Raw genomic sequence first — 58,665 nt, 5'->3', positions numbered from 1 at the left:
TATACCTGTGTGGTTGGGAGACTTTGAGTGCATCCAGTCTGGGAATCTGCTGATGTCTGAAAAATGAGCCTGGCTTGATCTGTCAATAGTGTGTGTGTACGTGTGGGTGTGTGGGTGTACACACATGTGTCTTTGTGCATTTCTCTGGATCCTTCCATGCTTTTTGATTTATGTTAGAAGTTATGTGCATGTCTCCATGTCTTTGATCTTGGCTGCCCCTCCCCCACATTCACTATCTCTAGATTGCTGTGCAGTAAAGCCACTCATCTGCAGCCCCCAAGTTCCAGTCCTTGCCCCCCTGTTTTCAGAGTGTTCCTCCTTCCATCCTTCCCCAACTCTTCACCCCTTGCTTCCTCCTCTCAGCCCAGAAGCTCAGGGGAGCTTCTCAGATGCTGACATCCCAAGAATCTCAGTCAGCATGGAGTGGGGGACGGGGGCAGCAAGATGGATCCCGAGGCACTCAGGGCAATAGCCTTGGTGATTCCACAATCTGGGTCATGTCCGCATGGACTCTGAATCTCTGAGTCTGTTTCTGCCTCACTTTATCTCAGTTCCCTACCTGGGTCTGCTCATTCACACACACCCCACCTCCCAGAGATGTGCTGTGCCCTTCATACCCTGCTGCCTCTAGGGGTTTCTGGAACTGGGGACAGTTGCCTGGAATTGGTAGGGGAGGAAGATGGCAGGAAAGATAAAGAATGGAGAGCCAGTGCTAGAAAAGGCAATGCTGAGATGGAGACCTGGAGGGGATGCCTGATGTTTGCTTTGAGTTATTTGTATAAATCTTTCTCTCTGTCTTTGTTTCTGAATCTCTCATACTCTCCAAGAGGGCAGCAGGAAAAGATGGGGTCCAGTGGAGTAGTGATCCAAACTGAAGATTTGGAAAGCCAGGGGAGGGGGGGAGAAAGAGCATTGTCTTTTCCCTGAGAAGCTTTGGAAGAGAAAAAGAGGGCAGGGACTTGGGGACCCCGCAGCTCACCGTCCCCCCATCTTTCCCTTCCCCCCACCGGTGACTCACCTCTGCAGCCTTTCATTGCGTCAGCCATTGGGGGACAGGCAGGGAGGGGGGCACTTTATGAGAGGGGCAGGGGTCTCCACTTTGACCTGAAAGAAGGTACTGAAGGTCCCCCTGAAAATGGCCCAATTAAAAAGCGTCATTGCCCTATTGCCTGCCCAGCCCAATTCAATAGAGTGGGGAGGGGACTGAGAGGGGCTGGGGGCCACTGATGGGTCTGGGAATGATAAGTAATAATAAGAGGGCACTCACCCTGATTTTCAGTTCCGGGGTCCCATTCTCTCTTGCCCCCACCCACTCCTGAGTGGGGGATGGGAGACCCAGCAAGCCGGGGGAGGGCAAAGCCGCAGAGATGAGTCACCAAGAGAATGAGAGAGAGAGAAAGAGACAGAGATGAGATGAGGGGAGACACAGAGATAGCTTCTGGAGAGATTGAGAAGGAAAACACACACGCCATGAAGGTGATAGCCACAAACTAACCAGAGAAAGCAAATTATGTACTTTCATAATCCTGAACCAGCCTCCTCCAGACCCACCTGTCACGCACAAACATACTATTATTCAGAGTTACACTGATATTCTGAGACACACCCACTTACACAAACACAATATCACACCTAGCCTGGCAGTGTCATTCGGACACATGCTGAAGATGTGACCAGGGTAATGGAGATTTGCGTTGAGAGCCCTCGTTCCTTTCACATGGGATGGTGGGAGGGGGTAAAAACCCTGAGGGAATGTGACTTCAAAAATCCAAGATGCGGTTTCAGGGACTCAAAGGCTACGCCTTGCACACACGACGATACACAGTTGTCCTACCTCCCCATCCACACATACAGAGTAACATATCAAGCAACGTCCTCATCAAAAAGCCCCTTGGAGTACCTGATTCTGGGGTACACCAGGCACGTTGTCCCGAATACATCCCACCCGGACACCCTGGGACTCGTACACACATGTACAGAAACGCAGACACACAAAGACGCCCATGGACACACTCACACGGACGGTAACCACCTTGCGCTGCCTCGCCTGCGTCCGTGAGTCCTGGCGCCCCCGCGTGTTACTTTTCGGAATCGCAGTCTCCGGCGCTCCGGAGCTTGGCTCCGGGGGCGGGGGGGGGGGGGGGGGGCGGTGCCCATGCTCCCTCCACCTCCTCCCCCTTCTGCGCGGTGCCCACCCAGGAATCCGGAAAGCGGGCGCGCTGGCTGAGAAAGCCCGAGAGCTGGGAGTTAGACGCCTGGATTGTGGGGTTGGGGGAGGCCGGTCCTGGATGCCAAGGGGAACTTGGGAGAGAAGCCCATAGAATTTGGGTAGCCCCAGGCTCCCAGGTGCAGTGGAAAGCAAGACCCAGGCTTGTCAGGGCGCCGCGCAGCTGCCCGCCTCGCTTCAGAGCAACTGCTTCTTTCTGCCGCTTGGCTGGGGTGGGGGTGGGGGCGCGCAGCGGCCAGCAGCCCTCTCCAGCTCCAGGAAGTCATTAGCCCCATTGCCACAGGGCTTAGAGATCCTCTCTAATACAGGCTGCTGGGGGAGGGGGGGAGGATAATGCGTCTCATCCCTCCCCCACTGAGAAGTGAAACAGACACAGAGGGTGGGCTAAGGGTCCGTTTTATTGCAATACAGCCTCGGTTGAAGTGACAGGGAGGGTGGCAGCATGGCCAGGCGCCGAAGGCAGCCAAGCAAGGCAGTGCAGCACAGCAGCAAAACCGGAACTGGGGGAAGTGATGAAGCAGCCGCGGGCCTCTTTGCCCACCTTCTTTCACCTCCAGATGCCCTGCTCTGCCCGTGTCTTCAATTCCATCCCCAGCGCCCCCTGTGCTTGCTGTCAACAAATCCCCACCAATTGTGCATCACCCAACAAGAAGTCCAAGCACTCATGGTCACAGAGTGGGGATCTGAGGCATGCCCGGGGCTTGGGACACCTGAATTCTAGTCCCTGCCAGGCTCCCAGCTACTTTGAATGACTTGGGAGTCACTTTGATCTTTGTGAGCCTCTGTGTCCTCCCTCGGTGGTAAATGTGAGGATCCAGTGTAGGAGACAGCGCTGTGCAATTGCAGCTGTTACTACTTGCATTCAAATAGAAAACTGCCAAAGTCCAAGAAGCATAAAGGAACCAGAGAAAGGGAGGCACGTCCAAAAATATCTGGAGGTGGGGGTTCCAGTGGCGCTAGAAGGCAGCCTGGTTAGAACTGGAAGACAGCCCCATACTGGGCTGTGGGACCTGCCCACCCCACACCAAACTCTTCAGCCCGACCTCCCTGGTCCATGGCCTGGTTCAGGCCACTGGTTGGGGGCATGGGAAGGGGGCTTTAAAATAGCAACAGGAGGGATCCCTGGGTGGCGCAGCGGTTTGGCGCCTGCCTTTGGCCCAGGGCGCGATCCTGGAGATCCGGGATCAAATCCCACGTCGGGCTCCCGGTGCATGGAGCCTGCTTCTCCCTCTGCCTGTGTCTCTGCCTCTCTCTCTCACTGTGTTCCTATCATAAATAAATAAAAATTAAAAAAAAATAAAATAAAATAGCAACAGGGAACAAAGTTGGAGGAAACCCGTCTGAGGGAGCAGGCTTGGAAAAATGCGTTAGGGGAAGGTCAACAGGACATTATAATTCTAGTTCATTTACAGGTGCTCTCTCTCCCTATTGCACACAGGGCGGATGATGAAGGGGTCATGGGGAAGAGGAATGGAGAAGCAGACAAATGGGCCATGAGGAGCTAAGTGTCTGGGAGGTCCAGGGAGGAGGATAGGAGCACAGAAAGAAGGAGGGAGAGGATGCAGAGGCACGGGAGTCTGAGAGGGAGGCAAGGAGCCGAATGCAGAGCAAGCTCTGAGAGCTTGAGAAGGGAGGGAGGAAGAAAAGTAATACGTGTTGGGCAGCTGGGTGTAGCACATCCCTCTGCCCCCTTTCGCCCCTGAGGGGGCAGAAGGGAGAAGTCAGGAAGGCAGAGTTCACTGTTAGGCAAGGGCGGACCGACCAGGAAAGGCTCATGAGCCTGGGAAGGAACCCATTCTTTGCCCGGTTAGGGGGGGAAAGGTGGACAATAGCAACGCAAGGGCCTCCCCCAAACCCAGCGGTTCAGATCAAGGCGTGGGCAGAAACACAGACGCAGGGTTTGGACGCGCTAGAGTCCAGATGGCAGACAGAAAGGTAGAGTAAACGTTTAGGGAGGGCGCTCCTCCGGGTCAGGGTAGTCTTCAGAGCCAGCAGCCGAGCGCAGGGTGGAGGGGGCGGAGCTTGCAAACGGTGGAGGGCAGGGCTTGCTGGAGATCAGTCCAAGAGGGCAGATCTAAAGTGCTTCTTCTCTCCCCTCGGATAGGAGTGGCCCTAGTTGTCGGCCTGCAGAAGTCAGTCAGCTGCGACCATAACTGGGGCGCTAGGAAAACCTGGCACATGACGTTGAGGCCGGCGAGACGCGGGGCCTAGCGGTGCAGGTGTCAGAAAGCTGGCTCTGCACCTGCGCGCCATCGCTGCCAAAGGCGTCGATGTGGAGGTAGCGCCACGTGCCGTCACCGCCCTGAGGATGGAGAAGGGGGCGTGCACGGGGCGTGCACAGCGTGAGCACTTGCGGGTATGCGCGGCTGTCCACGTGCCACTCCAGGCCCTCAGCCGCCAGCAGGCGCAGGTTGCTCGGCCAGTCCTGGGTGATAGCCCCGACCGGAAGCACGTCGCGCTGCGGGAAAGGAAGGCGAGAGCAGGAGGTGTGCCACGTCGCCACCAGCCTCTAACATGGCCTCGGTGGGCAGCCTCGAGAAGGTGCCCGAGGCCCACACTCACACGCCCAGCCCAGCCAGTGGGGTTGAGATCTAAGGATGTCCTGCGGGGGTCAAGGGTGAGCACGGGGTGGACAGCGGGAGGCCTGGAGAGCCCAGTGCCTCTTGGCATCTTCACTCCCACATTAACATCCACGGGATCCCGGTAGGGCCCCCTCAGGAGGACTGACAGTGCCAGGCCAGGTGGCATGGGGTATGTGAAAGCCTGTGCCCACCCTCACCCCACCACCCCCCGAGGGTAGCATGGAGGAACCAGGTGCAAGGCCTCAGAATATGTACCTGTTCCCCAAGGATGGGGTCAGAGCCAGGGAGCCAGAGACGGGGGCGGGGGGGGGGGGGTGCTGGGTCTCCGAGGGGAGTGGAAGGGAAGGGAAGAGATTAGTCCGTAGGATAGGGGAGACGCAGAGGAAGGAGAAAGACTCAGGTTAGGATCTTTGGGTCCCTGGGGGAAGGCAGGATCGATAGAGGGGAGGCAGATAACGGTCCAGCCATCTGGAGTAAGGACTGACGGTTTGACACCTCGGAGTCTGGGGGCTTTTTGACACCCCCTGGACAGAAGGGCCTGGATAAGGACTGGGAGTGCGGGGGCAGGGCTCACGGGCGCCCCCACTCGGCAGAGCCAGCAGAGATAGCAAGCCGGCGACTGGGTGAGGAGGGGAGGACGCCTGGCTCTCTGAGCTCCCCAGTCCTTCTCACCTGTTTGGGGATAAGGCGGTATTTCTCCAGCTCCCGGAGGCCCAGCTGGTCATCCCGGATGAGCTGTGCCACCTTGATCCCCGGGTGCTGTGGCTGGACTAGCTGGGAGCGGAAGCGCTGCAGCAGCCGCGCCACACCCTTGCCATCGCGATCTGTGGACCCTGGCGGTTAGGGGGCCCTCCGCCCCTGCCAGGGCTCTGGGCTCACAGGGCTTTCTTCTTCCCCCACGTTGAGCGCTCCGTCGTCACAACCCCGGGCGCCAGGCCAGACCGGGGCCTGCCCAGGGAGATATCCTCAGCACTCAGGTCTCCAGAGCCTGCAGAAAGACCATTCGTCATCTCGAGATGATCGAGATGGTCGGGTTCGGCTGGCACCCGGTCCCTGAGCATCGCCACGCCCCCTTTCCTTGGCTCCACCCCAGGAGCTTGCTACTAGTCCCTAGTCCCTGCTACTAGTCTCCTTAACTCCGTCTAGACCCCGTCACCTGCTCACCGCGTCCGGATGTTCTCCATGCTCAGTCTACTCAGAGGTCCTGACCCCACTCTTGCTCTCACCTCCGGTCTACCCTCTCTTGACTGCTCTCTTCTTTTTGCGCTCCTGCCCCCAGAAACTCCTCAAAGGAATCCTCAAATACAGAAGCTCTCACCAGTCCCTCCCTCCGCTCCTCGGAGTTCCGTGTGTCCTCCATCCTACTCAGTTGCCCAGGCCCCTGGATCCGGACGCCAGACTCTGGTTCTAAAGTGGACTGGCTCCTCTTTAGAGCCCTCTAGACGAGGGCTAGGGGAGAGATTTGCCTCTTCTCCTTCCTAAGATCTATACTCACCCAAACGTGGTTCCCCCTCTTTTCCCCTGGGCCCTGCCGGTTCACCACTCCTCCGTTGCATGTGGCCAGCATCATGCTGGGATTGGGATCCGGAGCCAGCTGTGGTAGCGACTGGGAAGGTAGTTGAGGCCACCGTAGATGTTCCCTGAGATGGCCAGCACCTCCTCAAACTTCTGTTTCTACCATGAAGTCCAACGGCTCAGCCTTAGCCTCAGGCCATGATCTGGACCTGGGGTTTGGCCTTGGCCTCAGACCCTGACTTAACCCCCAAGGTCTCAGTCTCAACCTCAGGCCCAGATTCATCTGGACTTGGCGGGATGTCTGAGTGTGACTCCACATCTGGATCAGCCTCTTTCTGGCTTAGGGACCTCTGAGCTGGCTGTGCCATAACTGGTTTCCAGCTTCATTATTCTGCAGAAAAGAGACAACCCGGTATTGTGGTTAGAGTCCCTGTTTCTACATGTGGACCCTAAACACTCAGTCCCCCACAGCCCTTTCCTACACAAATACTCCTTCTCTTCTGCTCTCCACAGGGACCCTGGGAATACAGGGCCTCCAGCTCTGATCAGCTCCCAGAGCTCCCAATCCTACCCTGCTCTACCCAGAATACTCCTCAACAGTCACAACTCATGAACCCCATGAGCTCCTCAGAGACTTGCCTGAGATCTTTACCTCCACTTGCCCCCACGGACTCAGACAAGGGGCAGAAGGCCCTTGGAAGGGTAAAAAATTGAAAGACATCCCTACAAGGGATGTCTTAGGTGTCACCTTTCTAAGACCTCTGCAGGAACATGAGAAACCATCATCTCCACTCTCCTACAAAAGAGTTCCCTGGGAAAAACAGAGGGTTCAGTCCTTCCCCTTCTTACCACTACCAGTCACAATCCCAGGGCAAAGGGAGGGGGAGTAGACTCCAGATTTCCCCTCATTGCTCCCCCCCCAGTACCCTCTGACGCATACATTCATACATAAGCCGGAAGAGTAAACAGATGGACAGCTCCATTAGAAAATTTAAAGTCCTTCCTCCCAGGCTAATCAAACCTGCCTTTCTCTTACTCCTGCTGGATTTTGTTCCCTCCTTCTCCATAGGGAGACCCGGCTCCACCTGAGGGCTAGATGATCATTTGGGAAAGGGCTCTGTGGGAGCTCTTGCAAACAAAATGTCCACAAAGATCACCCACGCCCCTCTCTCCTATTTACCTTCCCTCCAGAGAGTCTCTCTGTTCTCTCTCTCCATCTATTCTTCTTTCTAATTTCTTCCTATAATTCTTGCCCTATCTTCTACTCAAGACTTTCTGTGTCCTTCCTATTCACATTTTTTGGGTCAACTCCTATGGATCTGGCAGCCTTTGGCCTCCAGCCCTTCTGTTTTCCCTGCCAGAGGCAGGGCCAAGAGAAAACCCCCTACCCATGTCCTAATGACTCCTCATTTCCAGACGGCTCTCCTCCAGACCAACCAAATCCACCAATTAAACCACTCTCTTCTTATTCAACCAGTTATAATTTTCCCTTCACATAACCTACCTTAAGCCTCATTAACCAACATCCCAGGAAATAAATATACCAGCTACTATCTGGGGGATGATATTGGTTTGGTTGGATTTTTGTTTTTGTTTTGTTAACAAGAACATGAGCTAGGTTTGGGAGAGGAGACAATCAATGACACCAATGAATTTAGGGATGGTCTTAGCTTCCATGCCACAAACACAGCCCGCATAAACACGGTGTGCTTGCTATACAGACATGGCTTCAAAACAGGAGTCCCATCTCCCTCTTTCTTTTCCACCTGATGCTGATGTCTAAGGCTTTCCCAGGTAATCCTTACCTGGACGAGGTAAGACAGCACCAGACCATCAGAGAGCAGGGAAGGACAGGCCCAGAGCATCTTAGAGATCACTAGAGACCATCAGATTCAAACCACTTCTTTCATGATGAGGAAACAGGCACCGAAGGAGGCTAAGATCTTGCCTAAGGTGACTCAGCTTGGGCAGAGCCAGGCTAAAAGTTAAGTTATCCTGGCTCCAGATTCCTTGTGGCAGGGTCTGGGAATGATGGGTCTCAGAGATGAGCAAGTTGGCTTGTGGCTCCTATCTACATTTCTAGGCAACCTCACCAGCTGATCACAGGACCCCCAAAAATACTAGCTGGTAGTTCTGTATAGACCCCAGCAATTCCCTGATGCCCCAAAAGGGGACAGAACATAAGCAACTTGTAGACAAGGACACATCCAACTAATTTAAGACATTAGGCTTCAGTTACTGTCCTTTGCTTTCCAGATTGAGGAGACTGTTTCCAAAGGGTGTGTCTACATCTTAGATAAGATTGTTTGTAAGGGGGTCATAGGAAAGAAAGAAGAGCTTGCAAATTCATCTCTCCCATTTTCTTCCTGGGCACTCCTCCACACCTCTTCCATTTGTGGGTGGTGGTGGTGGGGGGTGCATCGAGACAAAAGTTCTAAGTTCCTCAAATCCTGGGGATGGTGGGTGCTGGGAACAAAGCAGACTAGGGGTTCTAGGCCAAGCCAAAGCTGCTGGCTGGCCCTACAACCCTGGTTCCTCACTCCAATCTCTTCCTAACCTTCAGAACAGCGTCCTCATTGAACTATCATTCCCATAAGGTGTCTAGGCAGAGGCAGCCCTGTGCCTCCAGGGCACTGTGGGAGATGTAGTTCAGGCATCTCCGGGACCCAACTCCAAGAAGAGGGGCAGCGTTTCCCTTACCCTCCACATTCTCGCATCCTTGGTTCCATTCTTTCAATCTTATAAATATGAATGACCACTCTTGGGAGGGGATGATTATTGTCCTCGCTGGGCATGCTGGGAGCCCCCCACTCCACCTCCACCTCCACCGCACCCCACACACCTGAAATATTGATGCCCTTGAGGTCGACAGCTTCTCGGAGCTGGAAGAGGGAGAAGAGGGAGCAGAGGGAGCATTGAGCGGAGAGGCGGAGACAAAGAGACAGCAGCTACACAAAGCGCCCAAAGAAGAGAGCCGAAAAGACAGGAAGGAGACAAAGGCGGACAGGGTGATGCTGGGCAGGAGAGGATGGGAGAGGAGAGTGGGAGGAGGCACAGACAGAAACACAGACATGACACCTCGTGACTCAGGACACAGCGGATGCCAAAAAAGTCCTAGCGCTGCACCCCCTCCCCAGGGAGACCAGAAATAGAAAGCAGCGACACATCACCTTTTCCCCACGGTGTGCGATGGGGGGAAGGGGTCAAGGGGAGGAGAGAGCCAGAAAAAGAGTCTGGAAGAGAACAGAGACCTTGGAAACAGAGACAGGGGAAACAAGATGAAATGGGGCAGAGCCAGGGGATGCGAAAGATAGACGAAGGAGAGGTGGGGGAGTGCCCCAGAGCCACAGCCATGGATTAGGGGGCTGTACTGGAGAGTCTTTCCCAGTCTTCCCTCTTCACCTTTCCAGGAGTGGGGAGTGGGGGCGGCAAGCGGGAGGGAGATTCTGAAGGAAGCTGTCTACTTGGCAGGGGACCCCCTGGGCGCCAGGCTCTGGGGACAGGTGGGAGCTCAATGGCGACGGGGTGGGGGAAGGATGACAGACGGGAAAGTGCCTCCGAACATCTAGGCAAAGTCCCTGTCCCCGTTATCTAGGTCACCGGACCGGAGGGGTTGGGCTCTAGGGGGCGCAGCGGCTGTCTTCCCCTGGGGGGCCGGTGGCCTTCTGCTGCCCCCATTCCGCAGAGGAGGGGCACGCCAGCCCCCAGCCCCCAGGCCCGCGGCCCCCTACCTCGCCGGAGCCGGAGCCTGGGCAGGGATGCCGCGACTGCGGACAGCGAACTGGGCCGGGAGAGGGGTCACTTCGGAGCCCCGAGGGTCGAGTTCGGGTGACGCGCGGGGACCGGAGCAGCCCCCGACTCGGAGTCCGAGTGCGGCTGTGGGGTCTGCCGCGGCTCAGTCCCGCAAGCGAGCGCCCGCGGGGAGCTTCGGGGTCCGGCGCTGCGGGCGCCTCCCGCTGCGTTGCTCTGCTGGGCCGGGGCGGCGGCTCCGAGGGGCGGAGACCCCAGCGACACGGGGGAAACCCGGCCCGGATCTGGAGTGGACTCGGGGCGGCCTGGGGGCGGGCGGGTGGAGAGCGGGGGCGGGGGGCGCGTCGGGGCCCGGGGGCCTGCGCAGCTGAGTGGCCTCAAGTGGGGCGGACGAGACTCCGCCCCTTGTCCCGTCCGGGGAGCAGGACCGAGGGTGGGAGGTGCCTTGGGTTTTGGCGGAGGGGGTACTGCTGGCTAAGTTATCGCCCCACGGCCCCCGCATCTCTAGCTCTGTCCCGGAACCTCCTCTCCTCCCCTTGCCGCACAGCTCCCCCTCCTCCAGAGGTCACCCTCTTGACCTAATCGCGTTCCCCCGACCTCCCGCTGCTAGATAAATCCGAGCGACTGGAAAGGGCACGCAAAGCCCCAGGGACCTGGTCGGAGAAACTGATAGAGGAAATTGGAAACCCTTGCAGATGAGGGTGCGAGGAGACCCCGGGAGACAGAAGCAGAGAGGCTAAAGGGAGCAGAGCAAGGCCCAGACCGCTCAGAAGGGCCACCACTCCCCGGGGGCGCAGAGTAGCCTCTTTCCGCGGGTGCACGGGCCGGGGAGGTGCACGGGCTCAGCTCACACTCAGCCTCTGGCCGCCAGGCAACAAGGCACCCCGCAGGGCAGCACGCAGAAAGACTCCAGGTACACCCACGAACCCATCTCCCGCCCCCAGCGCACGAACACAGACCTCTGCACGCACTCACGTCCTGGGGATCTGCGCACACGGCTCAGCATCCAGTGTTACGCCAGGTGGGTGGAGGAAGGGTGGGAGGAACAAGTGTGGACTTGGAGCACTACCCCCACCCCAATGAGCTGGTGGCCCAGGCTCTTAACTCCTGAGCACTAACACCCCCCCCCCCACCCCAAGTGAGATAAAAACCACTTGCAGTTCTACCCTGTAAGGAACCAGGTTAGTGATGGATGTGAAAGTCCTATAGTAACCGTAAAGTGCTACAGGGAGTATTAAGGTCTGTTGGGGATGAGAGCCCGTCCCCCTGCCCCTCCCTCCAGGGTCTGACGGGCTCCCTTTCCCACCAAAATTGATTTCCTACCTATCTTATTCCACTTTTTTTTTTTTAAACCCTTTCCAAGGTGATAGCTCCATTACCTGGTAAACTGATCCAGCGTGCTGTGCTAATGTGATCAGGTGAAGGTTCATGTCAAGTTCCTGGGCTCCCACCCACACGGCCACACCAAGGGTGAACTGATGAGAGTCCTCCCTAGAATTCTAGGCCCAGGTAGACCAATAAGTAACTGACAAGTCACTTAACCTTCTCTTCCTCTTTCTATTTTTTTTAAGTTTTTATTTATGTAATCTCCACACCCAACATGGGGCTTGAACTCAGGACCCCGAGATCAAAGCCCGCTAGGTGCCCCTCTTCCCTTTTTTTTTTTTTCTTAAAAGGACTTCCTCCCATTTCTGATTTTTGAAACTAATACACTGCACCTCTCACAAAGCCTCAGTTAATGTGGAATATGCTCAATTGTGGGATAGCACCTCAAGAAGCTACATGTGTTGGAGGAAAAAGTCACTAGTTTCAGGAGAGATGCAATGCCCTAATCCCTCCCTTTGCTCCAGAAGCCCCGCCCTCCGCCACCAGAAACTCTTGGGTTGGTCCAATGTTCACCACTTCCAGTTCCCTCAGCCAATGAGAATATAAAGTTTCCCGAAGTTGAAGCTGCTAACGCTTTGTGTCTGAGCCACTCAAAAGGAAGAAGTCACTGCTCATTGGTCCAGTCAAAAACCATGTGGTTCCAAAATTACCAGGCTCAGACTTCTGTCCTGACTCTCCTGGGAGGTTATGGAGGCGGTGGTGGTAAGAGGTGGGAGGATGACTCATCTCCTGGCTGCCCCTCCCAGCAAGAGAGAACAAGAAGCTTTCAGCATCCTTAAGTGCTTTGAGGATGCGGGGAGGTGGGCCATCACTTTGTGCTAGTGTGCTTTAAAATAGGCCAAGGTTAAGATGGTTGAGGATGGAAGAGTGACCTGCTTGCTGGTAGAGAGGTGAGAGTCCTGGCTTCACAGGTGTGGGTTCCAGGGCCACCCTGTACCCCTCCTGGTGGTGAGCCACAGAACCACCCAGAATGTTTGCACAGCCCTTTGGTTTAATTCCTACAACGCTGTAGGATGGGTGAGGCTTGTTTAGTCACCTTACAAATGAAGAAAACGAATTCTGAGAAGCCCCATGATGTGAGCTAGGTCCCATAGCTGGCAAGGGATGCTATGAGGGGCTTTCGCTTCAAACTCCGACCCCACCACCCACTCACCCCTCAGAGGTCAGATGCATTTTGTGAAAGTGCTTTGCAAACTGTAAAGTGTGAAGCAAGTGTCAGTTCTGTTAAGGATGGAGATTTCCCTAAATTGCTCTGAATTTTGTAAATACTGTCTCATACCTTAGGATCCATATGGGTTTTGACCCTCAGGCTGGGCTTGTTTATTGATGAAGTCTATTTGTCTTCTCTCTGGGAGGGTGTGCCTTACTGTCAGGAGGGTAGTACTGTTGCTTCTTGTCATTTCTCCAGGGCCTGATCTCTGCTGCAGGGCTCTCCCTATCACCACCATCCTCTCTCACCCCTCCCTTTCAACAGACCACCTTGGGTCTTCTTCCCTGGCTTCTGAACACCTCCCATCCTGGGATTCTGAGGACCAGGACTTCTTCCTCCAGAATTTTGGTTTTTGAGTGTTCTCCTCACTGACTCCTTTTTTCACTCTGACTCTCTAGCTGAGACCCTCTGACTCACCAAGGCTAAGACCCCTGCCCTCTCCCTGATCCAGTGACCCCTCTATCTGGGCAATTCCCCAATCTATGAGTCAGGTCTATCTGCGGGACATCTGCATTTTGCTGATGGCAGAGAAATAAAAGATGCTTTACAGGTATGGAGCCAGGCACCTCATGTCCTTTTTGTTGTATAGGCAGATGACCAGGTTATTTGTAGATAAGGAAGGAGACCAAAGATCAAAGGGTTAAGTAATTCATCTTAAGTCACAGAGCCGGGGAATGCATGACAGTCTTACTCAGGATTATGGCACTGAAGAGAATCTTCTAGATCACCTCAGAAGGCAAGGTATCACAGATGCCACATACTCACTGGTGACTCACGGTTTCCTCATCTGTAAGGAGGGCAGAGCACCTAACTTCCAGTAAGGATCAAATAAGATAACTTAAGAAAAGTGCCTGGCATAGCACAGAGATGTGATTAAAGGTAGGTATTACGATCTAGCCAACTGGAACAGCAATTCTCCCATGCAATGCATTGCAGCTTGTGCACTGAAATTCAGACATAAGCAGAAGGCTGCCATGTTCATTTTTCCTTTGGGATGCTCAGATTCTAGGAACTTCGTGAATCATGAGATAGAAAGCTGGGAAGCCATTGAGCTTGACTCTGAACTCTTAGAACAGGATTGATGTTACAGCTATCTTTTTTTTTTTTTTTTTTAAGATTTTATTTATTTGAGAGGGAGAAAGAGAACATGAGTGGTGGTGGGCAGAGAGAGAAGCAGACTCTCCACTGAGCAGAGAGCCTGATTCAGGGCTTGATCCCTAGACCCCAGATGATGAACTGAGCCGAAGGCAGATACTTAACCAACTCAGCCACCCAGGCACCCTGATGTTAAAGATATCTTTATAGTTCTGGTGCTTCATTCAGGTGTTGGTGCATAGTAAGTGCTTAATAAGTATATTGTGAAAAAAATGGATGGCTTCAACCTAGTTTTAGGTTGGGGTATCAAAGGAGACCACCTTTGATCATTTTTCAAAAGTCACCCACTGGGTTGAGATAAAACCAGACTCCTGGTGTTCTAACCCCGAGCCAATGCACAACCAGATCTCACAGGATTTTCTAAAGGTTTAGTATGAAGGTTTGTGCCCTGAATTTCCATCATCTTCTCTCCCCACCAAGCACCAGGTTCCCCTCTCTGGTCCACATGAATCAACATTCGCTGTAATGTCTTGTGAGGAGGCAGAGAGAAGGTGGCTGTCTACAGGCCGGAAGAGAGCTCTCACCAGAAAGTGAATCTGCCAGCACCTTGATCATGGACTTACAAGCTTCCAGACCTATGAGAAATAAATTTTTGGGGGCACCTGGGTGGATCAGTGGGTTAAGTGTCTGCTTTCAGCTCGGGTCATGATCCCGGGGTCCTGGTACTGAGAGCAAGGTGGCGGGTTTCCTGCTCAGAGGGGAGCCTGCTTTTCCCTCTCCCCACCCCGACTCATGTTCTCTCTCTCTATGTCTCTCTCTCAGATAAATAAATGAAATCTTAAAAAACAAAAAAGAAATAAATGTCTGGAAAAAAAAAAATCTGCTGCTTATGCCTAGTCTGTGGTGTTTTGTTATGGTGGCCCAAGGTGACTAAACACACACCTAAAATATTTCCTCTCTCCTCCTCTCTCCTTCTCTCTCTCCTCTCTCTCTCTCTCTCTTTCTCTCTCCCTTTCTGCACTCACTCTAGGGGAAGCCAGCTGTCTTGTCTTGAGAAACTCAGATAGGCCTATGAGGAGCTCAGTAGCCTCAATCCCACCACCAGGAACTGAGACCTGTCAACAACCATGTGAGTGAACTTGGAAGTAGATCCCTCACCCCTAGGGGAGCCTTGAGATGTTGCAGTGTTGCAGTCCTGGTGGACAGCTTGACTGCAGCCTGAGGATTCTAGGCCAGAATATTCCAGCCAAGCCCCGCCCTCTGAAACAATGTGATAATAAATGCTTGTTCTTTTAAGCTGGTTAAGTTTGGGGGTAATTTGCCCTACAGGAACAGAGAACTGATAAAGTTGATATATCTTCTAAATGTGTTTTAATCTATAGATTTCCCCTCCATCTCTCTCTTTTTGCAACTATTTGTTGAAGAAACAAGGTTGGCTGCCTCCTGTAAATGTCCTCACCATCTGGATGCTGCTGATTACACCTCCATGGTGGTGTTTACCATATTCCTCTCTCCTGTTTGTCCTGTAGACTGAGAATTAAATCTCCGTGCCCTGGGCAATAAGGTAGCCATTAACCATGTGTTGCTATTAGGTAACTGAAATGTGGTTGGCACCACTGAGGGACTGAACTTTTTTTTTTTTTTTGTATTTATTTTTTTTTATTTATTTATTTTTAATTAATTTTTATTGGTGTTCAATTTACCAACATACAGAAAAACACCCAGTGCTCATCCCGTCAAGTGTCCACCTCAGTGCCCGTCACCCATTCCCCTCCAACACCCGCCCTCCTCCCCTTCCACCACCCCTAGTTCGTTTCCCCGAGTTAGGAGTCTTTATGTTCTGTCTCCCTTCCTGATATTGCCCAACATTTCTTTTCCCTTCCTTTATATTCCCTTTCACTATTATTCATATTCCCCAAATGAATGAGAACATACACTGTTTGTCCTTCTCCGATTGACTCATTTCACTCAGCATAATACCCTCCAGTTCCATCCACGTTGAAGCAAATGGTGGGTATTTGTCGTTTCTAATTGCTGAGTAATATTCCATTGTATACATAAACCACATCTTCTTTATCCATTCATCTTTCGATGGACACCGAGGCTCCTTCCACAGTTTGGCTATTGTGGCCATTGCTGATAGAAACATCGGGGTGCAGGTGTCCCGACGTTTCATTGCATCTGTATCTCTGGGGTAAATCCCCAACAGTGCAATTGCTGGGTCTATTTTTAACTCTTTGAGGAACCTCCACACAGTTTTCCAGGGTGGCTGCACCAGTTCACATTCCCACCAACAGTGTAAGAGGCTTCCCTTTTCTCCGCATCCTCTCCAACATTTGTGGTTTCCTGCCTTGTTAATTTTCCCCATTCTCACTGGTGTGAGGTGGTATCTCATTGTGGTTTTGATTGGGACTGAACTTTTTATTTCATTTAACTTGAATTAAATTTTAAGATAGATCATTGATCTAGTTATTGGAAAACTTTTTTAGAAAAAGATTTTATTTTGAAGTAACCTTTACGCCCAACATGAGGCTCAAACACACAACCCCAAGATCAAGAGTCTGATGCTCTACCCACTGAGCCAGCCAGGCATCTCTGAAAAGCTTTCAAGTATGTTCAGAACTACTTTTTCACTCACGAACCTACCTTTGCACTTGAGAATTTTGTAAACTCTAAATATGGATCATATATTTCCTATGGATGTTTAGCATCTAAATTGAAATATGTTCAAAGTAGAAGTAGAAGTCAGATTTCAAGGACTTAGTCAAAAAAGAAAGCATGTAAAATATCTCATACTGTTTTTTTTAAGATTTTGTTTATTTATTCATAAGAGACACAGAGACATAAGCAGGGGGAGAAACAGGCTCCCTGCGGGGAGCCAGATGCAGGACTCAATCCAGGATCCCAGGATCACAACCTGAGCCAAAGGCACACCCCAGGTGTCCCTCTCATTACTATTTTTATATAGATTACATATTGAAAAAATATTTTAGATATATTGGACCAAATAAAAATATTATTAAAACTAATCCCACCATTTTCTCTTTATCTTCTTGAAGTGCTTACCAGTAGAAAAGCTTAAATCATATATGTGGCTCCCATTAAATTTCTTCCTAAGGGTCAGGTTGTACATTTTTGGGAAGGACTGTGTTCTTTTTTTTTTTAATAAATTAATTTTTATTGGTGTTCAATTTACCAACATACAGAATAACACCCAGTGCTCATCCCGTCAGGTGTCCCCCTCAGTGCCCGTCACCCATTCACCCCCACCCCCCGCCCTCCTCCCCTTCCACCACCCCTAGTTCATTTCCCAGAGTTAGGAGTCTTTTATATATTTTTTTATTTTTTTAATTTTTATTTTTTTACGATAGTCACAGAGAGAGAGAGAGGCAGAAACACAGGCAGAGGGAGAAGCAGGCTCCATGCACCGGGAGCCCGATGTGGGATTCGATCCCGGGTCTCCGGGATCGCGCCCTGGGCCAAAGGCAGGCGCCAAACCGCTGCGCCACCCAGGGATCCCAGAGTTAGGAGTCTTTATGTTCTGTCTCCCTTCCTGATATTTCCCACACATTTCTTCTCCCTTCCTTTATATTCTCTTTCACTATTATTTATATTCCCCAAATGAATGAGAACATACACTGTTTGTCCTTCTCCGATTGACTTACTTCACTCAGCATAACACCCTCCAGTTCCATCCACGCTGAAGCAAATGGTGGGTATTTGTCGTTTCTAATGGCTGAGTAATATTCCATTGTATACATAAAGCACATCTTCTTTATCCATTCATCTTTCGATGGACACCGAGGCTCCTTCCAAGGACTGTGTTCTTCCATCAAAACCTCAGATGTAGTTGTCTTGTTGGAATCTTACCGGGCACTGATGCTCAAGACTGAAATCCAACCAAGGGCACCTGGGTGGTTCAGTTGGTTAAAATTCCCTCCAGAGGATAAAGAAGGGCCAGGTCCTACCAGCAGCAGTGGACAGCCTGAGCAAAGCCCAAAGCAACAGCCAGCTTCACAAGAACAAGCAGTTCTGGGTTGTACTCATCTTGTAGGCAGGGGCTGGCCAGCTGGGAAGGGGTTTAAGCCCCAGTGACACTCTGCCTTGTGAGTAGAGACAGCCCTCTGGTGGCCACAGGGAGAATGAAAGGGGAGGAAAAAGCTAGAAGAGGCAGTAATCTGAATTCCTAAGGCTTCTTCAGTTCATATATTCATAAGATAGACTCATCCAGATCAGGAGGAGAAATCCCACTGTTGGGGCTTATCATTAAGCTACATGGAGGAGGAATGGCATGGTGATGCTCATTAATGGTTCTGGGGCCCAGGCCTCTTGAAAATACAATAGACCCTTCCGGACCGTCTAGAGATCCCTGTTATTCTATTTGTGCACCTGCCATATGTGCTCTCCCAAGAATATATCCCATGGCAAATGCTCGCCACCACCCAATATAATTTGCACAGAAGACCATCTCTGGGTGGGTGCAGAGAGGACTCTTTGTGCATTTTTAAAAGGCACCTGTTGAGGGTTGAATTGTGCCCCCCGCCCCTGCCTCAGAAAGATGGGACGCTGACGGGTGACAGTTTTGCTCAACCTCAACACAAAGACATCTGTGCAGCTGTCCTGTGAGTTTGGATGCATCTCATTCGCTTCCCAGAAAAGCCCTGTGTCTGTTCAGTTGGTGAAAATTTGAGCTATGCCCTTACGATTTGTGTGCTTGTCTGTGTGGTATTTCAATAGAAAGTTTTAAAACCCCACAACTCTGAAGTCGGTAGTCCAATGTTACCAGGAGGAACTGAGGCTTGGAAAGATTCAGCGGCTTGACCAAGGTCATGATCGGTAGCTGGCAGAGCTGGACTCAAAGCCAAGTATGTGGCTCAGTGTTGGGTGCCAATCAGCAGACTCATCCCTGCTGCTCCCGTACAGTTCAGAAATGCCTCTTGCACCACCTTGGGCCTCAAATTCAGGTTCTGTGTCAAGCTTCCCCTTGAAATATTTGCCTTCCAACTCTGTCCTATTCCTGTCTCCAATAAATGGCCATCATCACCCTGTCAGCAGTGTGACATATTTCTCTGCGAGGACCTAGGACCTGGAGTCTAGAACTGGAAGGGACCAGCCCCTTGGTCTGAGGCTTAAGCACAATCCCAAGAAAATAATCTAGAGAAAAACACACGTGTCCCCCGGCCCCAAGTTTGGGCTGAGGCATGAAGTTCCAAGAAGCAGGTCCCGCATTCCAAAAGGGGCCTGACCAGACCACATGCAACAAGCAAAACCACATTTTCCAAGCAAATGATTAAGAAGTGACTCTCAGGTCCCTGACTCTCAACAAGGATCACAGTTTGGACACATAGGAGAGTGGTGGGGGCGGGCGTAGGCCTTCAGGTCTCTGCGAGTCCTACCCCCGGAGGGCAAGGCTATTACCTCCACAAGATCAGTGACAAAGGTCGCAAGACTCAAAGAGTTTGGTATGCTCCAGCATTTGGGGATGTACCCACCAGAGAAATCTCATTAGACCAGACGGTAGCTGACTAGAAGCTCCCATCCAGGAAAGAAGGAAGGACAAGTAGCTGCATTGAGCCCCGGCTATACTCTGGTGGTATCCAAGCTAAGAATGTTCCAGGCTGGGGCTGGGTTTTTCCATCCCTCTCTCTACTTCCAGCCTAGAAAAGCAATGGGAATTCCTAAGGAGAAATCTTATGTCAAGTGTATGGGCAGAAAACCAGGGATAGATGGTGAGACAGAAGAACTTAAAAGGGAATCCAGGAGAGCCCCCATGAAAAAATGGAATCAGCTTGGGAGGTCTGGAGGTGCAGGGAACATGAAGCTATCTTACTGATAATATCATCAAGAACATTTGGGGTCATTTTTCCCCTCCTTTGCCCCACACTCCAATCCTGAGGGGTTCAGTCACAGCAGCTAGTAAGGGAGGGGGAGGAAATAGGTCAACCCCACCCCCTTTCTCCTCCCCCCCCCACTTCCTCCCCCCCCCACCTCCCACCTCTTCTGGTCAAGCGGGCAGCTCACTTGCTACCCTGGCTGGAGATGGAAGATTCCTACCCTTGGATGAAGACCAGAGTGTGGATTACTACCCAAGCTACAAGTCTATGTACCAACCTGGGTGAATGAATAACATGCCACCTAAGCAGTCACAGGACTGCTCAGATTTTCATCCGGGAACAAGAAAGAAATTCTTCCATGGAATATATTTGAGAAGACAGTGGGAGACTAGTATAGTTGCATTCCAATTACATTTCAACAAGTTGTTCTGAAGTCCTGGATACAGATGCAAGTCCAGTCAGTACGTAGGACTGATGTAGTCAGGGGGACGATATGACCCACATGAGGACCCTTAGACTGTCCAGTTTTACCCTCTCGTTGGACAGACACCATGTCTGTGATGAGGATGACAATATTTTGCCAATCTGTGCTCTAAGCCCTTAAATATTAATTCCGCAATCATCACAAGAGTCCCATGCTTACTGAGCAGATAGATTAATGTTGACCTGATGCTGGGTTTGCAGTAGGGCTTACTGCTGTTCCAATGGGTCCCTGTTTCATTCATCTTCCAGCCACAAGGGGACATAAAGGATGGAGATGGGGTGCAGTAGTAAGCTATGGACTAATACTATCTTTTCTACTATCAAAGATCATTCCACTCCCCATACAGCCAGGGATCCTTGAGCAAGCTCAGCTATCTTCTCCAGCTTACCCTGCAGACCTACCCCTCTGCAGAGCCGACCTCCTCAACTCAATCCTGAGGCCCTACAGCGCTTAGGGAAGCAGATACCTTTGTTGACAGAGGGAGAAAGGGCTCAGCAAGGAAAAGAGACTTATGCAAGGTAATGCAGCAGAATTAAGGCTTGCTGGGAGGAGGTTGTTGGAGTCAGGATTCTGATTCCCAGTCCAAAGCAGCAGCTTTGCAGTGCAGGAAGATGAGGGCAGAGTATGCCTGGGCCTGCTTACCCCCAGAGCAGGAGCTGGAGCTCCAAAGGCATCTGACTCTACAAAGTAGTGGGGAGAGAGAAGGAGCTTTTATTGGAGTACTGACGCCTGGCAGTGGGTGCTCTGACAGCCCCCTCAGGGCCTCAGGGCTGGGGGAATGGCAAAGCCAGGGCTATTTAAAGATGAGGTGAGTAGAGGCTGGGACACCACAGCTTTCCTTGTGTTCCTCAAACAGTTGCTCTAGAGCCTCCATGTAGAGCATGTGATAGTGGTCCACTTCCTCCTCAGTGGGGTTGAGGCGCTGTGGCACGGGGATGGGGCGGCCCACTGCAGGGAGAAGAGAGACAGAGGTGAGGGGGGTGGGGAGGGCTGTGCTGCCCGCACAGCTGACAGCAGCTTTCTTCCCTGGAGATACTCACCCACAGTGGTGATAGGCTTGGCGAAGGGCAGTAAACCCCAGGAGTCAGCTGAGAAGAGTCCGCGGCCCCAGAAGATGCAAGGAGAAAACTTCATGATCTTCTTGATGGTGATCTGGCACAGATACTGCCAGGAGTTTGTGGGAAAAGCCTTAAAATTGAAGATATCATTCTCCCCAAAGGAGTACACAGGTACCAGGGAAGCTCTGGGAAGAGACAATGAGAGAGAAGGATGGTCAGGCCAGCGGCTTGTGCAGCGCCCCAAGACGGACTGCAAATCCTTCCCCACACCTACAGATTCCTCTTCCCAAGGTCTTGTTTTCAAGCAAATGACAAAGAAAGATGAAAAGACTCACAATGCTTCTTCTTCTTCTTTTTTTTTTAAGATTTTATTTATTTATTTGAGAGAGAGAGAGCACGGAGCAGTGGGGAAGGGGCAGAGCGAGAGGGAGAAACAGACTCCCCACTGAGCAGGGAGCCTGATGTGGGGCTTGATCCCAGGACCCCAGGATCATGACCTGAGCCAAAACAAAGGCAGATGCCAAACCAACTGAGACACCCAGGCGCCCCTGGACTCACAATTTTTTTTTTTTTAAGATTTTACTTATGAGAGACACAGAGAGAAAGAGAGAGAGAGAGAGAGAGAGAGAGAGAGAGAGAGAGAGAGAGGCAAAGACACAGGCTCCATGCAGGGAGCCTGATGTGGGATTCAATCCTGGGCCTCTAGGATCATGCCCTGAGCCATAGACAGATGGTCAACCACGGAGCCACGCAGACGTCCCAAATTATTTTAATTAAATTAAAATCTTAAAAAGAAGGAAGAAAGAAAGAAAGAAATAAAAGAAGGAAGAAAGGAAAAAAGAAAGAAAATCATCAGGGGACACCAGGGTGGCTTGGTTGACCAAGGACCCAATTGTTGATTTTGGCTCAGGTCATGATCTCAGGTTTGAGGAACTGAGCCCCAAGCTGGACTCTGTGCTCAGTGCAGAGTCGGCCTGAGATTCTTTGCCCCTCCCCCTGCTCACACATGCACTCTCTCTCTCTAAAATAAGTAAATCAATAAAATATTTTTTAAATAGTAGAAAGGAAATCATCAGGAAGAGAAAATACATTTAAAGTCTATACTGTAAAAAAAAAAAAAAATCCCTGTATAAGGGACCTGTGTAGTTCAAACCAGTGTTGCTCAAGGAACAACTGTATATATTTTCTCATCTGGCCTTTGCAACTGCAACATCATAGCATAGTGTTAGTCTTGTCTCACAGATAAAAAAACATGTCCAAGGTCTTGCCTTTGAGGTGGCATCAGAAATCCCCAGGGCTTCTGAGCATAAGGTCCTGCTACTTGCACTATGCTCCTGCCTCTTTCAGAGAGGGAAGAAGCCTGGCAAAAGTGGGCCCGGTGCTTGGTGCAGAGAAAGCACTCAAGTGTTGACATGAGGGCCCTGTGGATACAGGGCACAGTGTGGGCTCTGGGGACATAGGGGCCCAGCTACAGGAACCTGCGTGTGCAGGGACAAAGAATGTGGACCCCTAGACACAATGTGAAGTTCTGATCATCCACAGCAGCCCCAGGCTGGGCACCACACCCCACTCACCCGTGCCTCAGTGCCAGGCGCACGAAGCCTTTGCGGTTCCGGAGAACGAGGCAGTGCATCCCTGGGATCGCAAACAGGGACTCCTGGGCACCCCCAACTACGATGACTACCGCCTGCCCGGGCTGGGGCTGGGACAAAATAAAGTCCAGGCTCCGGCGGTTCACAGAACACAGTCCTGCGTACATGAGGAGGTAGGGAGCAGTCACCACTCCCTCCTGGGCTGCCTAGTCCCTCACCTGCCATTCAGGGGGATCCACACCCCATTCCTCCCACACCTGTTCCCCATGCCACCGGCAGTGTGACCTCTAGTGCCTTTCCCAACAAGGATGCAGGACACTCGCTCCAAAGCCATGCACTGATGCCCACTGTGAGCCAGGCCAATGTTCAGGCCAGGTGCCTGTGTTGGGTGGGTGGGAGGCAGTCTGGTGGGGGGGGGGGTAGGAACGGGCCCTCCTCCCACTCAGCTTGAGGCTTACCAAAGGACATGAGGTAGTCACGATAGACTGGGAGGTGCAAGAGAGGGGCCAGTGTTACGGGTGACATCTGAATCCCCGGGAACTGCTTGGAGAAGTTGTTGACCTCCGTGAAGAAATTGCAGAAGACTCCCACGCACATGATCCCATGTGGGTGAGAACCCACAACATAGTTCCGGTCAGGGGGCAGCTCTGCTGTCTTCACCAGCTTCAGGGTGTTGGGCAGGATGAAGGGAAAGAGGTATGAAAGGCAGGACACCAGCTGAAAAGAGTTGCCCTCCACCCCAACCGACTTCAGAGTTCAAGGTCCTCAAATAGGGTCAACAACAGCACAGAGGGCCTACTCTGGAACACCACTCCACCCCTGTCCAGTGTGTATTCTTGTCGGAGTTTAGCCCCCCCCCCCACACTGCAAGGGCAGGGGTGAGCAGGGGTGGGGGGCTGGGGAGAGAGAGGGGACAGAGAGTCTCTGTGGAGGGTGACCTGTCACCTTAATAGGATAATAATCCTTCATGTGTTTCCAAATGGTACAGCTCCTGGTGCACTCAAAGCGCCTCCCACCTTGGGGCAGAGAGATGGGTGGAAGAATCTCTGGAGGCCCCAGGCCCCCATCTCTGCTCCCTGGGTGCATGTCTAGCCACGCTCACCTTGGTTGGGTGTGTCCCAGTCCAGGAAGAGCCACACCAAGTAGAGAACAGAGATGGACCAGAATGAAGTGAAGAGGAGGAAGAGGACAAGAAGGGAGAAGAAAGGGCCTGGGTGAAAGATGAGAAAGCAAAACGCATGAGTTTTTGAAGCTGGGTCATTCCAACAGGCACCACCTTGTGCCACCCCCACCCCCACACCCCTCCCCCCGCCTCACCCCCCTCCCCGCCCCCCCCCCATTGCTGGAATGCATCCTGTCGGCTCCAGCCTGACCTCTGGCCCTCTGCTGCTCTCCTGCTCCCTTAGCCCTCCCCTATACAGGCAAGTGAGGCCCCAGCCCAGCCTGCGTCCCCGCAGTCCCTGCTCCCCAGACCGACCCTCGGCGCACCAGGCGTCTCACCCATGAAGAGGAAAGCGAGCACGTAATAGTAGGCGCCTAAGACTTCTAGCCACTGTTTCTGCGTGGTTTTCATGGTGGGGCCGCGAGGCGGGCTGTCGCTCCCCTCCGCCAGCGGGGTTCCGGGGCCTGGAGTGCAAACGACGAAGGTTTGGGCACGGAGTGAAGGCTTTCTTGCTGGAGCGACCAAACGCTCCAGGCCTCCGGGGGCTGCAGGTGTGTTGCCTCAGTGTGGATAGGGAGGTGGATAGGGAGGTCCTTGGATCTGGGGCCCTAGAAAGATCTTTGAACTGCCTGCGTCAGTCCGTTTGGGCTGGTCGCTGGGCGGAGCTGGGAGGCGGCAGAGTGTGTGTGAGGGGTGTGGGGCATCGGTGGCCCAGAAACCGATGTGGAGGGGCCTCAGAAGAAGCAGGAGCGCCCGCCAGCCGGGTCCCAGCTGAGACCACGGCATACCCAGCGTGGCCGGGCAGGCCCCTGGTGCGCGCCCCGGCTCCGTGTGCAGGTCCCCGGGAGTGTCGGCACCTCAGGGACACGGCTGCGCACAAACACGCACACGCTGCCGGCTCTGGTCCCACGTTTAATTTCCCTGTCCGCCCCCAGTCGCCGCGGGGGAGGGAGGATCCGGGCTGTGCCCCGCGTACGGAGGAGGTGCGGGTGGCCCCGGAGGCCGGAGCGCGCCTTGCGCTCCCGGAACAGCCGCGGGAGCCGCCCCACTTAGAGCAGCTTCGCGGGGGTGGGGGCCTCACTGCGCGCAGAACGGGATCCCCGGCCCCGCCCGGCCCCTTCCTGCCCGACGGCGCGACCGTCTCGGACAGAGTTCAGGCCCTGGGAGGTTGTCAAAGAGGGTGAGGCCGGTGTGGCCGGGCGTGGCCAGCAGCCACCGACCTTCACCGCCCGGCGCGGGGAGCGCGCTGGCCCGAGCGCTGGGAGCTGCTGCGCGCAGGGGAGCCGAGGGGGCAGAGGCTGGGACTCCCGGACAGTGTGGATGGGCGCGCCCGGAAGGGCGGAAGGAGGCCCAAGGGTCCGGAGGGTTCGGGAAGGCTGGAAGAGCTCGCTCTTCCCGAAAGAGAAGACAGGCACCAGGGAGGCCCTGGGGAAGCAGGGGCGCGCCTGATTCCAGGTTCCTGGGGCGGGCCGCGCCCCTCCCCAAGTTAGGCCAAGCCGGTGCGAGCCGGACACGGCGGCTTCCTCACCCGTGTCCCGGTGCCAGCTTGACAAAGCTCTTCTGATTCCGGATCCGCAAAACAGCGCGCCGGGTTTTGCTTCCAGCGCTTCCAGGGGCCCTCCCAGGGCCAGCAGGGCCACCTGGCCGCCCCCAGGCCCGGACAGGAGAGAGGCAGCACAGTCCCTGTCAGAGGACAATAAACCTGGGGGGAGAGAGGGAGGTGGAACCAACAAGGCCGGTGAGACCAGAGGCCAGGGAAGAGGCTGGAGAAGCCTGTGGCCTCAGTGCAGAAGTTGCCAAAGATGACCAGGACCCTGTGAGGGTGGAAGCCAAAGAGGTAGTTGCAGGAAGTATCCAGTTCTGCGATTTTAACCAGCTGGGGGCAGAGGGAACCTCCCCCACTCTGGCGGTGAGATTACTTTTGAGGGTGACAAGAGAAGTCTCTTCCAAAGCCTTGCCCCGACTCAGCACACCATTCCGGGTGCCCTCACCAAGACAGAGAAGTAATCTCAGAAACATCTCCAGATGGCCTAGCTGTGGCCCCAGGCAGAGTGGCAGCCTCCTGCCCTCCGCGTGTCCTTGTCTCTGTAGAGCCAGACTAAGTAGAGGACCGCAAGGAGCAAGCTCGCCTGGCTTAGAAGTGCCAACACACCTGGGCTGGAGGTGGACAGGAGAAGACTCGGGACCCAGGCATTCCATCCCCCAGTTATCCCCCTCTGCTGCTCCCTCTTCCCTGTTCCATGGCTTCAGGCCCTCCTGTCCCAGCTAATTCCTTCTTATTTCCTCAGGAGCCTCCAGAGATCCCTGTCCTGCTTCCCTCCTGGCAGTTGGGAAGTAGAGTGCCAGGAGCTGGGCCTTACCTAGCCTCAAGGAGAAGACCCATTGCAGGACAGCAACCACTTGAAGACCCCAGTGGAGGCAGCTGGAGGAGGCCAGCATACTGTGGAGGGGTCCACAGGGGTCACCCACAGAGGTCACCATGGGCTCTTGAGTACACTCATTGTGGTCCAATCCGCTGGCCCTGACTCTTGGCCCTGGTTCTGCTCCTGTGTCCTCCCCCTTTGCTGATCTGAACACCCTGTACCCTTGTGAGCCCCAGCAAAGAAGGGTTAACCACTGCTGGAACTCAAGGGGCTGTGACACACAGGACCAAACAGAAATGCCCAGGGTTGTGGCCAGGAGCCTGGGAGTGAGGCAGGTGGTTGTACCATGTGGAAGTCAGGACCTCCAAGTAGCCAAGTAGCCAGCTGGCAGAGGTCTGGGAAGGTGGGGTGTTGCCAGCATGGTGTGTACTATGAATGGCAGGGCCCCCCCCCCCATGAGTGAGAACAGCTAGAACCCTTTAGCTGCTCTGGTCTGGCCCCTAAGGAGTAGCTTAGGTCTCTGTGGGGACAGTCCAGAAGGAGGGGCTTTTGGAGAATGGTCAGGGATTGGTGAGCCCAAAAGAGGATACCCTTCGAGTAAGCTGGGGTTGGTCCTCCCATCACCACGGCCCTCCTGACACTGGCCAGAGCTGTGAAGCCAGTACCGTCTCGGGGTCAGGGAACATCATTTCTCTAGGTATGACTGACACACACCCCATTAGGTGCCTCGGTCACATGCTCTCCTGGCATAAAATACTTTCCCTCCTTCATGGCAATTTTCTGGCCCAGCTGTGAGCAATGAGAAGACAGCTGTTGCTCTCATAAGCAGAGCCCCTGTGACAGATGCCCAGCAGCTAGGAGCACTCAGTAAATGAATGGTTCCTTCATTTACTCCTCCTCCTGGAGACAGGAGGAGCTCCAGGAGACAGGAGGAGCCAGCGTCCAGTGCTGCTCAGGCTGGCACCCCCTTTCTATCCCTGTCTCCCGCTTCACTCTCATGTGGGTTGCCACCCCCCAAGGAGGTATTTTCTCCTGTCCCTGATCAGCCCACTTCCACCTGCAGGGAGACCCAGGTGAGACACACAGACCAGAGAGATGCCCAGTCTACAGTCTATGAAGGAAGGCTTCATAGAGGAGGTTTTCCTGGGAGTCCAAGCAGTAGGGAGGAAGGTGTGGATGGCAAGTTAGGTGTCGGAGGCGAGAAGTGCCCTGGGATCCAGGAACAGGCCATTTGGTTTTCAAAAGGCTTCTGCAAGGGACCAGTTGGGAGAGAAACCCAGCAAGGTAGGCTGGAAAAGGAACTGGAAAGGACCAAGCTAAAGGAACATGGCCTGCAGTCCCCAGGGCACCTGTTTGCAGAGGCTGGAAGCCACATCAGCTCTCAGGAGGTCTAGCCTCTTTTTCAAGGCTGCTTCACATTCTCCTCTTCCAGGAAGCTTTCTTGGGATGACTCTCTAGGGCTTTCCTGATCCTCCCTAACCAAAAGCTGGAGTCCTAGAAGCCATCCCCTTAGAACACATGCTTCCAGGGGGCCTTCCTTCCCTTTGCACTGGCCCCAGAGCCCCGCACAGGGCTCTGACATCCCACAGATGCCCTCAAGTGACAAGAGAGTCAGGGAGAAGAGGCTGAGTCTGGTGGGAGAGTGGGGGTAGGCTTCCACCTAAATCTAGGTGAAGTCCTTGGGGCCTGGCCCTTCTCAGGCTCCCCATGCTACCCCTACCTCCAGAAATGGGACCCAGGGAAGCTTCCAAGTTCCCACACTGCTCTACCAGAGCTTCTGCCTTCTCCCCTCTGTTCTTTTTCTGTGGGGTAACTCCCTCCGCTCTGGTGGCAGGAGGGATTCAGGCTCAGTGGGGAGGTGAAAGACATACACAGACTCAAGAGTTACAAATCCTCCTTTATGGGAGGGAGGCTGAGAAACAATAATTTATTGTATGGGGAGCCCCCAGAAGCCTTCTCCCCAGGAACCTTTGGGGACCATGGGGAGGGGCATGGGGGCTCCAGGAGCTTCCTGAGAGGGCCGTGTGTTGGGGTGGGGAGGCGACACATTCAGTCCCAGGCACACTGAACATCCGCTCAGGAAGGGAGGCGCCAGACAGACCCCCTTCCAAGGAGGGGGGTGCAGGAAGGCACAGCGGCAGCGAAGGTTTGACAGAGTGGTTGAGTGTCAGGGGTCGACAAAGGACACCATGATGTAGCGAGTGCCCCGAGTAGTGGGCAGCCCCTCGTGGTAGTGGGTGAGACGGCCAGGGTGCAGGAGCCCCCAGCCCTTCCGTGGGGATGAGACTATGCAGTCATAGCGCAAGAAGCGACAGCCACCTCCCTGGAAGAGACGGAGGAATGGAAGTGGGCAAATCAGTAGATGGGGGGCGGGGGGCACAGGAGGGTGAGAGGCTGGATGGGGGGCTTGGGGTGTCAGCATACAAGAGAGGCACTGGGGTGGGCTGGGGTAGGGGGTGGTGGCAAGGCACATAGCCTGAAAGAGGTCAGGGAGGTGGTGCAGGCGAAGTAACTGGAACCAAGAAGAGGACAGGCCAGGGGCAGGTGCCTGAGGTGTGTAGGGGTTGTCAGGAGGCCAAGGGCTCAAGTGTGTATGTGCGTGTGTGGAGAGGCCCTGCTGGTGCCCTGACGGGGGAGGGCACTCGGGGCTCACCTCATAATCCAGGCCCTTGTGGTTGAGGGCCACGTTGAGAGTGAAGGTAGATGAGTCGTGATGGGGCCGCAAAGAGGGCTGCTCATCTGGCCGGTAGCGGACTACAAAGTTCATCACTGCCCGGGTCTGTGGGGGGCACGAGAGAAGAGGTGGGAGGGATGGCCGTGAGGTCACAGGGTGGGCAGGGGCGCTTCTGAGGAAGTGAAGCCTCAACCCAGTGGGAGGAGGGGAGGAGGGCTGCAGAAATCTTGGCCCTTCGGGGGTATCCTGCAAACTCCCCAGGGGGCTGCCATCCTGGGGTATCCCTTCCCTCAGGACTCCGGATGCTACAGGAGCTGAAGGGGCACCATGTGCAGACTTCCAGCCAGGACTGGGGTGTGGGAGGAGGCAGGGGTGGCAGCCCACCTTGGTGTGGTAGCCTGGGAACAGGCTCTCTGTCATGGGGCCCACGTACGTCCTCAATAGCTGCAGCCACTGGTCTTCATAGCCCACCTGCTTCATATGGATGTCCACAGTGGGCACATTCTCGTAGCCTCCAGCCAGCCTTGAGTCCTGTGGGCAGTGGGCACTGAGCCCAAATAGGGCCATGCCAGCCGCTCCCCCCTGCTCTGAGGCCCGAAAGCTTGTGTGACGTGCATTTAGGAGCCTCGACCACTCTACCTGACTCCCTCTAACTCGCCCTGAAGATGGTACCTCTTCTGGGAAGCCCCTTGGTCACCCCCCACATCCAGGCCAAGGGCCCCTCCTGTGACTCCTACAGCATCTGGGCTGCCCATCACAACCTTCAGGAGCAGGGCTCCTGCTATTGCCTATAGCAGGTGAGGTGCAGGAAGGAGGGCAGGGCTCAAGCAGGTGCTCAGTACACCAGAGCGCCCAGTTCACTGGTGGGCGTCACAGACCTGCCTGCCTGGTAAGGAGTTTCTGAATGAATGCATGCATGCAGTTGTGCCCCCTCTGGGTCCCCAGCACTCTGGGGGCCCCACCCTGCTCCGACTCTCATGATTCCATTTCCCTTCATCACAGCTGCACCTTCCTTGCCCCAGGGGGTGGGGAGTCCTCCCTGCCCCAGCCCCTCTCACCTCATGCCGGCCTCCTGACCACTGGCCATAGTGCTCCATTTCCTCCACCAGTTCGTCACACATCTGGTCGGACAGCAGGGGGAACCAGTACACATCTGGGCACGGCTGAGGACAGACAGGGCAAGAACAGGGCCAGGGGAGATGCTTGCAGACCTCTTGGGGAGCAAAGCAGCCAACCGAGGGGAGTAAAGGCAGGGAGCAGGGATGCCTGGGTGGCTCAGCAGTTGAGCGTCTGCCTTCAGCTCAGGTCGTGATCCCGGGGTTCCGGGATTGAGTCCCACATCGGGCTCCCCACAGGAATCCTGCTTCTTTCTCTGCCTATGTCTCTGCCTCTCTCTCTTTCTGTGTCTCTCATAAATAAAATAAAATAAAATAAGATAAAATAAATAAAATAAAATAACAAAATAAAATAACAAAATAAAATAATAAATAAAATATTAAATAAGTAAGCAAATTAAATAAGTAAATAAATAAATAAATAAATAAATAAATAAATAAACAAGCAAGCAAGCAAGCAAGCAAGCAAGCAAGGAACAGAAAAGGAAGCCAGGAGATGGGAGAAGCTTGGGGATTGGGACTCTGAGCATGGGGGCTAGCCAGGAAAGGCTGGGCCATGGAAGGCAGGTGTGGCACCGGAAAAAGTACAAATGGCAGATGGCTGCTGGGGCTTTACAAAACTGTCATGCCACCCATAATACCAATAGGCCCAACAACAAGAGAGGATTGCTCTGATCAGTGGCAGGGTGGGGAGCCGAAGGCCTATCTGCTGGGCCTCCACCTTTATCTGCCTGAGCAGAAAACCTCAGACACCCAAGAGAAGTCGGTTCGAAAATGACTAATCCAGGCAGGGGACTCAGGGGGTCAGGGGTCCTACATGGGGCTCACCTGTTCCACGAGCCCCTCCCCTTCAAGGGCCCGGCTGTAGTTCTCATGAATGTACTGCTCCTTCCAATCCTGGGGGAGAGGGAGGGGTACACACCTCCATGGGTGCCCTCTTCACTCCCTCAGCTCCCACTCAGGAAGCCCCAGTACCACAACCACCTCTCCCCACACAGTTGCTGAACTTGGGAGCAAGCGCTTGTACATGTGTGCAGATGCCTGCATCCTCCCAGAGTGGAGGGCATGTCCCGTTCTCTGAGCAAGCAGTTGGCTCTCACCAGGGGGTTGTCGAAGATCTGCCAGAGGTCCGGGTGCAGATGGTCTGTGTCATACCGGGAAGTGGCCAGGAGGCGGCCAAACTCATGCTGATTACTAAGGTGGAGGAAGATGCCCTGGGGTGGGGGGGAGGGTGTGAGGAGACATGGATGGCTGCTTCTCTGCACCCCAGCTTTAGGCGCCCGGGCACCACTCACCTTATCCCGCAGGCTCTTACAGAAGGCCATGTCTGGGTCTGTGTCACTGCCTGAGAACACCTCCCTCTGGGGCAGCTCTGTCCTTAGGGTCTCACCACGGATCACGTATGCCTGGGATATATAGGGCACATTCCACACGCCCCTGGAGGCACCCACGCTGGGGTCAGATCAGTGGGTGGCCCTCTCCCCCAAATTCTGCCCGGTTCAACCCAGGAACCCCTTCCTTCAGGCCACCCCACCCTCCAGGGCAAAAGGTCCAGTCGCTTCCCTGCTAAGCACTGCTAGTCACAACACCTCTGTCTGCTCCATAGTCAGCCCCAACTCTGCAGGGGTGGCACTTCTGACTGGTGGCCACTCTGGACCCCCGAGAGCAGGGAAACAGGGGAGCATGCAGGTGTTTATGGTCTCCTCCCCCAGGCCAGACAAAAGGGGTTGCAGCCCTCCGGCAGGACTCACACTCGCTTCCGCTGTACCAGCTCCACATAGTCCTCCGAGCGAGCGTAGTACTCATCGGGGCTCAGGGCTCCCCAGAAGTTGGACCACAGCTTCCCGTGGCGGGACAGCATGGGCGCTATCACCTTCCTGTGGACAGGCAGAGGTGAGCCCTGGGCCCGGGAAGGAGGTGGAGGCTCCCAGGAGACTATTTGGGGGCCCTCGGGCTGAGCGGGGCAAGTGACCTGTTCTCTTCAATGAGGATGCGCAGTGTCTGCGGGTTGGTGATGACGGCATCAGCGTCCAGGCTGAAGTAGAATTCACACTCTGGGTCCTGCCGACAACTGTCCCTGGAGGTGATAGATCAACGAACACTTGAGCTGAAACGGGAGCAGGTGGGGGAAGGAAGGGACTGTGTGGTAAGTGGAAGAACTCCCCCACCTGTCGAGGAGAGCAAGAAAGTGGGTAGAAGCACCAGCAAGAGGAGAAGAGGAAGGCTGGGAGTGCTGGGGGGTGCTGTGCTTGCTTCCCCAGGACCCCAGGTTCTCCTGGCTGGGAGGGCGCCCCTGTGGAGGCCGAGCATAGGCTCCATGCTGCACGGAGCACCCCTTCACCCTTGCCCATCCTCCCCACCCAGTGCTCACTCACATGGCCATGTCCCTGGCCTCGCCTGGTGTCAGGGCCTCCTCTGGTCCCACCAGCTTCACAGCTGAGAAGTGGTCCTGGAGCTGGGGCCAGGAGTCTGCGATGTGGGGCTCATGGTACACCTCCTGGAGATGGGAGAGAGGGGTTAGAGAGGGTAAGAAAAATGGTGCCTGAGGGACAGGAAGGGGAAGGAGGTGGATGGGAAGGATGTAAGGAAGGAGTCTGGGTGGGGGTGGGGGGTGGGAGTTCCAGACCAGGTAGGGGCAGAGTTCCTTGGGAGGGTGTACAAGGGAGAGGCTGTCAGAGTGTCTCACGTTGTTATGCAGGAACAGGGTGACCCTGTCAGGGGGGTAGTCCAGGAGCAGCAGCCGCTGCAGGAAGCGGGGCAGGAATGGGGTAGGTTGTTCTACAAACACAGCCAGAAGCACCCGGGGGGGAGGCTGGAAGATACAACATGACGACATGATCGGGCTCAGAGGAGCCCAGGCCCCCAGACCAGTGTGTCCTCTACCACCCTGGCAGGTTGGGAATCCCCAGGAGCTCCCCACGCACTGGCTGCCCAGCAGGCTCTCCCTGTGCCCTCTGCCTTGATGCCTGGTCCTGCAGCACCCTGGTACCCCTCCTCACCTGCCCCCCCGGGAGTGTCCTCCGGTCCCGGCCACAGAACCCACAGCCTCCCTGAGGAGTCCAGCCATTAGGAACATAGTTTCCCAGGTAATTCAGCTGGAGCTGTTGGGAGAGGCAGTAAGAGGTAGAAGCCAAGGAGTCCAGCAGCAGAGGTGAGGGAGGTCAGGTGGACAGGCAGGGGACAGGGCAGGAAGGGGAGAGATGGACACTTAGCACCTCTCCCAGCACCTCTGCTGCTGGTGGGGTTAGGGAGGACGGGCTTGGAAGGGCTAGAGGTAGGCAGGGGCAAGGGTGGAGGGTATAAGCCATTGGAGCACCTTAGTAGGACCATTCCCGTGGACCACAACAGGAAGTGTGTCGTAGGCCACATTCCGGATCCGCACACGATTCCGATCAAACTTTAAAACCACCTCATCTGGGGAAGAAAGGCCCTGCTTTACACTCCTTGCCTCTCAAAGCTGCCAAGCAATGATGCTTCTAAGTATGGGATGCGGTTGGGTGGGGGAACCTGGCGGTTGGGTGGGGGAACCTGGGCGGTTGGGTGGGGGAACCTGGGGGGGGCTTCTCTAGAGGATGAAGGACTGTGGCTCTAGGGTAGGGTTCTGTCTCTCTCCCGAGGGTTCTGACCAGGCTCTGGCCACCCTGGGGGGAGTTCCTGGGTAAGTCACCAGTCCCTCAGAGAGGCACTTTCCTCCCTGTAACAGGTGGTAAGCCCAGACCTTCCCTTTGAAGGGTTAAATAAAATGACAGAAGTAGAGCCCTTTGTTCTCACCTAAAGCCCCATTGAGGTTCTGAAAGATCCGAGATTTATGATCCAGATTGAGGCTGAGTTTTTCCTAGATGGGATGAGATGGGGCAGGTCACTATGGAGGGAGGTAGGCCAGCACTTACCACTCCTTTTACATTCTCCCAAAAGCCCTACCCTCTCCTCTCCCCTTCAGCTCGAGGCTGGACAGCCCCCCTCCAGCCTTCCCTACCCTCAGCCCTGGGTCCAGGTAGAGCCGAGTATAGAACAGCTGGTCGTCATCGTCATCCTTGTACTTCCACTGGCGGACCACTTTGTGGATGGTGGGGGCAAAGCCAATGAATCCTGCAGGGGATAGGTGGGCAGGTGCTGACTCCAGGATTCTCAAGGCCCCAGGGCCCAGTCCCACTCCCTCTCTGGCCCTCAGCACCTGGAACGCTCCATATGCCCCTCCATATGCCCCACCACCTCTTTTCCCTCTGCCTCGGGTGCTCTGCCACTCACCACCAGAGTTGAGGAAGCGCTTCCCTGTGCCCACCTCAGGGTACTGCTCGGCCAGCCCCCACTCAGGCCAGCAGAAGCCCTCAGCGGAGAAGAGCAGGCGACTGCCACTCTGAACGAACTTCTTCAGCAGCTCTGCGGGGCTGCCAGCCAGAATCACATCGTAGCTGGGCGAGGAAGAGGGCACGACAGGACAGCAGGAACCTCAGCATCCTGACCCCCGCCCTCTGCCTCCTGCCTGCCCCTTCTTCCCCTCCCCTTCAGCAGCCCCTTCTTCACCTGTCCACGAACATGATGACCATATCCTCCCGGTCTGCATATTTCTCCATCTCCTTCTTTAGCCACCTGACCTTCTGTCCTCCACCAACCGTTCGGGCCACATCACCCCCTCGCCACTCCTCTCCCAGGCCCAGGGTCTGTGGGGGAGACCCGCCATGCCAGGGAGGGGCTCAGTCAGCCAGCTGGGCCCTCCCGACCAGGCTCACCGTGGGGCCCCGGACATCCAGCCCTCTGCCCACCCCTGGGGTGGGGGGAAGGAGGGCATTCCTCTCACCCGCACAGTGTAGTTGAAGAACTCCGCCGACCACAGGAAACGCCGGTATCCTTCGGTTTCGGCTGTGGCCACTGTGATCACCAGCAGCTTCTCTGTCACCAGCCGGAATTGGTGCTCAGGACCCACTCACCCAGCTCACCGCCCACCCCCTTCGCCTCCCTACGACTCTGCTCCAGTCCTTCGCTTTTTTCCAATTCCTTCTTAAACTCGGCCCAACCAGGGGAACGTGGGCCCCAGCTGAGAGCGGATGGGAGTGACACCCAGGAATTCGGGGTCCGTTCACGTGGGGAGGCTGGAAATCCCGGCTCAGGGTGGGGAGTGGGCGAGGGGCCGCGGGATTGGCCGAGTGGAGGGCGCAGGGCGTGGAGGAGGCCGGCACCCCCTCCAGACCTCGACCCCCACCCCGGCCCCGCGGGCGGGCACGCAGACTTGGCACCACCCACTCGGCGTTCCCGGGGCTCTCACCTGGGTTGACCGGGTCTCCGCCCCGGGGACGGTCGGAGGCCGAGGTAGGCGGCGGCGGCAGCAGCAGTAGGAGCCCCAGGAGGAGCCGGAGTCCGGGGCCGGAGGAGGCCATGGCGGGGAGCCGGCGCAGACGGCACACAGGCCCGCGGGGCGCTGGGGCTGTGCGCGCGGATCCCAACTCTGGGGAGGGGTTCTGGGCAGCGCGGCCGGGGCCGCAGGGCGGCCAGCCCCGAGGAGGAGCGGGGCTTGGGCGCCGCCCTGGAAAAAAAGGCGTAGCCCGAGGCTACTGAAAACTCGAGAGCCGGCGCCGCAGACAAGGCTCGGATTGTCCCCGGGCGTGAGCGCGCCGGCTGCGCGGAGCCCGCGGAGGGGGCGCCCGGCGGGAGGCGGCGGCTCGGGCCGGCTATCCCGAGCCGAGGACTCTGGCCAGAGCCAGCCGGGCCCAGCGCCGCCTGACACGCGAGGAAGCTGAAATCCGGAGAGGGGAAGTGACCCCCTGCAGGCCGGGCGGGATGCGGAGGCGGGTCTTTGCCACAGCCCTGCCCGGAGCGGCGGAACGGAAGGCGGGGAGAGCACGGCGGTGGGGGTGGGGGGGGCGCGGGGAGCGGGGACGAGTGCAGGAGCGGGCGGCCAGAGGAGTCTGCGGCCCCAGCGGCGCGGGGGGCGAGGTTTCCGCAGGCGGTCCCCGGGGCCTCTCGGCTTGCGCACTCGAGCCTGCCCACTTTCTTTGAAGTCCAGCCCCTCGCCTCAGCCGCCCCGGGGAGAAGCTCCAGGGGCAGCCTTTGTGATGATGGCATCTTCAGAAGGACGAAAGGAGAATGACATTTCTCAAAGGACCACCGGCACCACCTCTTTAAGGTGATCCATTTCAAGGGGTCCCACAAAATACACAACCACACTCAGGCCGGAAGTGGTTTTGCCCCTATAAAATATGGCGGAAAGCTTTCTCGTCTCCTAGGCAACACCACGTAACGCGTGGGCGCAGCGGCATGCCCTCTGGGATCGTTCTGCGCACGCGCAAACAGCACGCGCTACCGGAAGTGATGCCATCCCCTTCCACGGAATGGTTTAGCGCGCGTGCGCAGTAAGCTCTTCCGTCAGGAGTGTTGTGGAAATGGTGGAGAAGAAAACTTCGGGTATGTGAGCCCCCGGCGGTTGGCCTCCTACCTCTTCCCAGACCGTGGCCTCTGATGTTCGCACTCGTTATTAGTCTCAAAGCCTTTCCCCGGTCCTCGGGTCCTGGCGTCGGGGTGGCCCCTCAGACCTGGCATGCTCCGTGCCAGTGCCGGGGATGGAAAGAGGAAAAAGTTCTCTATCATCGTCGAGGAGCTGGCTCTCGGGGACGGGGAGAGACGTGCAGGCCCACCGCTGCATTTCAGGGCGATATGTGCGGCGGCAGAGGGGTGCACAGCTCCTGGGCGCGGGGAGGAGTGGCACCTAACCCTGCTCCTGGGACGGAGGGGACCGGGAAGGCTTGGAGGGAGAAAAAAGCTTGAGCTGAATCCTAAAAGTCGAGTCACGGTTTCGCTCAGTACGGGCGCGCTGAGACTCATTCCCGGCAGCGTGAACCTCGAGTGCAAAGGCAGGAAAGCGAGAAAAAGCAAGTCGCTCAGGAAGCCAAGTGCACATTTGGGGGCTTGCAGGGGAATAGTGAGCGTCTCGAGGCTGCGGAAAGGTACACTTGAAGGGCATTCTGTACACCGCTGGAGAGTTTGAATTCTATGGAGAGGGCAGTGGAGAACCATCAACAGGTCCTTTTAAGGCAAAGGCGTGACCGAAACAGATTTATCTTTTATTTTATATTCTTAAAAGATTTTGTTTATTTATTCATGAGAGACACAGAGAGAAGCAGAGACACAGGCAGAGGGAGAAGCAGGCTCCATGCACCGGGAGCCCGACGTGGGATTCGATCCGGGGTCTCCAGGATCGCGCCCTGGGCCAAAGGCAGGCGCTAAACCTCTGCGCCACCCAGGGATCCCGTGGCTACCTTATTGTACCGGGCAGGTGTAGAGGCTGGAAGGCCAGTTAGGGAGCGATGGCGTTGTAGACACAAAGAGGTATGTGGGTGGAACACCCTGCCAGATTGACTACAGTCGATCCAATCGTGTCAGTCCTTTCTTAAAACTCTTTGCCAGATTTCCATTATTCACACTGTAAATCCCCAAATCCGGGGATCTTTGGGTGGCTCAGCGGTTTGGTGCTTGCCTTCCGCACAGTGCATGACCCTGGAGCCGGCGAATTGAGTCCCACCTTGGGTTCCCTGCATGGAGCCTGCTTCTCCCTCTGCCTGTGTCTCTGCCTCTCTCTCTCTCTCTCTCTCTCTCTCTCTCTCTCTGTGTGTGTGTCTCTGAATAAATAAATAAGATATTTTTTAAAAATGTAAATCCCCAAATCCAAATTCCTTTAGATACTTAAAGGTAAGATACTTAAAGATAAGATACTTAAAGGTCAGCCTGACTTTATATACACACAGTACCCCCACCCCCACCCAATATACTTTAGATAGCAGCCCTACTTGAACTTTTTACAATTTATTGAAGGCACCTCCGTCTCCCATCCCATCTCCCTTTCTCTCGTGCTGGTACGAAGACCTGACATACCTTTCCACCTCCCCCAACCAAGCTAACTTCTATTCTTCTATTCTTCTAACTTCTATTCTTCTTCTAGGTCAGATCTCAACCTAATCTTTACTCTGGAGAATCTTGACTACCCCAAGGTCAAGTTAGGTGTTTCTGACATGTCCTCTGTCGTACTTTGTACTTCCTTGTGCTAGCATATTCTATGCTGTACTCTGCTTGTTTGTTTGATCATTGGCTTTCCCCACCTGACTGTAAGCTCATGTGTTCCCAGAGCCTAGGGCACTGCTGGGCACTTGGAAAAGAGGCAATATGCAGAGATCCAGAGCTGAGCAGTTCTGGATTTGAATTCTGACCAAGCTATGTGAGCTTTGGACATGCTTCTTAGCCTTTGAACTTAAGTGATCTGGGGATGATAATGATATCTCTCTCTTAAGGTTGATAAAGAGTTAAAGCTCTTACACAAAGTGCTTAGCGTGGGGCCTGTCTTGTAGTGTATGCCCAGTAAGCGTTAGCCACTGGTGCTGATGCTATTATTATGGTTACAGGCACTCAATAAATATTTGTTGAGTGAATAAAGAGATATTTAATGTAGAATGATCAGACCCTGATAAAGAGAGAGAGAGGTCTGAAATAACTCCTAGGTTTCTTGTTTAGGATGTCTGTGTCGATGGTTCCACTTAAACAGTGCACAGCGGGAGAAGCAGACTTGGATGGGAAGATTCTATTTTGAGCTACAGCATCAGCAGAGCCATCTCTGGCTACTCTCTAAGCCTCTCATGTGGCCTACTGTCACCCCCCTAAGGAGAGGGCTGTCCCCATCTCTGTCTCAATCTTTTCACTCTTCCTGGGATTTCGAACCCAAACACAGGGCTCTCTCACCCAGATGCAAATGACTCCAAAAGTGGTTCTCTTAATCCTGAACTTTCTCCTTAGCTCCACAACTGTTGGCTGTTTAGTCGACTGCAGGAAATCACTTGCTGACCTCACCATTTTAAACCCCTCCAGCCGTTCACTGGGGTCTATTAATTCTACACAAAATATCTCTTTCTTTATTAAACACATATTCACTGAGTGCCTATAACCATAAGGAAAACCTGAAGTCATGTCAAGGAAGCAAATGAGGGGATTCTTTCCACCTGAGGGAAACAGTCGACAGAGTCTCAGGGTGTCATAAAAGGCAGATTGCAGAAATACACAGTGAATTTGGCACCAATTGTGAGTGGTTCGCACTGAATGGGAGTCAGTTTGCTGGAGGTTGAGGAGTAGATGGGAGGGGAAGAAATGAAACATCCCATGGACCCTTCTCTCAAAGATGAGTCACAGGGACATAAGGTCAACGTGAGAGTTTGGCAGGTTTTCCAGTGAAGGGAAAGTATCTGTGGGGTTGCAGATGCAGGAGGGAGGAAAGAACTCCAGTGGAGTCGGGGAGAAGTTGGGGGGGGGGTGTTGTATCCATTTGGAATGGAGGGAAGGCAGGTGCCCATATAATTATGTTTGAGGGTGGGCTGAAAGATGAGCGTCTCTACATGTGGGTGGCCAGTGTCCTTTCTGCAGGAAATGGGATTGCTGAGTATGAAGGTGGGGACATTAAGGTCCACTGAAGGCTGGAAGCCCAGAGTGTACAATGGTCCCCATCTGCACGGTTTTGTGACTTCTGCCAGCAGTGAGAGGTCTCCAGGAGGCATTTCATTGGTTGGGTCTGGGAATTGGGAAGAAAGGCTGGGGACGCCCCAGCTTCTCTCCTGTGCCCCCACAACTCTCTGGCTCTGCTCCATCCAGTTCGCTCCCAGGATCCTGGACAGCGGCGGGTTCTGGACCGGGCTGCGCGACAGCGCCGCATCAACCGGCAGCTCGAGGCCTTGGAGAATGACAACTTCCAGGACGATCCCCACGCAGGACTCCCCCAGCTTGGCAAAAGGCTGCCTCAGTTTGACGATGATGCAGACACGGGTAAGGCGGGTGGAGGAGGAGGCGGGAGGGGGGAAGGGCGGGGCCGGGCCTGGGGACGCAGGCCAGAGGAAAGGGGAGGAGCCTGCCCCGGGGCATAGGGCTGGGGGTTGGGCAGATGACCCAGGAGCCCGACTGGCTCTGCCAGGGAGGGACTGGCTCCTGTGACTGTGAGCCAGCCTCCCTCTCCTCTCTGCCTCCACTGCCTTTAGCAGATTGAGAATACAGAACATGGAGGTGCTGAGCTCCCAGAGCCCCTCCAGCTGGGACACAAAGCCTTAGGGGAGCTTGCAATGCATGTAGGTGCAGGCTGGAGAAGTGAAGGGAGGGACACACTGGGTAGAGAGAGGCCAGCTTGGAACCCAGGGGAGCAGGTGGGCAGGGAGTGGACATGTGGGTGTTGGGAACAATGGCACAGAGAAAGATGGTGTCTTTCTTGGCATGTGCCAAGTAGCTGCAGTTCACTTTTGAACAATACAGGTTTGAACTGTATGGGTCCCCCTTGTTTGTGGGTTTTTTACAGTCCTGTCCTGTAAAGGTGTTTTCTGTCCCTTATGGTTTTCTTAATCGTTGGTTTTCTCTAGCCTTGTTGGAAGAATACAGTGTGTAATACATACAATGTGTAAAATCTGTGTTAACCACCCTTGTGCTATCAGTAGGCTTCTGGTCAACAGTAGACTATCTGAAGTTGTTTTGTAGGGAGTTGAAAGTTATACACAGATTTTTTGACTGCGTGGAGGAGGTCGGTGCCCCTAACGCCCTTGGCATTCAAGGGTAAAACTGGAATTGCCCATCCTCCGTAGGAAAGAAGAAGAAGAAAACTCGAGGTGATCATTTTAAACTTCGCTTCCGAAAGAACTTTCAGGCCTTGCTGGAGGAGCAGGTGAGGGGGGCTGGCCCAGGGCCTGGGAGGGCCCCACAAGGAGGGAATGAGCCCACAGTGGTCCTTGTCCTGAGCAGGTGTCTGTTATGTGGGTGGGTGAGGAGTTCTGGAGCCCTCCCCTTGTCTCTGCAGAACCTGAGTGTGGCCGAGGGCCCCAACTACCTGACAGCCTGTGCGGGACCCCCCTCCCGGCCCCAGCGCCCCTTCTGTGCTGTCTGCGGCTTCCCCTCCCCGTATACGTGCGTCAGCTGTGGTGCTCGGTACTGCACTGTGCGCTGTCTGGGCACCCACCAGGAGACCAGGTGAACTCAGAACCTTCCCCGGGCCCCTGGGAGACATCGTCTCCCTTACATCCCCTCAGGCCTCCCAGAACCTTGCCTCATCCTGGGCTTCCTCTACCTGCAGGTGCCTGAAGTGGACTGTGTGAGCCTGGGGGTCCCCAGAGGAGAAGGCCTTTCATGCATCAATCACCCCAGCCTCAGAGAGGGCTTGGCCAAAGGGAGAGGTACTCTCATGGACCAAGAGAGGAGCTGTTCCCACGCCCAATGAAGCTGTGTCCTACGTACCAAGGAAGACCAGTCTTACTCCCAGGGACTGTTTGCAGGGAAGTGGGCTGGGCCCTCAGTGTGCTGTTGTAATAAAAGGTTTCATGCGAGGAGGAGCCTGCCTATTTGGTCACATGTGTTTTGGGGCTGAGGGTCATAGGTCTCCTGTCCTCACTGCCCTGTGGCTTTTCCTTCTATATGTCAGTCACCCCTCCCACTGTCTGCCTGTCTGAGTTCCCTGACCAAGGAAGATTTTGGTCCCATTCACCTACCACACCCATGTCTCTGCATTTCTTGGCTGCTGCTTGATGTCATTTTTTGGCGATTGATTGATTGAGTGCATTTAATTTTGTTTTTTGTTTCTCTAGTTCTTCTGAGTTGATATCATCTGAGGATAGCCAGGACTGGGTGACAGAGAAGTGGAGTGAGCTTTGGGGACAAGGTGCAGAATGCTATTGTGGAAGGAGCCACCCCTGCCTTCGTCCTCTGGAGCTTAACCCAAGGGAGAGGTCATCCCTTGTCCTTGGTGCTGCCAGGCTAAGGAGCAGCTGTTCCAATGAGGCTGTAATGGGCTGTGGTGTGTGAAATTATTAGTAGCAGAGAAAACCCAGAAATTTCTGGGAAGCATGAGGGAATTCATGATATAGAGGCCTCTATTCTAGGTGGGTCTGGGTGCTGTAAATCTTTTTTTTTTTTTTTTTTAAGATTTTATTTATCTGAGAGAGAGCAAGCACAAGTGGGGTTGGGGGACAGAGGGAGAGGGAGAAGCAGGCTTCCCACTGAGCAAGGGACCTGATGTGGGACTCAATGCCAGGACCCTGAGATCATGACCCATGCAAAAGACGCTTAACCGACTGAGCCACCCAGGGGCCCCCAGATGCTGTAATTCTCATGTGGTGGTAAAGCTTCTTAGACCCATGTCTGCTCTAAATTGATTGCAAGTTATGAGCTCATAAGCTCCTTGGAGTTGTTGTCTTAAGAGCCTTACCCCCTTGGAATATAGCAAAGCAGATGCTGAGGAAGTATTTGTTGAACAAAATGACCTCAGTAAGATATTAATGGGATCCAGCAAATTTGGTGGTAGGCACCTTCATAGGCTCTTCTCCCCCTTTTGGTACTTTACAACAGTTGGCCCAAATGTTCCCAGTGTCTTCTTGGCCTTTCTCTGGAGACTTGAGGCTGGGTCAATGGTGTTGTGGACAGCTCCAAGTTGCATGGTGGTGAGGACACAGTTTGGAGACAGTCCCAAGTATGGTGGTTTCAAAAGATGGTGTACATTTTCTGACTATCCTTTCATCGAAAAATAGGGTCTTTGCCCCCTTCCCCTGGGATCAGGGCAGAGTCATGCCTGCTTCAACCAGCAGAGAGTAGCAGAAGTGAGATCATGTGACATCCAAGGATAGGTAGTAAAAGGCCAAGAAGCTTCTGTCTTGTCACCTGGGACACTTGTTATTTTGGGTCCCTCCATCACCATGTGAGGAATCCAACCATCCTGAAGCTGCCGTGCTATGAGGAACCAGGCCCCACGGGGAGGCCACACGTGGTGCCCCCACTGGCGGACCCTGCCGAGTCCAACCTCCAGGCCACCCCAGCGGCTTCTGTCATGGGACTGAAGACACCTACAGATGATTCTGGCCGCCAGGCATCAAATCGCCCTTAGCCATCTGAGGCTTCCCGGCTGTGTCTGCAATATCATGGAGCAGACACAAGCTGTCCCTGCTATGCCCCAGATTGCTGACCTACAGAAGCCATGTGTATAATCAAAGCTTTGTGTCGCTGAGTCTCTGGATGGTTGTTACCGCAGCGGTAGTAACTGGGACACTAAAGAGCCTGGCGTGCTGGCTTCTGACTTCTGGCCTAAATTTATTGTGTCTCCCATGAAGGGAAACTTTTGTGGGTCCTAACCTTTCCATCTTCTGCTCTATCATAAAATACATTTGAGAACGAAAAAGAGGGAAGAAGAAAAGAAGGGATGGAAGGGAAGAAATGAAGGAAAAAGAATAAAAGACTATGTCCCCTGGCTGAGAAATGCCATCAGCGCTCCGCTGTGATCACCTGCATTGGACTTCCTGTCAGATTTGCACCGAGTCAACACAGTCTCCTTGGTTTATTTCCTAAATTCTCTGGCTTTGTTTCATATTTTGCTATTACAAAAAGAACCATGAAGGTATTGCCTGGTGTGAGATTTGTCTATTCAGTGACACACAGCCTTCCCAGCTGACCTTGATCGGACGGAGCCAAGCCCAAGGGCTCCACATGGCTCTCATGCTAGGTGGCTCCAGGAGTCGGGTCACATTCTCTAGGAAGGATCTATGGACAGCCAACCCCCTGAAACCATAGGCTTTTCCCTAAGGAAAGCCTTGAGCAGTTTTTGCCGGCTTCCTGTGTGCTGAGGAGATTGGTCTCTACTTTGGGAGACCCGGGTCTTTGGGAAATCTAAACTGTGCCAAAAACTTGTGGAAGCTGCGAGGCAGCAGCACAGCCTCCTCCCGGGCACAATGAGACTGGAAGGCTAGAGCCTGGGGGCTCACTCCTACAGCCCTCAATGAGAATTAAATGTAGTTGACATGAATTAGTTTGGAAAGCCAAGAATCCTGAGAAGCAGGCCAGTTGCGTTTTCAGTCTTGGACAAATCCTGGTCCTACTGTCTACTAACTGCATAGCTTGGACAGGTCACTTACAGGTCACTCTGATTCCCTTATAACCACCGCCCCGACAGTGGGAAGATGAAATGAGATGGCATGCCCAGCCCAGTACCTGGCATCTGGAAAGTTCTCAGTCAGTGATAGCTGTTGACATGATTAACCAAGGCCTCCAGCAATTCGTTGTTGAGCTTTGTCACAGCTGGTTCCTCCAAAGACTGGACATTCCTTACAGTAGCCTTAGCACCTTGCCCACTGCACAGCAACCAGCTGCTTACATTTCTCTTTGCTCCTGGTTTGTGAGTTGTTTGAGGCCAGAGGCCATGTCTTGGTGCCACACTAACTTATGGCAAAGAAGAAAATCAGTATTGTTTAAAAGGGTAAGCGTGTCGATAGCTCTTAATAGCCATGTGACTATGCATGCATAAGGAAGAAGAAATCAAAACTTAACCTAGTGCCCATGTTAAGGTACCTACTTAGATGCTCAAGTGTGAAGTCTGACTTGTATTAGTTTTCCTGAAAGTGGGAAGGGGTGAGAAGAGGCAGGCTGGGGTCTGAGAAAGGAGGTAGAAGCTGTGGGGCAGGGGGCAGAGTGGAAGTTTGTGTCTGACATGTCCAGGTGGCGTCAGGAGATGTAATTAGCTTTTTTTTTTTTTTTTTTTAAGATTTTATTTATTTATTCATGAGAGACACAGAGAGAGATGCAGAGACACAGGCAGAGGGAAAAGCAGGTCCCATGCAGGGAGCCTGACGTGGGACCTGATCCCAGGACTCCAGGATCACACCCTGGGCCAAAGGCAGGCGCTGAACTGCTGAGCCACCCAGGGATCCCAGCTTTAAAAAAAAAAAAAAAAAAAAAAGATTTATTCATGAGAGAGACAGAGACATAGGCGGAGGGAGAAGCAGGCTCCCTGCGGGGAGCCCCATCTGGAACTCAATCCCAGGACCCCAGGATCACGACCTGAGCCAAAGGCAGGCACTCAACCATTGAGCCACCTAGGCGTCCCTATAATTAGCTTTTGTCCTTCATTGGGTGTGTGTAGGGAGGTAGGTACAGGCATCCTGAGGAACTCTGATGGCTTCTCAGAACTGTGAGATCCTTCTTAAGGTGTTGGTCACATGTTTGAGAGAGAAACGCACTATGGGTTTGCTAACAAAGCGAACCTCACAGGGCCAATGCTTGGCACAGTAGATGGGTAGTTGTGACACTAGGGGCCACCGTGAAACAAGCTTTCCAGCACCCACTCTCTTGTGCAGTCCCTTCCATGATGACTCTTGACTTGGCCACGTAACTGGCTTGGCCAACAGGACATCTCCAAACTATGGAAGCAAAGAGTGAGGGGGGCATAGGATATACAGACTCAGCAAATTTCTTACCAGGAAACCTCTTCACAGCTGAAAAAGCACTGGTGCTTCTGGGTAGACCCTTAGGAAACCCCAAGCCAGTGTGTGTCCAAGGCCAGTGAGCAAACAGGTTTGCTAGGAGAGCAGGATTGTATGGAGGAAGAGTAGGGACTGGGGACAGCAGGTGGGCTAGGACCAGGCAGTGTGTTAATGGTCTTGGGCTTTTTTCCTGAGGCACCAGGGAGCTGCCAGGGCAGCACAAAGCATGGTGCTCTGTGACAGGAATGTGGACAGGATTAGAAAGAGAAGCTCAGTTAGGGAAATCCTTTCCTGAGCAAGGGAGAATGAGGGCCTGACCCAGTGAAGGGAGCAAAGTAAGTGGATGTGAAAAACACTGAGGCAGGGGGGAATCCATAGACTCTGGGGGACATGGCGGAGGGGAAGTGAAGAGAAAGCCTGAGATGACTGAGGTCAAGTTGTGCGACTTAGGAGTCAGCTATGCTGGTCACAGGAATGACGGGAAGTGGCAGTGATGAATTTGATGACTTTGCCCAGCCTGGGGAAAACACATGGGGCGGGGGGAGGGGGCAGGGAGTGTATGCACTTCTGAGGCTCAGGAGAGAAGGCCCAGTTAGAATGCAGATGTGGGGGTCTCTACATCCTGGGGGACAGTCCGTTCAGGTGAGTGGATAGGATGAAAGAGAAAGAAGGGGCGAGATTGGAACCCAGGCCACCCCCAGTGACTGGTCACCAGGTCAGCGCTGCTGGGGCTAGGGTACGGTCCTAGCCCCCCTTCCTCCAGCAGGCGCCAGGCCTCTTTTTTTTTTTTTAATTTTTTTTTCCAGGCCTTTCTCTTGTGGCCTTGTTCTCCTGTCTCCAAGCCTGTCAGTGACCCAGTGCAGAGTCTGAGTTGGACACCACGGAGTCACCATGCACACAGCACCGATACACAAGCCTCTGTGGAGAGACATTCAGAGCCTTTCTGGAAGTCCTCATTGAATTTTCCCCAGGAAATCTGCCTGCGCCAGACCTGGCTGATTTGACACACAATTTCAAAGGGTTTGTCAATTTGTGATGTCCACTCTTAGACACAGCTAAAGGGACTCTGCTCAGGGTCAGCTGTCTCCTTGAGGAAGGTCGAGAGTAGAGAATGACTTGTTATCTCAGGCTGGCCAGGGGAAATCTCTGCCGCTTCCAGCTTCCTAGAGCTGTGTCCTCCTCGGTCTGCTCCTTGGGGACTCTCGTCAGTAATTCGGAGTGCCCCACTCTTGAAATCACTTGCAACCGCTCCTCTTTTTCAGATGAGACAGTCCAGAGGTGACAGAGGGACAGGTGCCAGCCTGGGGTCCAGAAACTGAGACGACCCTGGGGGCCACCCCAGTCACCCATTGCTTGGCCAGCCACTTCATGTCACTCTCCATCCCTGGACAGTTCATAGTACAAATTTATTTAAGCATGTATTTATACAGAATACAAACCGTCGGGGACGCCTCCGCCCCCTCAGCCAACCAGCGCCCAGACCCAGAAGGTCCCGCCCCAGGAGTCTGAGCTGAGTTCTCAGGAGGCGGGATCTTCGCGGCGGAGGAGGCGTGGCCGCGGCGGGAGGAGCTGGGCGTGGCTTCCGGGCGCGGGGCGGAGTCGGGGCCTGGCCCGCAGCCCGCGGTTAGCGGGACCTCTCTCCGCTCGGGGCAAGGCGAAGGCAAAGGGGTCCACCCGCGTCCTACACGTAAGCGTTCTTCCCGTATTTGCCAAAGGTGCTGTCGCCTTCTTCGTCCGAGGCCGCGGGGCGCAGGCGGTCAACGAGGCCGGGGGACCGCACCGCGGAGGCATCGTAGGGGAGCCTGGGTCAGCGGGGCCTGGGTGAGCGGAGGCGCGCCCCCCATCCCGGCCGCCCCCGCCCCCGCCGCCCCCCATCCCGGCCGCCCCCGCCCCCGCCCCCCCATCCCGGCCGCCCCCGCCCCCCCATCCCGGCCGCCCCCGCCCCCGCCGCCCCGCCCTTACCTGGGGGCCGGGGTCGCGTGGGGAGCGCGGCAGCAGCCGGAGCCGAGGCAGACGCCGCCCAGGATGGCCAGAAGGGAGGCGCTCCAGCCCAGGTAGAGGGCGGGGCCCAGCTCGTACCTGGGGACAGGGACGGTGCGCGGCGGCGCTGGCTCGGGCCCGGCCGCGTCCCACCCACCCAAGGACCCCCGGGGCGGGGCTCCCATACTCACTTGGTCCCCGGATACAAGGGGTCGAAGAATTCCCGGGTGATGTTGAAGGCGTACCAGGAGATGGCCACCATCCCGCAGAATCCTGGGGAAGGAGACGAGGGCCACGCTCGAGCCCCAGGCCCGGCAGAGGGGGACGGGGGGGGGGGGGGGGGGGGGGGGGGGCGGCGCAAGTCCAAGAGCAAGTTGCCGTCCCTCCCTAGGTCCTGGCCCTTCTGTCTCCTAGGGTCCCAAGCGCAGCCCCTCTTTCATGTCTAGTCTCCCAGGCTCTGCCCTCGGTCCGTTCTTTATCCCCAACCTGCCTAGCATCTTGATCAGAGTTGACTCACGTGGAATCTGCCCCATCCAAATCCTACCCATCCTGGAAAGTCCAGCTGCCCCAGCAATTGTCCGCGAAGCTTGCCCTGATGATGCCTGTTGCTTTGGCCTCCCCAACCCCCCACACCCTCCAGCCTGGGACAGGCCTTTGCCACTCAGAGCAGTGAAGGCGTGAGGCCAGTGAGACCCCTGGACTACTGTGAGACCTCCAGCCTTGGCCCTCTCCGGGGGCTCCTCCAGTAAGTCACCTGGGCTTTCTGAGCCTGTTTCCACAGCCAGAGAGGAGGCCATGCCCACCCTACTTCACGGGCTTCTTGTGAGGCCTTGCATGCAGGTGTTTTACAGACTGAAAAGATGGCCAGTCCTACAGTATCGTTCCTCTTTACTGCGGGTTTGCACGTACACCCCTGACTCTGACCTTCCCAGGCTGGCTGTAAGCTCTGGGGGCAGATGCTCACTCACCTTTGAGGTCCCTCTCACACCTCACTCATACGTGGCTCCTAGTTGGTGCTCAATAAACGTTGCTGATGGATTGATTTGTAGCCAAGAGAGTTGGTGAGCATGAGTGAGGCTGGTGTAAGCAGGGGAAGAGGGAAGACTGGGAAGGGAGGGCAGGTGTCTATGCCACCGGGAAGGTGAGACACGCACTGGGAGTGGCAAGCTGGAGAGGACAGGGAATCCCGGGAAGCCCCCCACACACACACACAATGCAGGGCACACCCACCACCTTCCCCCAGTTACCAGCCAGTATGTGTAGGACCCCTGCGGTGGCCGCCAGCTTGGCCTTCCTGGAGAGCTCCATGCCCCCAATGTTTATGCAGCGCAGCCCCACCATGCCTAGGAAGAGGCCCAGGAAGCCCAGGAAGATGGCGGTGATCATGAGCGCCCGGCAGGCCTGGAGGTACCCTGGGGAGGTGGGGCGCAGCCATGGGTCCCTAAGCTGGCCCCTTCCCCCTCCACCACTAAACCAGCCCCTTACATACAGCCAGCCCCTGTTTTGGTCTTAGCCCATAAAGGCCCTCAAGTCCTCTCCTTCCCCTTCAGGCCCTATTTGGCTGATGGGGTCTCCTTCCCAGGAACTCACCTCAGCCTCAAGGAATCTCAACCCCTGCTCCCCCTGCACCTGGCTTTGGGGCCCTTCATGATGGGTTTTCTCCCTGACACTGCTGACACTTTGGCCAGATGATGCTCTGTTCTGGGGGGTCATCTGTGCATTGTGGGACGTTCAGCAGCATCCCTGGCTTCTATTCATGAGGTGTCAGCAACAATCTGCCCCAAGAGGGACAATCAAAAAATGCTTAGACACTATCAAATGATCCCTGAGGGACAAAATAACCCCCAGCTGAGAACACTGCTCTGTTAGGTCACCACCACGCTCTGTTGTGAATTACAGAAATTGCACTCAAGCGCCCCAGCCCCTTGCCCACATCTGCTTCTCTCCGGGGTCCCACCTGGTGCCTGGCACAGCCCTGGGCAGCCTGAACTGAGCTTTCTCCCGAAGCAGCCAGTAGGGGGCAGCACTGGCCCATGAGTCTCAGGATGAAGGCCATTTCTGATCTGCAAAGTGGGATACCTGGGCACAGGAACAATCCAAGCCCGTCTAGTTCCTGTTATGTTTGGTGCCTCAGATTCCCCTTTGTCAAAGCTGAAGGAAACAGCCAGCTTCGTTCCTGGTCCCCTTCCCCCTTCTCTGTTTTTGATAGTTGCCAAGCACTCCAAGGACCTTGCTCCCCTTCCCGGGTGGGGCCCGCCATGGTGCTAAAGGAGAGGCTGGGTCCCTGCCAGGAAGAAGTGGCCCGGGGCTGGCGGTTGGGAGGAGGGACAAAGTTCCCTGGAGCGTGTTCTCACTCCCAGCCACTCCCTCTGGAGTTCCCGCCCTCTCCCCTGCCTCTACACACACATTCATCCACGAGACTCTACCCGGGGCTGACCAGCTCTGGGTCCCCAGGCAGCCAGGGTAGACAAGGGAGAGATTATTGATGGGCTCCCAGGGAGCAAGGGCTGGGCGTGATTAAATAAGTGAGAGTCAGGACCCCCTTCAGGACCAGAGTCACCCTGGAAGTGTCGGCTCCCTGGGTTCCAGCCCCCCTACCACCTGTGGGACTCTGGGCGGGTTAACGCTCATCCTTGTGGCTTTCCAGTAAGAAGAGGCCGCTAACCCCAGCTAACCCCGGCACAAGCAGGCTATCGTAGACAGCACTGAGGGAGGAACCCAGCACCATGGCTGGGACCCGGATGACCCCCCCATACAGGGCAGCATCCCCCCCTTCGCCTCAAGAATGCTCCTACTGCTCCATCAGCAGTTCCAAGCGGGGCCCTTCTCTGGCGGACAGGCTCACAGCAAAGGCCCCTCCTCAAACCACGGGGTAGGTGAGGGTGGGTGAGGGTGGGTGAGGCGGGAAGGGCTGTGGCTGCTGGGCTGGCTGCCTCCAAGGCCCCCTCTGGCCACCCAGCCTTCTGTGCTTCTGGCCTAGATGGTACTCAGCTTTATAGGGAGCTTTGGGGGGCACCTGCCTTAAGTCCTGGGAAGAGGGATGAAGGCATGACGCCCCCACTGCTGTCTCAGGAGATTCTGGGAACAGTGGGGGCCTAGAGACCCACACAGATCCCCTAACTTCTCAGAGCATCTCTGGCATTCCTGGGGGATTTTCTGGGGGATTTCCAAACCCAGTGTTGGCGTTAGTTCTGTCCATACCCCGCACCTGCAGTACGGGACAAGAGCAAGATGGTTCTGATCTTCCCCTCTCACTGTGGGGCTTGGGGTGGAAGGGGGACCCCCCTGGGGCATGCTGGCGGCTACTCCTAGGGTGAACGGGAAGCAGGAAGATGCTACCACCACCAGGGGGAACCTTTCTGGGCCAAAAGAGCTGTAGGCTCCAGCCGCTTCAAAATACTACAAAAATACACTGCCTGAGAACACCAAACACACGCACAGCACACACCCCTACCTGCTTCCAGTGGATGCTGAGCTGCAGGGAGACTCCCTTTAAAAGGGTCCTTTAGAACTCACCATGGCAGTGGGACGGGTGCCCCCGCCAGAGCCTGAGGCCCTTAAGTGTCTCAACCCCAAGAACCCAAGACAGGGCACCCTCTGCATCCCACAAACCCTGGCATTCCCACCCCAGCGCTAAGATGCTGAAATCAGTCGTGTTTGTACTAGGCTAACACAACATGCTAACGTTCCGTATGCTTTATCCCAACACATAACCGTCCCCTGAGCCAGTGCTATTACTCGGATTCTACAGGTGGGAAAAATGAAGCTCATTTTATCACCTGCCTGGGGCACAGAGCTAGCAAAGTGCACCCGTCAGGCTGACCCTGGTGCCTGCACTTGTAACCACTAGGTGTGTCACATTAGGGCAGGGGGACACGTGGGATGAGGTCCCTACTGCAGTTCCAGAAAGGGGGCTGCCCCCAGCACTCCCAAGCACCTCCCAGCTTGATCTAGGCCTCCCTTACTACTACAGTGCCCAAAGCCCGACCATGGGCAGCACCCACCATCCCCAGGGGTCTCTCCCTCCCCCAGCCTCCTGCCACCCTCTACCCCCTGGAGCTCTCCCCATCCCATACCAGAGAGAGCCAGCAAGGACGGAAACTCCCGGCAGCTGTAGACTCCTAGGGAGTCGGTGGCACAGCTAAACCAGAGGTTCTCGAAGATGGTGTTGGTGGTGATGACGCTCCCGTGCACGGTGGACACTCGCCAGTAGCTGTTTGGCAGGGTCACCCCCAGCATCAGCAACCCCAGGGCTGCCATGAAGAAGCCGAAGGTCTCCACAGCCACCGACATGGTGGGATGCAGGGCCCTGGGGGCGGCTGGGGCCCCAGAGAAGGGGAGGGGCTGAGCCCCAGGGGAACTTGAGAAGCTTCGGCTAAGCTGGACTACTCAGGCAAGCTGGAGAGAGAGAAAGGGGGGCCAGTGGCAGTCTGGGCTTCAGGTCTATCTCTTGGTTTCTGGCCCCGGCCCTCTCTCTGGCTCTTTGCTTCCCGGAAGGTCCGGGCAGAGGAATGAGCCTAGAGCACCAGGCAGCTGTTGACGAAGAGATGGAGGGAATAAACGAAACGGGCCAAAAGTCCACCCCCTCCCCCAGCCTCTGGGCTGCTCTGGGCTCCCCGCCCCAGGAGGGGGGCGGAGAGGACTTCTGGGAGTGACTAACGGATACGGCCAAGGAGGGGCCCCCATGGGAGGCGGTGGGAGCCAAGGGGAAGCATGTCTGACTCAGCTTTCGTGGGGGGGGGGCCAGAACATGGGAGAAGAGGGTGACGGAGAGGCAGAGACAGAGTGCCCACAGACAGACCTCTGGTAGGGCAGCAGCTGAGGAGCAGAGCCACCCTCCCAGATGTTGGTGAGAAGAGTTTAAGAAATGCAAAAGATGGGGACACCTGGGTGGCTCAGCGATTGAGCGTCTGCCTTCGGCTCAGGGCATGATCCTGGGGTCCCACATCAGGCTCCCTGCATGGAGCCAGCTTCTCCCTCTGCCTATGTCTCTGCCTCTCTCTTTCATGAATAAATAAAATCTAAAAAGAAAAAAGAAACACAAAAGACCCAGGGTTTCCTTCCTCCAAGGATGATGATGGTTGGATAAGGGAACAGGGTATCTGGGAGAAACCCACTGCCCTGGAGTCCAACTGACCCAGAATCAAACCAGACCCACCATTTACCAGGGACCCAGGCGTGCAGTCAGCCCTGTGCTGAGATTGTTTCTGCTTCTGTGAGCTAGAACCAGCTTCCTCACCTCATGGGGTGTATTAAGAACTGTGACCCCAGATCAAAAGCTCCCGCAAGTGTGAAACCCTCCCCGGTGACCACCCTGGGTCTGGGTACTGCAGGCCTGGGCTGAGGCCACCAGTGGGTTGCTTCCCCCCTTGTTGTGCTGATCTTTGACTCTCGGCACGGAGCTTGATCTTACTGCCAAGGGCCACTGAGGAGGATAAACCACAAGCCCAGAATGTGATCCTGTGGGTAATCTAAGCTGCTCGGTTATCAGAACTGTCATCAGCTCTATTATGATGGATTCAAAACCTCCGGGTCCCCACCCCAAGCCAAGGCTGAGCACCTGTCCGGGTGTGGACAGTATTTCCTACCCCTAGGCCAAGCCAGGGCAGCTCTGCTCTCCTGCAAGCACAGCAGAGGCTCAGTCTCCAGGGACGGGGACAAAGGCTACCCCCAGGCAGCACCACATCACCCGGCCAAGTGTATTCCCCCACCCCATGGCCCCCCTCTCGGTGTCAGGCTCCCCTGAGCTCCCCTCAGGTGCCTCCTCAATCCCTCCAGGCTAGGCTGGCTTGGCTGTGGAACGAGAGGTATGCAGTGAAGCAAGACAGGCCCACGCTGAGCCTGGCACCAGGCGGGTGTGGGGCCAAGCAGGCTGGGTGGGGACTGGGTCCCGACCTTCCATCTCTGAGCCTACAGCTGGGATGTCCTAAGTTCGTAAACTTTTCTCCAGAACTCTTGATGACCCCATGCCAAATGCCTATTCCTGCCTCTGGGCAGCAGCCCCTCCCCTAAGGGGATGGGGGTGGGGGTGGGGTGGGGTGGGGTGGGAGTTGGGTCATGGGGAGGATAGAGGGGGGACAGGGAGGGGGCCACAGGAAGACAAAAGGAGGGAAGGGCGGAGGTTTTGGCGGAAACGGAGTGGGGGGGCCCCCCTGGTGTGGAAAAGTCCATGTGCTGAGATGCAGCTGTGTGGGTCAAAGGAGATGGACACATAAATCCTGGCCTGTCCCCTCCACTCTGCCCTCCCGCCTCCACTCACTGCTCTTTCCTGGGATTCAAGCACCATTCGAGGCCTCGTCCCTGTCTCGGTGCTGCCAGCTTTGGAGGTGGGGGGCGGGAAGAGGAAGGAAGGGTGTGGGGTCTGGGCAGCTTGGCAGACAAAGACGAAGCCCACACCAGCCACAGCAGGCAAGAAAGGACCCCGGGGGACCCCCACCCTTAGGCCCAGTGGAGCCCGCCCCTTCTTCAACACGGAAACAGCAGTTCCCAAGCCAAGGCCCAGTTTTATTTACACTCATTCCGGAGCACATGGTTTGGGGCTGTTGGATAAGTCTCTGGGGAAAGAAGAATGAAGGCCGGTGGGCAGTGATGGGGTATGGAAGGGACAGCAAGGATGGACGGGTCCCCCCTCTTCGACTGTCCTCTACAGTCTCCAACATATCCCTGGGCAGAGGTGGAGGTGCGGTCTCATTCAGGATTTGGACTTGGATACAGCAAGTCCGATGAGTCCAGCCAGGCCCGCCACGCCCAGGGCCATGCCTCCGACAATGGCCATGCCCACTAGTCCATCTAGGAAGGGAAACGGGAGACTGTCAGGAGCTCAGCACCCCCAGGAACCCTACCTGATGCTCCTCAACAGATGTCATGAGGTGAGGGGATCCAAGGCTTGGAGGGACCAAGGGGGAAGTGCTTGGGAGGGGGGTGGGGGGGACAGGGGTAGGGGGCTCATCTCAAGGGAAACCAGAGAAACCAGAGAGCCCAGGCCTGGGGGAAGGACTCAGACTTAACCAAGAGCCCAGCGGCACCCGGGGGTGATGACGGGGCCCAGCAGACAGGAGTAGGAAGTGTAGGAAGTAGAGGGGGCAGAGAGGAAGGGTTCACCTTTCTTCATGGCCTTGTCAATGAGCCGTTCCAGTTCCTTGGCCTGGTTGTTCTGGGGCTCTGTCTGCAGCAGCCCCCGCACATACTTTAGTGCCTTCTCATATTCCTGCACTCAGGGAAAACACACACACACCCCCTCAGTATTCTAGCTCTCCTCCTGCCCAACCAAGTGGCCTTCCTTTCGCTGGCCCTGGGGGCTCCTCCCTCTCTACCTCCTCCTGTAGTCCAGCCCCACCCAACGGAGTAGAGTCCACAAACAACCCCAACTGTGTGGGGGTGATAAGATGGGGGAGATAACAACCCAAGGCTTGGGGCTGCACCCCAACCTGAGGTCACCTTGCTCCCCACACCCTTGGCAGTTGGATCCTTTGGCTCTCACTTTCCCTCAGTGACCTGGCCTGCCATCACCCTGCACCTCTGTACCCCCTGCCCATGGCCCTCTTCAGCCTTCCCAATGGCCAGGGCTCTCCCCTGGTGGAGAAATGAGAGGATGCCGGTGGCCCACCCAAGTAGGGAGGGGTAGGAAGAGGGGCAATCTGCCTTACCTTGAGCCGGTAATTCCCCACAGCCAGGTAGAAGACATAATCCCGCTGCTCCTCTTTACTCCCCTTGGGCAGCAGTTCTAGGGAAGGTGGGAAGGGAAGAGGGTGAAAACTACTTCTCACCTTTCCTAGTGCTTGTGTGTCAGGCACCCCTTCTACTCTCTGACTCCCTGTATGATCCGGGGAGAAAGTCACTGTCCTGAGCTTCCGTTTCAGTTCCAGTGACTCTCGACTTCCCAGTCGGACCTCTCAGGCAGCGTGGACCCAGGCTACTGGACACCCGGGTGATCAACACCCTGATGTCAATACTGCCGTCAGCTCTGGTTCATCTCAGTGAACTGAGAGGAAATCAAGGCACTGGAGAAGCCAAAGGCATCTCGACTCACTTTGGCACCTGCTGTGCATTCTCACTGCCCTTGTTTGCTGCCCACATTAGTGTTCAAGTAAGTCTGCACTCCCTCCCCCTTTAAAAAAAGCAACTTGAAAATCATCTTCAAAAAAAAAAAAAAAAAAAAGAAACTCATCTTCAATTAGCATTCCCTGAATGATGCAATGATTCATCAATGATGAATGATGAGAGAGACCTGACTCTCTCCTAATTCAGGGACTTCTCAGGGGCTTATGTGCTCAGTTGTATGCTGTGCAATGGGATCTGTGTGGCTAAGTAGTTTGGCAAGTGTTGACAAATCTTCCCAAGTGTCTGTCCTGTATCCTCAACAGGACTGGCAGTGCTTAGGAGACCACACCTACAGCTGTGCACTGCTCTGCAGGAAACCTGACAAATCTGAATGAGCGAAAGGGGCAAACATAGGTGGAAGTGATTTGCATCAGAAAAGATTCTTGTTTTCATAGATTTACCATGGCCATCTTTTGGCTGTACACCATTTTAGTACATGATTACTGACCAAGAGAAAGGGGATGCAGGGCACAGAGAAATTTAAAACTCATGTGCTGCGGACCTCTGACAAATGGTGACCCATCCCAAACCAAGGGGAAGTAGGATTCCAATCAAAAAAGGACCATCTGCTCACAGGTTTTGGGGACTGTCTTCTGCACTTCTTCCACGCCACCCTCGTGAAAAATTTTCAACAGCTGCTGAATAAGCAACATGGTGGGGGCAAAGAGCAAGGGACTGGGACACACAAGACAGGAGCTTCTAGTCTTAATTCAGCCACTAATTCATTAGCTGTGTGACCTCTAACAAGTTCCTTATGGTCAGACTACCAGATCACCTAAGTCCTGCTGGGACTGTCCTGCTCTGACTGGCTAAACAGGGATGAGGTGGTAATTAGCCAAAAGCACACTGGGAGAAGGCAGGCTAAGGGGCAGCCCTTTGTTGCAGGTGTTTATGGGAAAGTAACTGTGAGGTGACTCCTCTAGGGTCCCATGTTGAAAGAGGATCCCAGCACTTTAGATGGAAGGAGTGAACGAGGCCATGGCAGCAGAGAAGGGGAGAGTCGCTTGGCCTAGCACCTCACCCTCCAGCAGTGCGATGCCTTTACGGATGTCGTCGTTGTACTTGCTGCGCACCAGGCACCAGGCATACTCAAACTGCGTGCTCTTGGACACGGAGCCTGCTGCCTTCTCAGATTGAAATTTCTTTTCAAACTTCTGCCATAGGAGAGGAGAGGAGTCATTTAGAAATGAAGAGGCTCGCCATTCTCTACCAGGCCCTGCGTGTCCATTTCCCAGTCACACCCCATCTTCCACAGTCTCTGCCACATTTCCCTCGCGGATCTTGGCATCTGGCCTCCCAGGTTCTGCTAGCTTCATCCCTTGGACCCAGACCCAGGCATCCTGCTTCTTAGCGGCGGTCTGTCTCCTTGGACAGTACCCCCGTCCGTGTCCCTCCCCCTAGTGGTACTGAGCGGAAGGGCCACCTGGTGGCGGCTCCAGGCACCGCTCTGGAACCAGCTGACCGCGAGCGGCTAAACAGTAAACATACTGTCAGAACTGCTCAACAACAGCCCACGCGATCCCTCGTCGGTGGCTGCTTCCCCCAACCAGCCCCCTGGTCGGGTCTGGACCTTTTCTTATCTTCAAAATGGGAATTAAAACAGTGCCCACCTCCTAGAGCTACAAAAATTGAGATACGACCTGCAATGCATTTAGCACCGTGCCGAATTATATGAAACTTCAAGGTAGTCTCTATATTCTCCCGACACTAAAGGAATAGTGGGGGGGAGGGGAGAAGGTGTCCGCACTCTGACCTAACTCCTGCACGAGCCCAGAACCTGTCAGCCTTTCCACGCCAGACAAGCAGGCCCTGAGTCTGGGGCGTGGTGGCCCGGGAAACTACAATTCCCATTAGGGTACGGGACAAAGTAGAACCACTGGACAGGGGCCGGGCGCTGCAGAGGATGCCGGGAGCCGTAGTTCGGCTTCTCTAGGCTAAACTGATGCTGGGTAGAGGGTCTGGCCCCAACCGGACTCTCCTCGGGACCCGCCCGTCCGAAGGTTCCCTTTCCCTCCCTCGGGGCCAGGCCTCACCAGCAGGTCGTCCACAGACACCAGCTCGTTCAGTACGGCCTCCATGGCCGCCGCCCCTGCAATCCTCACACCTAAGTCGCTACTGTGCCACCGTCTCCATGGCCTACTGGCAGGGCTTGAGAGCCACTTCCGTCGTCCGGCGGAAGTAGGCCCCCTCCCCAGCGCAGAGCCAATCACCTCACGCAGCTGATGCCAAGCCCGCCCACTGCCGGTGGCGCCCCGCCCCTTCCTCCCAGCGCCATCAGCGCACACCTTGGGCACTAATGCGCACGCTCCGACCGGACCACCTTGTTCCCCCACCTGCAGACAGCTCGAAGTCCCACGTTTGTCCTCGCGGGTGCCGTGCGTGTGCCCTCCTCCACCGAGGCTGCCTTAATAGAGTTTGGGCCTATGTCTTGGTGGTTAGCCCTTGGGCTGGAAAACAGCAGAAAAAGGATGGTGGAGAACCTGGCATGATCTTGAAGTTTGGGGGATCACTTCCCCTCCGGCCCCACCTCCTCTAAGTCTAGGAAATTGGAGGCTACGTTACATTTCGGTGACTGTCACAAAACCATAACCTGGTACCAAGGTTTTTAGGGCCTCTGCTGACTTACGAGAGGATTGACAACTGGACCTGTTAACCATACACCCAGAGACTGGAATATATATGAATAGGGGATACTATGGAAATCTTAAAATGTAAAAAAAAAAAAAAATTTTAAATCTTAAAATGTGAATTTAAAGAAAAGCTGTTACCCCATTACTTTCAGAGATGGTCCAATCTTTTAATACTTAGAGCATCCTTTGGGTGTGCCTGAGGGGGAAGATGTGCTGTGGGTCATGGGCAGGAACAATCAAAACATGGGAAAGGTAAATGTTCACTCCTCCGGCACCTGTGCTGTGCAGTGAGGGGACTGGGTAGGTAGTGACTTTCATTCTTTTCACCTTCACCCACAGTGCTCCAGGACACAGTGTAAGTTCCATGAGGACAGAGCCTGGATCTTGTTTATCTTTGCATCCCTAGCACCTGGCACAAGATTGAGGCCCAATAAATATTTGTCAAATAGATATGAAATAAAGTGAACATAGTAAAGAGGGGGATGCAAATGCAGGGAATTGTGATCCAAACACCTTTCATGTTTGCAAAGCCCCTTTATTTATTTATTTATTTATTTATTTATTTATTTATTTTAATTCTCTTAATAGCCTTGTGAGTTAGGTCAGCAAGGGATATTCTCTACTTAACTCCAAATGAAATGACTTTGATATGGGGAGTCTGTTAAA

The 58,665-nt window shown here is 54.8% G+C and overlaps 6 protein-coding genes across 9 annotated transcripts; 1 reads left to right on the top strand and 5 right to left on the bottom strand.

Annotated features, from left to right (window-relative positions):
* Positions 1 to 2,607: 2,607 nt before the first annotated feature.
* On the bottom strand, positions 2,608 to 5,870 carry NAT16 (N-acetyltransferase 16 (putative)). Its single transcript, XM_041748508.1, is given in 4 exon segments — positions 2,608 to 4,451; positions 4,454 to 4,685; positions 5,482 to 5,633; positions 5,810 to 5,870. Coding segments are annotated over 4 exon segments (687 nt in total). The 3' UTR covers positions 2,608 to 4,209.
* A 14,904-nt stretch (positions 5,871 to 20,774) lies between these two features.
* MOGAT3 (monoacylglycerol O-acyltransferase 3) lies at positions 20,775 to 24,526 on the bottom strand. The gene is made up of 7 exons (XM_041750731.1): positions 24,234 to 24,526; positions 23,836 to 23,943; positions 23,679 to 23,749; positions 23,192 to 23,396; positions 22,716 to 22,890; positions 21,124 to 21,326; positions 20,775 to 21,031 (listed from the first exon to the last, which is right to left on the bottom strand). Exons 1-7 carry the CDS (start codon positions 24,304 to 24,306, stop codon positions 20,877 to 20,879), a joined length of 990 nt encoding a protein of 329 aa, XP_041606665.1. The 5' UTR covers positions 24,307 to 24,526; the 3' UTR covers positions 20,775 to 20,876.
* Positions 24,527 to 28,142: 3,616 nt separating this feature from the next.
* Positions 28,143 to 36,204, bottom strand: PLOD3 (procollagen-lysine,2-oxoglutarate 5-dioxygenase 3). 2 transcript variants are annotated; one of them, XM_041750045.1, is made up of 19 exons: positions 35,311 to 36,199; positions 34,846 to 34,937; positions 34,572 to 34,708; positions 34,296 to 34,459; positions 34,024 to 34,136; positions 33,819 to 33,882; positions 33,364 to 33,461; positions 33,047 to 33,148; positions 32,734 to 32,859; positions 32,423 to 32,544; positions 32,020 to 32,124; positions 31,799 to 31,924; positions 31,343 to 31,484; positions 31,148 to 31,261; positions 30,876 to 30,944; positions 29,991 to 30,095; positions 29,317 to 29,463; positions 28,912 to 29,037; positions 28,143 to 28,581 (listed from the first exon to the last, which is right to left on the bottom strand). In XM_041750045.1, exons 1-19 carry the CDS (start codon positions 35,420 to 35,422, stop codon positions 28,426 to 28,428), a joined length of 2,220 nt encoding a protein of 739 aa, XP_041605979.1. In that variant the 5' UTR covers positions 35,423 to 36,199; the 3' UTR covers positions 28,143 to 28,425. The 2 variants fall into 2 exon arrangements, with proteins under 2 accessions (XP_041605979.1, XP_041605978.1); XM_041750044.1 differs by having other exon boundaries at positions 31,148 to 31,484; positions 35,311 to 36,204.
* Positions 36,205 to 36,336: 132 nt separating this feature from the next.
* Positions 36,337 to 41,380, top strand: ZNHIT1 (zinc finger HIT-type containing 1). Of its 2 annotated transcripts, XM_041750046.1 has the most exons (5): positions 36,338 to 36,446; positions 39,669 to 39,839; positions 40,640 to 40,719; positions 40,852 to 41,021; positions 41,125 to 41,380. In XM_041750046.1, exons 1-5 carry the CDS (start codon positions 36,425 to 36,427, stop codon positions 41,144 to 41,146), a joined length of 465 nt encoding a protein of 154 aa, XP_041605980.1. In that variant the 5' UTR covers positions 36,338 to 36,424; the 3' UTR covers positions 41,147 to 41,380. The 2 variants fall into 2 exon arrangements, with proteins under 2 accessions (XP_041605981.1, XP_041605980.1); XM_041750047.1 differs by lacking the exon at positions 40,852 to 41,021 and having other exon boundaries at positions 36,337 to 36,446.
* A 5,296-nt stretch (positions 41,381 to 46,676) lies between these two features.
* On the bottom strand, positions 46,677 to 51,824 carry CLDN15 (claudin 15). Of its 2 annotated transcripts, none has more exons than XM_041750059.1 (5): positions 51,346 to 51,824; positions 48,517 to 48,681; positions 47,461 to 47,542; positions 47,252 to 47,368; positions 46,677 to 47,091 (listed from the first exon to the last, which is right to left on the bottom strand). In XM_041750059.1, the coding sequence occupies exons 1-5, from the start codon at positions 51,560 to 51,562 to the stop codon at positions 46,971 to 46,973; spliced, it is 702 nt and encodes a 233-aa protein (XP_041605993.1). In that variant the 5' UTR covers positions 51,563 to 51,824; the 3' UTR covers positions 46,677 to 46,970. The 2 variants fall into 2 exon arrangements, with proteins under 2 accessions (XP_041605993.1, XP_041605994.1); XM_041750060.1 differs by having other exon boundaries at positions 48,517 to 48,612.
* Positions 51,825 to 53,752: 1,928 nt separating this feature from the next.
* Positions 53,753 to 57,560, bottom strand: FIS1 (fission, mitochondrial 1). The gene is made up of 5 exons (XM_041750061.1): positions 57,403 to 57,560; positions 56,391 to 56,523; positions 54,916 to 54,992; positions 54,371 to 54,476; positions 53,753 to 54,058 (listed from the first exon to the last, which is right to left on the bottom strand). The coding sequence occupies exons 1-5, from the start codon at positions 57,445 to 57,447 to the stop codon at positions 53,961 to 53,963; spliced, it is 459 nt and encodes a 152-aa protein (XP_041605995.1). The 5' UTR covers positions 57,448 to 57,560; the 3' UTR covers positions 53,753 to 53,960.
* Between the last annotated feature and the right edge of the window lie 1,105 nt (positions 57,561 to 58,665).

Source organism: Vulpes lagopus, chromosome 3 (genome assembly GCF_018345385.1).
Source record: "Vulpes lagopus strain Blue_001 chromosome 3, ASM1834538v1, whole genome shotgun sequence".
Classification (NCBI taxonomy): Eukaryota; Metazoa; Chordata; class Mammalia; order Carnivora; family Canidae; genus Vulpes; species Vulpes lagopus.
This window is presented reverse-complemented; position numbering and strand designations above follow the sequence as displayed.

Coding starts and splice junctions, on each gene's coding strand:
- MOGAT3 (XM_041750731.1), bottom strand. CDS start 24,306: ATGAAAACCACGCAGAAACAGTGGCTAGAAGTCTTAGGCGCCTACTAT. Junction 23,944..24,233: donor GCTCGCTTTCCTCTTCATGG/GTGAGACGCCTG, acceptor TCTTTCACCCAG/GCCCTTTCTTCTCCCTTCTT. Junction 22,891..23,191: donor TGACTACCTCATGTCCTTTG/GTAAGCCTCAAG, acceptor TCATGTACGCAG/GACTGTGTTCTGTGAACCGC.
- PLOD3 (XM_041750044.1), bottom strand. CDS start 35,422: ATGGCCTCCTCCGGCCCCGGACTCCGGCTCCTCCTGGGGCTCCTACTG. Junction 34,460..34,571: donor GTCATCATGTTCGTGGACAG/GTGAAGAAGGGG, acceptor TTCCTCGCCCAG/CTACGATGTGATTCTGGCTG. Junction 31,925..32,019: donor ATCCTCATTGAAGAGAACAG/GTCACTTGCCCC, acceptor GCCTGTCCACAG/GAAGGTGATAGCGCCCATGC.
- ZNHIT1 (XM_041750046.1), top strand. CDS start 36,425: ATGGTGGAGAAGAAAACTTCGG. Junction 36,447..39,668: donor GGTGGAGAAGAAAACTTCGG/GTATGTGAGCCC, acceptor TGCTCCATCCAG/TTCGCTCCCAGGATCCTGGA. Junction 41,022..41,124: donor GGCACCCACCAGGAGACCAG/GTGAACTCAGAA, acceptor CTCTACCTGCAG/GTGCCTGAAGTGGACTGTGT.
- CLDN15 (XM_041750059.1), bottom strand. CDS start 51,562: ATGTCGGTGGCTGTGGAGACCTTCGGCTTCTTCATGGCAGCCCTGGGG. Junction 48,682..51,345: donor GTCCTTGCTGGCTCTCTCTG/GTATGGGATGGG, acceptor CCACCTCCCCAG/GGTACCTCCAGGCCTGCCGG. Junction 47,092..47,251: donor CACGCGACCCCGGCCCCCAG/GTAAGGGCGGGG, acceptor CCGCTGACCCAG/GCTCCCCTACGATGCCTCCG.
- FIS1 (XM_041750061.1), bottom strand. CDS start 57,447: ATGGAGGCCGTACTGAACGAGCTGGTGTCTGTGGACGACCTGCTG. Junction 56,524..57,402: donor TGTCTGTGGACGACCTGCTG/GTGAGGCCTGGC, acceptor CTCCTATGGCAG/AAGTTTGAAAAGAAATTTCA. Junction 54,059..54,370: donor TGACAAGGCCATGAAGAAAG/GTGAACCCTTCC, acceptor TTCCCTTCCTAG/ATGGACTAGTGGGCATGGCC.